General features: G+C 37.4%; 3 protein-coding genes and 1 long non-coding RNA gene across 8 annotated transcripts; 2 read left to right on the top strand and 2 right to left on the bottom strand.

Annotated features, from left to right (window-relative positions):
- Positions 1 to 13,588: 13,588 nt before the first annotated feature.
- On the bottom strand, positions 13,589 to 18,482 carry LOC113341979. Of its 3 annotated transcripts, XR_003356297.1 has the most exons (10): positions 18,356 to 18,482; positions 17,944 to 18,253; positions 16,200 to 16,648; positions 15,286 to 15,359; positions 15,039 to 15,194; positions 14,799 to 14,886; positions 14,604 to 14,680; positions 14,427 to 14,489; positions 14,220 to 14,307; positions 13,589 to 14,062 (listed from the first exon to the last, which is right to left on the bottom strand). It is a non-coding gene; the product is annotated as an uncharacterized LOC113341979 (long non-coding RNA). The 3 variants fall into 3 exon arrangements; XR_003356299.1 differs by lacking the exon at positions 14,220 to 14,307; XR_003356298.1 differs by lacking the exons at positions 14,220 to 14,307; positions 14,427 to 14,489.
- Positions 18,483 to 18,552: 70 nt separating this feature from the next.
- Positions 18,553 to 19,549, top strand: LOC113342086. Its single transcript, XM_026586744.1, has 2 exons — positions 18,553 to 18,670; positions 19,029 to 19,549. The coding sequence occupies exon 2, from the start codon at positions 19,030 to 19,032 to the stop codon at positions 19,405 to 19,407; it is 378 nt and encodes a 125-aa protein (XP_026442529.1). The 5' UTR covers positions 18,553 to 18,670; position 19,029; the 3' UTR covers positions 19,408 to 19,549.
- A 7,714-nt stretch (positions 19,550 to 27,263) lies between these two features.
- Positions 27,264 to 31,516, bottom strand: LOC113342099 (ycf20-like protein). Of its 3 annotated transcripts, XM_026586757.1 has the most exons (3): positions 31,266 to 31,513; positions 29,580 to 29,950; positions 27,594 to 27,728 (listed from the first exon to the last, which is right to left on the bottom strand). In XM_026586757.1, exons 1-3 carry the CDS (start codon positions 31,397 to 31,399, stop codon positions 27,724 to 27,726), a joined length of 510 nt encoding a protein of 169 aa, XP_026442542.1. In that variant the 5' UTR covers positions 31,400 to 31,513; the 3' UTR covers positions 27,594 to 27,723. The 3 variants fall into 3 exon arrangements, with proteins under 3 accessions (XP_026442541.1, XP_026442542.1, XP_026442540.1); XM_026586756.1 differs by lacking the exons at positions 29,580 to 29,950; positions 31,266 to 31,513 and adding an exon at positions 29,044 to 29,460 and having other exon boundaries at positions 27,264 to 27,728; XM_026586755.1 differs by lacking the exon at positions 27,594 to 27,728 and having other exon boundaries at positions 29,486 to 29,950; positions 31,266 to 31,516.
- A 144-nt stretch (positions 31,517 to 31,660) lies between these two features.
- Positions 31,661 to 36,026, top strand: LOC113342075 (LL-diaminopimelate aminotransferase, chloroplastic-like). The gene is made up of 11 exons (XM_026586735.1): positions 31,661 to 31,745; positions 31,847 to 31,928; positions 32,034 to 32,116; positions 32,217 to 32,284; positions 32,781 to 32,897; positions 33,269 to 33,331; positions 33,711 to 33,815; positions 34,042 to 34,092; positions 34,366 to 34,686; positions 35,208 to 35,414; positions 35,501 to 36,026. Exons 2-11 carry the CDS (start codon positions 31,852 to 31,854, stop codon positions 35,792 to 35,794), a joined length of 1,386 nt encoding a protein of 461 aa, XP_026442520.1. The 5' UTR covers positions 31,661 to 31,745; positions 31,847 to 31,851; the 3' UTR covers positions 35,795 to 36,026.
- The last annotated feature ends 36,063 nt before the right edge of the window (positions 36,027 to 72,089 follow it).

Genomic DNA, 72,089 nt, shown 5'->3' with positions numbered 1-72,089 from the left:
TGAGAGGTTCTACGAAGAGACTGATACAATGTTATTCCCATTCGGTGAGATGGCGATAACTCCCGTTGATGCTCATCAAATTCTAGGCCTCGAGGTTGAGGGAAAAGCAATCGATGAGGGCTTCGATAATAAAATTTCTTGGGAGGGTATCTTCAAATTGAGAAAGAAAATTTTCGGTTGGGATCAGACTGAGATGGAGTCCATGATTGTGATGAAGGATGGGCATCTAAGCAAGAAGTTTAATCTGAAGCAGTTGAGGGACACATTATCTGGGACCAAGAAAATCTTTGATAAGGAAGAAAGGGTTAAATCGGTGCGAATCAATGCTACCGCGTCAGCTTATTTGCTATACATCCTGCGCAAATGTATCTTCCCCGATAGTTCCGGAAGCTTTGTCGACGTCAGGTATATGCAACTATTGGATCCCTTAATTAGATCAGATGCATGAGTATTCTTGGGGTACTGCGGTGGTCGCCTTCTTGAACAATGAGTTGACAAAGGGTTCAAGGGCACTCACTGCGCAAGTTAACGGAAATATATGTCTCTTCCAGGTAATTTTATTGTCTAAATCATTTATATTTGCAAAATTCTCGTAAGATAAGATTCTTACTAAATTTTTCGTTTGCATAGGTTTGGATATATGAGCACTTACCTACTTTGGTGAAAGCCAACTCCTACATCAAAGTGGATGAGAATGTTGCGCTTGATAAGCAAGAGGGAAAAGATACAGCTTTAAGGATGGTCAGGATAAGGAAATGCCGCAACAGCTTATCAAAATCCGAATTGCCATCGAAAAATTGACTGCAGATGAGGTAATATTTGATCTGTATCGAGATGTTAGAAATCAAGGTTTAGTCTAAAGGAGAGATGATGTTGCATTATACTACGGTCCCTTGTTGTGTATCCATGTATATTCAATGTACAATGCACATCGGGTAATGCGACAATTGGGTTACGTCCAAGAAGAACCCCATTTCGATGCTTATCCGTTCTTTAATGTGTTAAGGGTGACTCCACCACGTCCCAAAAAACTATTAACGTCGATTACGCTCCACCGCCAGATCATTGGAACGAAAGACGTGGCCGTAAAATCGATACGAGTCTTTTGGACGAGGTGATCGAAGTTCATGAAGCTAATGAGAAATACATGACGTGTTACTTGGGTTGGGCTCGTCCTACTGTGATTAGGGAAATGACTGCTAAAGAATTGGCTCGTAAGAGGAAGATGGCATCGAAAGACCCAGCAACAAGTCTTAAGTTCTTTGTAAGTATTTTAGAGTTTCTCTTACTGTTTTAAGATTACATTATCGAATCATTCTATCAATTGTTTGTTGTTTAATTGAAAATAGAAGGAGCATTTTAAGACCTTTGTGAGGGTGATGTGTTGTGCGAGAGAAAGAGGAGAGCCTTTTTCGATTGAAGACCAAAGCAAGCACATTGAATATGCTAGCAATGTTGACAATGAGGATGCCTATGAATTGTTCAAGCAAGTTGATGCTAAAGTAAAGAGGGAAGAAAAATCCAGGAGGGAAGCACAAGCCAAGATGAATGCTGACAAAAAGAGGGGTCGTTCCCGCGGTGGTGAAGGTAGTAGTAGTGGTGGTGCTCCTAAACGGGGTCAGGGTCGTGGTCATGGTCATGGTCGTGGTGGTGAATGAATGCATTCCTAGTTTATTTCATTACGTTGTGGTAGACAAATGTTAAGGTTAACTGTTGGACAAAGGTTTTTTGTAAGGTTTATGGGACATGTTTTCGCATTTTGGACAAAAAGTGTTGGATTTCTAGTTGTTGAATGAATGGTTTGTTTAGCTACGTAAAGTTTCAATACTTATGCCGACATGTTTTTTTGAAGTTACATTGCCGACTATACCAGGACCAGCAAGGTTGTGAACTGTCAGATTGCCGGCCCTGAAAGCAGAAATTATTATTTACATACCAGGGTCGGGAAGGTAATCAGATTAATACCTAGCCGGCTGTTATACAACCGGGAAGGTATGATGTTATCGACCCCTGCCGACTATGTGTTGCAGAAAATACCTTCTCTTGATGCCTAAAATCATCATAAAGTCGGCATGGTTATAAAATATGACCCTGCCGACTATGCCATAGCCGGCACGCTAATAACCAAATACCTTTCCGACGGTTATTCAGAAGAAAATCAACTCCTGATGCCTAAAATCATCATAAGGTCGGCATGGTAACAAATTTAGACCCTGTCGGCCAAACTTAGTCGGCATACTAGGGAAACAAAAAAAACCCCGGAGAATTCAAAATTCAAATTTTTGCAAGTACAATTGCATTGATTGACTACCATAACGGCCAAATTTGGGTACCATCCTATAAATACACTAATTCTCTCTACAAAACAACACACAACTATTTGCATATGCTCTCCCAAGCTCATATCATCATACACTCTATCTAACTCACCCAATAGCTCTCTACATACAACAATGGCATCATTTGATTCAAATGAAGATTTGGCAATCACCAAAGCTTGGTACGCGGAAACTCGAGTTAGACATCATTCCTCCGTAAGGGTGGATGCCGTAACCTTTTGGGCCAGGGTACACAACAAATTTAGGCAAGAGTTTGGAAATCCTAATGGAAGAAGTGTTCAACAAGTCCATGATAGGCACCTAGTCAACGAAAATGCGATACTTGCTTTTTTGGCTCTCCAACCCCGGATTTTTAACGCTACCAACTTCAACTTGTCTATTGAACAATTTGTAAGTATGTTTGTGGTTTATTTTACGTGATCCATGTTGTTTGGTCTTCCTACTAAACACCACTGACAAAGTAAGTTCGTGTTTTTCTTTAGTAGCATGAAGTCGTCAAAGCGCGCTACTTGGAGGAAAAGGGGGAAGCATTCGCATTTGATGCAAGCTATGAATTCATGGTCTCCAAAATCCCAGAGTATGCCCCGGACTTCATGCAGGCCGGAGATGAATGAGATTCCTCCAACGAAGATTGATGGTTTTGGTGTAGGTTTTGTGGGTAGATCTCTATGTGAACCCTCACGAAACTATAACTCATCCACTAGGGTCGCCTACGGGTTCAAAGGCCTGATGCATATGCTAAGTGCATTCATTTTTCCGTCGACAAGGAGTTAGGTTTTATGTTTCAATCAATGTAGTAACCAAAATTGCATGGACAAAGTGAATTACATCTTCCCATATTATGTTTTCTGTTGGGTATAACTACAGGGCGGCAAGGTAAGAAATCATTAGCAGCCGGCAGTGTTAAAAATTATTTGCATGCCGACTATATGATAGCCGGCATGGTAGGAAATATTTACATGCCGACCGTAAGATTGTTGGCCCAAGATAGTCAGCATATGCTTCATTCAAAGACCCTTCCGGCCTAAAAATGGTCGGCGTGTTATTCATCCGCGGACCATGCCGGCTAGACTTAGTCGGCATCTTATTCAAACGTCGACCAAGCCGGCGAATCTTAGTCGGCACCTTATTCAAACCTGGACCTTGCCGACCTTTCATATTTTCAAAACTAAATTTTTTGATCGAAATCGAACTCATAAGACAGATTACTGAATTCTCATTTTCAAAATTTTAATCTAAACTCAATTAATTAACCTAATCAGAATTTTTAGTGTTAATTAAACAAGCGCATATTAACCATTCAGAAAATACAAGGTTAAGGGGTGTCTTCGTTTACTACAAATGTCTTGGATTTTGTCTCATTAAGTATACCCCAATTAATCTGGGTATACCCCAATCAAGCCAGGGTTTTTAAGACCCACTGTTATATTCTCTTTATTGATTTAAAATTCGGAATACATCTGATCCACCTAGATGAGTTTTTTATTTTAAGAAATAAGATGTTGTGTGAGATTATCTTAATTTGGTTTGCTCTCTGAAATTTTCCCCGATAGTTTATGTTTTGTTTTACCCATTACCTACATTTGAATTTTGGCTGCTCTATTGGTTCATATCAGATTAGTCTAAACATGACACGGGTACGGTAGCTCTCTTTTTCTTTTATAAACGACCACCTACCCTTAATTCAACTTGTTTTTCCTCTTGACCTCATAGTATAATTTTAAATTTCTTATACACAATTATTTTCAGCTTGTATTTTTAGTTTGTCATTTTCCTATAATTGCACCACCCACTTCCCTTATTACATTTATAACTTATAAATCATGTTTTTATCTAGTCAAGTATAATGAATATCTTAGCATGGAATTATCAAGGGATTAATCAACCAACAACAATCCAACATCTAAGGGGTTTGGTATCTCTTCATAAGACCAACATCCTATTTATTTCCGAAACTTTAGCAAATGAAAATCACATGAGAAACCTAGCACAATCCTTACGCTTCCAAAACCACTCCATTGTCCCTAAGATTGGAAGACGGGGAGGATTGTGCCTAATGTGGAACAATAACCTCAATATCCATGTCCTACTTCAATCGCAAAGCTTTATTCACGCAATTGTTACCCCCACCACCTCCTGCACAACCCTGGATTTGTACGGGTATTTATGCCCCACCGCACCCGAATGCTAGGAAGAACTTCTGGAAGGACTTTCCTACAATATCAACCCAAATACACCTTGGGTTCTGCTAGGAAATTTCAATGACATTCTGGATCAATGGGAAAAAAAGGGGGGAAAACAAGTAACTTATGCACAAACTCAACCTTTCCTCACAATGATAGATCAAATGGGTTTTATAGACTTGGGATTTCGAGGTGACCCATTCACATGGACAAACAATCAACTGGGGAAAGATAATATTTTGGTGCGCCTGGATAGAGCCCTAGCCACTCAAAATTGGCGCACTGCCAACCCTCATTCAGTCGTTACTCATCTCCCAAGAATTGCATCTGATCATGCCCCAATCTTGCTGCAAACAAAAGCAATCGACTGGCAGGGAATTAAAAATTACAAATTCGAGCATCTTTGTCTCACTCACCCATAACTCAATCAGGTGGTAGAATCTGCATGGATACAACAACAAGATATTGAACCTACCCTGGACCTTCAACTAAAGCTCATCACAACCAGTCAAATGCTATCTGAATGAAATAAAGAAACCTTTGGCCATCTCCCTACTATGATCAAGAAATCGACAACACAGATAAAGATAACGCAACATCAATGTGCTACTCAAAATGAAAATGAGTTGGAATGTTGGTTACTGCAAGAAAAACAACTCAGAAGTCAACACACGACCTTGCTCCAATGTCACGCAACATATTGGCAACAAAGATCCAGAATTCAATGGCTTCAATCGGGTGACAACAACACCACCTTCTTTCACACTAAAGCAACCATCCACCGGAGCTACAACAATATTCAAAAACTTCAGGACCAGCAAAATAATTGGATCAGTAATAAGGATGACGTAATTAAACTCATTCTTGACCAATATACGTAGCAATATACATCTCCAATCACCGTGATAGACGAGGACATTTTTGCAGCAATCACCCCCAGATTATCCTCTAGACAAGCGGCCCTGCTTACTCGGGATCTAACTCTAGAGGAGATCAAACAAGCTCTTTTCTCCATAAACTCTGAGAGTGCTCCTGACCCAGATGGATACACAAGTAAGTTCTTTAAAGTTTTTTGGGAAACCACTCACTCACAATTAATTGCTATGGTCCGTAGCTTCTTGATTCCCTTAATATTCATCCACTCATGAACCACACAAACCTCACTCTAATACCTAAGGTGGACCATCCATCAAAGCCTTCTCAGTTCAGACTAATAGGCCTGTGCAATGTCACTTAAAATCATTGCTAAAATTCTAGTCAATCGAATTCGGCTGATCCTCCCTTTTTTAATAAGCCCTTATCAAAGTGCCTTTGTGCCACAAAGATCGATTCATGATAACATTGCAATTGCTGGGGAGCTATTCCACCATATTAAAACATCAAACCAAACCAAAGATCCGAAAATAGCTCTCAAATTGGATATTCAAAAGGCCTATGACAGCTTAGACTAGGGCTTCATCAGAACTGCTTTCACCAAGCTAGGATTTCCACCTATCTTTGTGGACTACATCATGCTCTGCATCACAACGGTGACTTACTCGATTAACATAAATGGTACACCGCATGGATATATCAACCCAACAAGAGGTATTAGACAAGGAGACCCTTTATCTTCTTATATCTTCATAATCTGTGCGGAAATACTACCTACAAATATGGGAAGCCTTCAAAATCAGAAGCTAGTAGGAGGGATACGCATATCTCAGAAGGCCCCTCCTATTATTCACTTAATGTATGTGGACGACCTACTCATCACCTATAAAGCATCTGCTGAAGGTAACATTCATCTCAAGAACTTGTTACAATCATATGGTTCATCAGCGGGACAGGTAATAAACACATCCAAATCTGTAATGATTCACCATCCTCGTCTAGAACCGGATGCGATGAGCAATTTGCAGCAATTTTTCGGCATGTCAACCACGTCAAACCCCCTTATTTATCTAGGAGTACAATTCAAAAAAGGGAGATCATCTATTCGCACCTTCGCACCTCTTCTTCAAAGACTGGCGCGGAAAGCAAAAGGATAGATTACAAAATGCTTAACCCCTGCAGGAAGACTAGTTCTCATTAAAACTTCCTTCATACCCACATCAAACCATCTTATGAAAATACAACTCTTCCCCACCAAAGTACACCAAAAAGTAGACCGTATCACTAGGATTTTTGTTTGGGGGACATGATGCTTCAGTTAAAAAACTTCATCCTATAGGCTATAATAAATTAACTAAGCCAAAAACTGAAGGAGGGTTAGGCATAAGGAAAGTGCCGAGCATAATAAAGCCCTTCTCATGAAACGAATATGGAGTCTACATGATCAACCTGACTCCATCTATGGAATTACGTGCAATGAGAAATACCTTAAACACCAACCAATTCTCCAAGGCATTGTTTCCATTCCATCCTCGTCCAGCCCACAATGGAGGCAACTGGCATCTCTCGTTCCTATTGTGCAACAACTTATTTTTCATCACATCGGAAATGGTGTAACAACCCCTATCCAGGAAAATTGGATTCCAAACTGCCCAAACATCGACCCAGCACAATATTACCCCATCCAGACGGTTGCGATATCATCGATCATATTTCTCATAATTGGATGCATGACAAAATAAACAACCTACCAACTGCTGCATCTCAGAGAATCATAAGCATTCATCTCCCCCAAGATAGCCCCCAAGACATCTGGCCACGTTTAGTAACCGGAAAATACACTACTGCTTCTGGGTACAAATGTTTAGCCCAAGAAGTTGGTCAATCTCACCATTACCCCCTCCCAGTTACCAAATTCCTGTGGACCTTACCACGTCCACCAAAAATTCAGTTTTTCTTGTGAAAAGCAATCAACGAAGGTCTTCCAACCTTCTCTATCCTTAACCGCATCCATTTGACCAACTCCAACCTTTGCCCAGTTTCGAACCAAAATCAGCGGCTCACTTGCTCCTCCACTGCCCAATATCGGTTACATCTTGGAACACCCTACTCTCTCGACTATCAAATATCTCAAACTCAAACCAAAGTTCTACAACTGCGATAACTCCTCAAACAACCATTTCCCATATCCTACAAGAATCAACGTCAACTTCAATTATCACATCGTTCTGTTTTCTTTTCTGTACCTTATGGCTAGCCAGGAATGAGCTAATATACTGCCAGAAACAAACATCATCAGGAGAAATTTTATCATGGGCCTTAAAGCAACAACATGAGTACTCTTGGTCTATGGAAGCAATGCCTCTTGTTTCACCAGAGGACTCACCATCGTACAACCATTTAGGAGGTATAAAATATATGACAACAATATCAGTAAGGTGGTTCTCTCCTGCCGTGGACTGGATAAAGATCAAAACTGATGGGGTTGCTAGGAGACACCCAGGATTTGTGGGAGCAGGTTTTATCTGTAGAGACTCGGAAGCGAGAACGGTAATGGCTTTGGCGCAACCTCTAGGAATAACAACTGCGTTAACTGCCGAAACTTAGGCCTTACTTCTGGCAACTAGAATTGCCAAGTAAAGGCAATGGCCAAAAGTTCTTTTTGAAACCGATTCAGAAAACCTCGTTCGATTTGTTATCTCTCCGGCTGCTCCTCCTGGTATATCTCTGGTATAATTGATGAAATAAATAAGATAATGAGTCAAATCTCGCAATCAGCTATCCAGCACAACTATAGGGAAGGAAATCAGGCAGGAGATGGTATGGCCAATCACGCGGCAGATGGAAGTCAGACGGGAAATTTATCCACAAAAATTTGGGACCATGCAATCCCAAATTTCCTTAATGAAATTACTCTTTGGGTATTACATACCCACGTGTAATTGTAACTTAGTTATTTGAATAAATGCATGCTTCAAAAAAAAAAAAAAATCTCGGTTTCAGGATTGAGTAATAAATGATAAGATTTATCATGGCACCCAGAAATAGGATAAAGACTGCCCAGTTAATTTGTGGCTTGTCGGTTTCAGAGAACCGACTGCTTATTTGCTTCCTTCAACTGTCAGCTGTGGGAACTGACAGTTCATTCTCGCGCAACCTAGATGACTCCAAGTATAGCTCGCATGCAAATTAGCTTTTTTGCCCTTTACGCTCCAAATGGATGTTTTCTCCTTCTTTTGCTCATAATGACTCCATTGCATGTAATAAATTCAAAAGAAAACATAAGATACATAATTTACAAGAAAAGTAGCAAAGAAAGCATAAATAATAGATAAATATCAAGGTGTTTAAGATATCCATCACTCCTGTGAATGTGAATGTTGCTGTGAAAAAAATTTATATTAATTGCACCATCTACAAGCCATTTATTACGAGCCTGCTGCTTGAGATTGTTAGAGCATATCTCGGTTGAACTCACCAAGCGTTGGTATGTCATGTTGGGATGTCATATTTTAGTATTAAAACTCATCTAGAGTCGCTTGATTAAATACTAGAGTCAACTTCGTTTAGGTTATACTAGAAAGTCTAGGAATGTTGAGACACACAAGTATTCTGAAGAATGTGAAGAAGTAACGAACTACAACGACGACATCATCCTTCCACTTGAATTTAGTAATATTGACTTGAATTATTTCATTCCTAACGTATCTTTCAGTCGTGTTATATTAAAAACATAACCGCGAAGCTGTATATACTGTACATATGGTATAATAGTCTAGCGTAGATACATGATCATAATAGTATGATCATAGTATTAAGGAATTAGACTACGAAGTATGACGCTTATCTATTGAACTTCGTAGATATGACATCGATATAATCTTGTATATAGTGTTATGATTATGTGATGGGTTATGGTGAAGATTTCATCCTAGGAAACAATGTTTTACACATGTTTAAAGGAAGTACATTCATGAACTTGTTTCGTAAATCGAATGGGAAATCAATAGGTTTATTGGTCCGTCTATTTATTGCATATCTTTAGATGACCAATATGTTTGAGTTGGTGGAACCGATCTTAACTCAGGTTATGTATCTTGGTATAACTGATCACAATACCTAGACTTATGATTTGGTATGACTGGTGTTGGTAATTGGTATAACCGATCCTAAATAATCACCATGAGATGATATGATCGATCCTTGTAATTGGTGTGACCGATCATAAGTGTTGTGTGACAGATCCTTGTAATTGGTGTAACCGATCCTAGTGACTGGTGTAACCGATCACAAGTAGATACAATGTTTAGGTAGAATTATTATTTTTTTGGTAAGCTCAAAATTGTATTAATAAATATCGAAAGAATACAACTAGAATGTAAGAAACCCCAAAAACTTACAAACTATTTTAAAAGAAAATTACATACATTTGGTAATTTAATCGAATGAATAAAAAAAGGACTTCCTCTTCTTACAAAAAACACCCTCTCTTAGCCATAGTGTCCGCTCTAAAAATTGATTCTCTAAAAGAATGCACAAACCGTATTCTTGTATATCTCTGCCTAACAGCTACCCATCTTGGTCTAATAAACCACGACACATTATAAAGACAACCAACAAAAGTGTGTATCACAACCATACTATCAGTACGGATACAAACTTGGTTCATATCAATTTTTTTCATCTATTCCAGCCTAACAATAACCACAAAAACTTCGGCTAAATAGTTCGTTGTGATTCCTAAACCTATACTCATAGCTCCAAGAACATTAGAAAACGTATCTCGCACCACCACACCTCCACTTGCCACACCAGGATTACCCTTAGAGGCACTGTCGCAGCGTAACATTAACTCATCCACATCCGGAGGTTCCCAAAAACACTCAACTGGCTCGCTCCGTTTTACTTTTCTATGAAAAAATTTGAAAAAATCCAGAATGTTCAACTCCTCTACCATATTGCGCGTAAAACCCTTCAGTCTTCTTGAGAAATCATGAACTTGGTTAAAAACTCTCTTTTGAAAGAAGAACCAGCTAACTTGCTTGTTGTTATATATAAAGTTGTTTCTAAGCATCCACAATTCAGAACGGACAACTAAAATAGTTAATAACCATAAATCCTTAACCATTTGACTCATACCTTTAGCTGCTTTTGTAAGTTGTTGCTAAATTCTGATGCATTTTTATACCAAATACAGCCACAATCCAGCGCCAAGCTTTCATAGAAAAACTACAACTCCATAAAATATGTTCAAGAGTCACTTCTTCCATTTTATATAAACAACATCTGCTTGCGACTAGAATTTTTAACCTGCTCTTAACCTTGTCAAGAGTAACGCATGCACCACGCAAAAATTTCCAATTTTGAGTTGCAAGGGATGGATGTATTGTTGGCTTCCAAATCAGATTCGCTTCTTCCAACTTCTCATACCTTCCACGAATTAACTCTTAAGCCGATTTAACTGTGAAATCTCCTTTATAAGATGGCTTCCAAATTTTGTAGTCCTCCCCTCCCGTAGGCCTTGGCAGATTAGTCACGTTTCCACTTGCAACATTCATGTTAGCAGTACAAAGATTTGATAGAACCGATCCTAGTGATTGGTATAACCAATCCGAACCCATGTATGTGACTTGGTATGACCGATCATAACTAACCATTGTGATTTGATATGACCAATCACATAGCAGTCTTGGAATACTGGCAAACCAATTCTAAACTTTTTTTGGAAGTGCGGTAGAGCCGATTCCAAGAAGCCAATCCATGTAAATATGAAATAAGGATATGCGGTGAAAATATGTCAATATACTTTGAGCACAAGCATTAACACTCTTATCATTTATTGTTCAAAGATATTCCTTGGTACTCAATGTGATCATGTGCCGAAATAAATTAAGAATCTTTTAATTAAGGTTTTTGGTTTTATATGCTTTACACCAGCAATTAATGCATAGCTCTTGAGAATAAAAATTAGTAATGCGCATTTACTAATTGGAGATTTTCTATTGAGAGATTTCGGAAATGTTGGACCAACATTTATAGGAATTATAAAAACCGAATTTGGGTATTCATTGCATATCTTGAGAATATTTTCGGTTTTGGAAATTCCTTGGTGTCAAAACATCCTTGGTCTATAAATACTTAAGTTTGCATTTCTAGCAAACTATCCTAAGAGCCAGGAAAACTTCATTTCTTGTTGTTTCTGGTGGAGCCGTCTATTCGGAGAGGAAAGTATCCTAATTAGGTGAAATCTCTTACGACCGCTCCTTTAAATACTTCTATGGGATCAAGAAGCTCTACGAATACCGTTGGTGGGAAACTAGATAATTGCAGTGTTATTAGTTTTCGATTTTATTTGATTGACTAACAATTGTTGAAACTTTAATTGTACCTAGTTTTTTTATGCTTGAGAGTCTTCTCTTCTGATATAAAATTCACTCAGACTAGATCAAAGTATCGACGATATCTTTAGAACTATTGTTAGATCTAAAGACATCTTGTGATAATCCATTGTTAACAGACTTCGTTCTGTGCGTGATTGATCACAAGAGATTCAAGTGGTGTTGTGCAAGTATTTGAAGATAATAGAAGATTTGAAGACGAAGAAGAATTCTTATTAGTTTTCGTATCTTGTAGATTTAGTGCACAAACCTTGATCGGCTGGGATCCAACTAGAATCGATTTATCTTCGATATATATGATTGATTAGTCGCCTGAGATCGGCATTCTCTTTATTTCCCTTTGAGATCTATATTGATTGAGTGTGAATCTATACTTGACTATTTCGGTAGTTATAATTAGATTTATCTAACAAGACAAAGGAGTTTATTAGATTAAACGGAAGAGCCTTTGTCAACGACTCATCTAAATCTTTTAGCAACATTGATTAGAGTGATTACCAAACAGATTCTTCCTTTGTTGTTTGGAATACGATCCAAAGAACTTTCTATTTATGTGTGTGACTCTTGAAGTCGAAGACTCGGGGATACTGAGGGAACTAAGTAGCTAGGGGTAGTCTGCTTATTCTCAACTATACGAAGTTGGTATTGGATTTTGTGTAGCGGATTAATTCTGAGAGTATTCAAAACTGGACTAGGTCCTGGGTTTTTCTGCATTTGCGGTTTCCTCGTTAACAAAATCTTTTTGTGTCATTAATTTTTTATTCCGTAATTATAATTGCTTTTATTATAATTATAATCAAAAGTAAATTATACTTGTACGTTAACTCCGCAATACCTGATAGTGATCCAAAAGAGTTTAATTATTACTGAACCTATTATCAAGTACAGACTTTGTAGTTGTATTGTCTCGATCTTGTATCCGTAGTCAATCACACAAGTAATCTTGTTGTTGTATTGTCTCGATCTTGTATCCATAGACGATCACACGAAGTGTGAACCGAATTGTCCTATTGTCTCGACTCTGTTCATAGACGATCACATTCAGTAGAGGAATTATAGGTTGATATATAAAATATTATGGTGTATTTGGGTACCCTCGTATTTTCAAACGTGATGGTAGAGGAAACAATCAAAATCAATGCACAACTTGTGGTTTAGTTTTTCATGGTTCCATATAATTGTGTAATACCTCATCTTCTTCTTGAACCAAAAAAAGGTGTTGGTATATGTTAAAGTATGGATCTAGAAAGTTTAAATACTCTGAAACAGTCGTAAAACGATGCGGATATGAGAAGTCAACTAGCAAAATGAGGGGTTTCCGATCTTCCATTACCTGGTGCTGAGAATTACAAAACTATCCTAAGAAGAGGTGATAGTGCTTTCGTCCAATTGTCCAATGGAAAGTCTCTGGATATATTGGATCATACAATTGCCAGGTTTGTGTAATCCCTTTTCATGTTATTCATTCTCCATTATTTAATCCAATATGATGCAAATAACACACTACACCAAATTTTGGGATTAGAAACAGAGTGAAGCCGTTACGAATCGGGGTTGTAACGGCTGTTGCCTGTTTCAAAAGAGGGTATTACAATTTTTTCTTGGGTTGTACACGGCGTTAATAACAGAGCAGAGCCGTTACAAATTGACACGTAGTAACAGCTGAGAGCCGTTAAGAAAATTTTGTAACTACATGGTCGTAACAGATTCAATCCATTACGATATTTTTTGTAACAGCAATGCCAGTCAACATTGACCTGGTCAAAATTACTCAATACTAACCAATACGCCGGAATTCAATAATAATTTCCTGCAAAGATCTTTCATTCAATTCAACTGTATTTAGTCACACATTTAACAACTGTAATTAGTCTTATTCTTTCAACAAGAACAACTTCAAAGAATTCCTATGTTTTGAGGGAACACAATGGATGGTTAGAAACTTATGAGAATTCTAAGTTTTCAGTGGCTTAAAGCTCATACAATATCTGTTTAGAACTTAAAGAGCATATATGATAACACTAACAGATGCAGAACTCACATAACAGTCCTTAAGTTCCTAACCTATTTCAAAGTTCTCATGTCGCAGACTAACATGCACAGAAACATGACTCACATAACATCCTTCTCATGCCGCGGATTGCTGCATTTGAAGCAGAATTTGTGAAGCGAATGGAATCCAAAGCGACAGCAGCTAAGCATCTTCAGAATTTGTGAACTCTCGTAGGAGCTCTCTCTTCCAAGAAGAAGCAGCTACACAGTACTTCATCTGCAGACACAAAACACTGTTAACAACGGTTTTAATAGAGATGTTGTTGAACAAGAAAATTCGGCAAATGCAACAGCATAAACCAAATTCAGTTGGCAGCCATGGATAGCTATTCTTAATATGGTGCCTGACTGATCGTGGAAAAGAAATCACAAACCAGATCTTTCTGTTCTGCTTCTAAGTATGCAAATGGGTCTGAACTAAGCGACTTTGGATGCAATTTTTAATGCCATACAGACTACAAACTGGGAAGACAAAGCCAAAGTAAGATAGTAACAATTCTTGTATTAAATTTTAAATCATCTCCATCGATATATTTCAAATAGGAAAACTAGGAAAAACATCATCAGGATTCTCTGAATACCTTAACTAGCTCTATTGGACCAAGTTTCACGCATTCCTCCTCAACATATGACTTCAGCTTGGTCTTTAAATTAGCATCGGAATGCAAATGTGCAAAACAGATCACATACTCAACAACAACAGAATACAAAGAACAATGGATATCGTGGCTACATTTGTATGTGAAATGTTTACTTACCCTCATTTCAGCAGGCGTGAACATAAACCGAAGAATAACCGTAGCAGGAATCAACACCTTGCTATCATCACGACCCCCTGCACATAAAAGAAAGTTATGGACTGACTTATGAGCCATCGAAAATACAATCGGGTGCTAGAATCCATTGCAAGAAATGAAAAACAATCAGAAAGAGTAAAACATAGCACTACTTACATGCACTTTTAACAACGACCGAAAGCCTGTAGTTGATCGAGACATAAACGCATTGCAGGAGATGTGGCCACAAACTGTGAAGTGCACACTTAGAAGTTCAAAAAAGACACCCAGATGTCAGTGACTGAGTTTTATTTGCAGGACATATTAAATGTGAGTGACAATGAAAGCAGTAAATATAGTTGGCGTTGAATCCACTGAATCATTGGAACTATGATTTTCAGATGCTCTTTGGCTCACCTTTTCAAGAGATCGACGTAACTATGTTTGCTCGGCATCCAACCCACACTTTGACTGGCATCATTCCAAACCTCCTAATCATTCCTAAACTCTTAAGTCTTCAGCATCACAGCCATCCAACCCACACTTTGACCGGCATCAAGCTTCTCTTCTTGCCTGTTTTGTTTGCAAATAGACATATTAAGAAAAACATATTGGTGGAGTCTGATAAACAAGATAAAATAATAATGTATGTGTGTTTCCTTACACTGCTGAGTCCAGGTAAATGTCCTTGATATCACTTTTGAGTTCATTGTTTGTATTTTCCAAATCAAAGAATGACTGCATAGGAAACAAGGATCATATTATATCGTTAAGAAAATCCAGGCTAAAAAAATCAAATCATGAGAAGTCTGTGTCTCATCGCTATCATCTACTCCAATTATGCGTAGCAGGGAGGAAATCAACATGCCTCCCCTCTATGTTCCAGAATATCAAAAACTTAAGGCGAACATAAAATTCAAAGTAGTAACATTACCACAAGTTTGGGTATAAGAATGAATGAACTATATATTAAGTACAAATTTAGCTGTCAAAAACTTTTGGTTAAACATGGCTTGGACAGCGTCCATTTCGCATCATTAAAGACGACGAGAAAGATACTTTATGAGACGAAAGATACAATTAAGCAAATTCAACCACATAGTTTGTGATCCAAAATCCCACGCATCTCGTTTGAGCCACTTGACAAAAAAAATGTCCAAAGCCATCACAAATTCACAACTGATGAGATATGATGGGTCCTTCCTGATTCCCAACAGTAGAACCACTTCAACTAACAGTCTATCACTAACTTCTGAAATCCTTAGTTAATAAGAGGAACAACACCAAGAGTGTATGTATAAATCTAGCATATCCACTACTGTATTAGGAAATTTGTTTGCAATTTTTGATCACTGATGCAGGCTTTTCAAAAAATAACAGATAGAAACGTATAGTACTCCTGCGAAAACCTTTTATTCTGTATAACCTAGCCTCCCCAGTTGTGCAGTCACATAGAAACGCCACCACAGATAGGAATAAATTTGACTATGTTCTATCATCTTATAAAAAACTAAAACTTTAACAAGATAAAGACAGAATGAGATTAAAGCATGTCTTTGGATGCTCAGGTGCCAGTACCTTAAGCCTCTGGCTTCTTCCTTGAAGACTCTCCAACAGCTTTTTCCATCCTTGAGTACCACTCACCAATCTGTGTGTGCTCCACCATATCTTTCCCCGATGTCAGGTATCTGATGGGTCTCAGAACCCCATACACAGCAAGGTCTCATAGGTTTGAGGTAGCACCCCCCTGCAAACAAACATTGTTTTATTAACGGAACTGTTCAAATTTGTTTTTCCATGACTAAACTGAAATGTATGTCAAGCTACTAGGCAATAATTTGAAATGGAACTGTAGGAATCCAGAAAGTCATGCCCTTTCAGAGCCTCCACCCATGTGTTTGCAGCTTCATATAGCGCTGCACGCTCGTCAGTGATGTTATGTTTCTTTTTCAGTTTCTTTGACACAAAATACATGGTTGCTGCTCCAGCATACTTCGTAACTTTTCTTTCCATGAAGCCAAAGTTACCTGCGGTTAAAAAGAGTTCAAGATAACCAGTTAACAGATTGCAATCTGAGGTATGTTGACTTCTGAAAACCTGTATGTTGACTTCTGAAAACCTCAGATAGACATATCGAATAACATGCATACAGTCCTTGGACAAGTGAACACAATCACCACAAGTTTGGGTATAAGGAATGAGCTATATATATTAAGTACAAATTTAGCTGTCAAAAACTCCGTTTTTCTTTTCTAATACTCAGACTCGGTCAATGTAAATAGAGAATCGAACAATAGTCTGACCAACTTCATTATAATCAAGTAAACAACTAGAAATAGAATACCATTAAGATTGAAACACAAATTCCCAGTAAATCTAAAGAAATTCTAAGATAATTTTTGTCCAATCCGGCAACAAATCTGAGAATCAAATTATTGCATCATAAATCATCTAACATCACCAGTAATACCAATTTGGTAAGTAACTACTGAATCATGAAACTAATACGATTCTATGAATTAATAAAAACATGTAAGGTTCAGATTCATAGTGAAGATTGGATTCAACTCCAAACCTTAATGGCAAGGAACACCATAAAAAAACTAGATCATTCATAGAGGTTTACAAAGGGTTTCTGGTAACTTATCACAATTTGCTATTATCCACAGTTTAGGATGTTATTGGGAGATTTATTCCCTATCATCGAAATAGCCAACTGAGATCAAAATTGAAGCACACAGTTTATTAAACACTATACTATACTGATTGAACATTATACTGTTCAAACTCCTGGAATTGGTAACATAAAAAAAAAAAACTAGAATTGGTAAGAGATGTGATACTTTGATATAATTATAAGGAAAAGAAAGATCCACAGAATAACTATTCATAGTGCAAAAGAGAAACCCCATCTAAAATGATTTAATACTTGGCATACTGAAGACATAGGACTATAGGAGATGGTTCATTGAATCAAAAATTAACAAAACGCAGGAAGCAAAAAATGATAACAATAATTATCAGGGGAGGACAATACACCTAGACATGATGAAGATGAAACAAGTTCAGTGTCATGCTAACTGTACTAATTCTTATCATATGGACCATTCAGCTGGCAAACCGAATGGTATTTTACTCATAATTGACCATTCAGACTGATAAAAAACGAAACCATGAAAGGTAGCCACCCCTGATTTCATTGCCTTATTTAATTTGTTCCCACTGCTCAAGGGTTGGATCAACAGATAACCAATACGCACAATTAAACAAAAAAATCTCAAAACAAAATTCAAGAAATAGAAGCTAGGGTTTAAGATTCAACCGAAATCTGAGAATGACCCAATTGCAAACATAAACTGCCAATTCTTCTTTTCAAAATTCGAGCATAAATCCATCTTCTACAAACCCCTAAATCATCATCAGTTGCTGAACCAAAATCAGTTCAAACCCCTAAAATCAATTGAACCCATCTCTGTAACTCAATCACCAGAAGAAATCCCTATTTAATCTTCAGTTCTTCATCACTTTCTCGCCATGAATCAGCAGCAGAAATCTGAATTCTAATCATATATTCTTCACAGCATCAGAATCTATCGATCACAAGACCCCTCTCTTACATCTGCTTCACCAATCTTCAGAAAACAAAGAAGAAAAAGAAGATTAATATTCAAAAAAAAATAAAAAAAAAACCTAGCCTTGGAAGATAGATGAAAGCTATGTAGATTTATCAATACCCTATTCACCGAAATCCAACCCTAATTTCTCCGAAATCCATCAATCGCCATCGATTCTAGGTTTGTCTGGCTAAATTGGGGCCTAAATTGGGACCTATAGGTTTTTCCTTCTCACACCCCCAAAATATTCTAGGCACCCAAATCTTATAAAATCTTTCTATTTTAAAAATACTAATTTATCCCCACATTAATTTCAAAAAAACCTAAACCTAAAAAATCTTTCTATTTTTATCATAAACTTTCCAAATTCTCAAAACTTTAATCAATTTTTTTTTATCCTCTACTCCGACGATCTTCGACCCAACCAAGAAGAAGGTAAATCTCCATCAACCCATCTTCTTATCTTATTGATTTACATCTTTAAATCATCGTTTTTGACAAATCAAAACTCTGATTACACCCAGAATCGGTTTTTATTGACCTATTGAATAAACCGATTCTGGGTTTTGTTTTCGACGTGAAGAGCATGCACGGTAATCGGTTTACATAAAGATTAACATCAACCAATTCTGGCTTAGAAATGAAATATGAAAATACATCGCCAAAATCGGTTTATATATGTAATATGTATAATCCGATTAATATAGTATTTTCATCTTTCTTTCATAATCGGGTTACATAGTTTTCTTTATGTACCGATTTTTAACTTGATTTTTGTTTATCTTTTGTGTAGAATGGACATCGGACACCTACCAGTCTACAATCGCGATTTAACCGTGGATGATATCCTGAGGCAACCACAAAGAGTGCCAGTAAGGAGCCTATACAAGTTTGCATTCGGAGCTGAAACCCGTCTTGAACAAGCCCTCGCATTGATTGATAAGCTTTCACTTGAAGAGCTTATTGAGGTCATCACCTTCGCCAGGATGAGGAGAAACCTGATTTCATCTGGGAGGGAGCTCCATGCAGAAATGGAAGGTATGTGGGAACTAATGGCTGAAGCACAAGCTGCTGCTCCTGATGGTGGTGATGCTGGTGCTCCTGCTGATGGTGGTGCTGCAAATGCTCCCGGTGGTGCTGCTGTTGCTGATGCTGGTGCTCCTGTTGTTTAAGTTTTAGATATTAAAAGTTTAGGTTTATAAGACTTGTGGTTATTTTAAGTTCTTAACACTCTTTTAAGGTTTTTATTTTGGATGATATCTGTGTCGAACTTGATGAACTTGAAGCTTTAATTATAATTATGTGTTGCTATAATTCTAGCCTGACATTTCAAGAATCGGTTTACTCGATATGTCATTATAAACCGATTGTGCAACCAATCTTTCTGGATGTTTTAAAATCGGATCACATTTGGAAATATATAAACTGATTAGTGTCGGTGAAAATTCAAAATTTAAAATGACTTTAATCGGTTTACTTTTGTCGCAAGAAAGACCGATTCTTGTGGCATACAAACACAATCGGTTTTTATTGTCCTTATAAAAGACCGATTATTTCAAATTATTTCACGTTTTTCAAAAAAAAACTAGCCGTTTGGGACTTTCTCTATAAATAGAGACCTCACCCTTGGACCCCATTTGCCCCAAAATTGATCATTTTATTCCCCCTCACTCCATATACTCCACAACTACTCATTTCTTACATATACATACAAGAAATGGCATCATTCGAATCCGCGAAAGATTTGGCAATCACGAAAGCATGGTATGCGGAAAATCGGCTTAGACGTCAATCCTACGAAAGGGATGATTCAACAACCTTTTGGGTTAAAGTACACAACAAATTTATCCAAGAATTTGGAAATCCTAACGCAAGAAGTGTTCAAGCCATCCATGAAAGGCACCTACTCATCGAAAATGCGATACTTACTTTTTTAGCTCTCTAACCTCCGATTTTTAACACTCGCCCCTTCACCTTGTCCATTGCACAATTTGTAAGTAATTTTGTGTTTTTTTTTACGTACTCCATGTTGTGTTATCTTCCAACGAAACACCAGTAACAAATGTAAGCTTGTTTTTGTGTTTTTGTAGCACGAAGTCGTGAAAAGCGCGCTACTTGGAAGTAAAGGGGGAAGCATTCGCCTTTGATGCAAGCTATCACTTCTTGGTAGATAGAATCCCGGAGGATAACCCGGACTACTTGGATGCGGTATCGTCTTTGTCAGAGGAAGATTGATGGCTTTAGAAGTTTTTGTAAGGGTTTTGTAGGTAGACCTCTATGTAAACCCTCACGAGACTATAACTCGTCCTCTAGGATCGCCTAGGGGTTTAAAGGCTTGATGCATGTGCTAAATGCATCCTACAATAATAATGCAATGAATGAAAATTGGTAATGAAAGGAAAAATCGGCTTATATATGTCACAAGTAAAATTCGATTTTAATAATCTGATATAGTACATGTTAGTGTTAACCGATTCTGGATGTCCTCTGGGAATTCTAAACACCAATCCAAAATCGGTTTACAAGTGAATGAACGTAAACCGATTCTGAGTAATTTTTACGAAAAAAAATTCAAAATGTTTATGTTTTGATGAACTCTCTAACATTAGTTAATCTCACATCCAAAACAAAATTAACACCTAATACGATTAATTAGTGCTAATTAATTTGGGATAAAATAGGTAATTTGGTAATTATTTTGATAAGGGGTGGTGTGAAGTGATTTCTAGTGACCTTTTTTGTCATCTACCTATAGTCCCCAATTAAGTGGTATCGGCCCCAATTTAGCCAGGTAATATAGAGACTGAAACCCTAATTTCTACTTTCTCTATCTCGCTTTGTAAGACAAGCAGATATTAATAAAAAAAAAGGAGGAGATAAAACAGAAAAGAAGTGAAGAGAAAGAGGTTCGATCGAGAGATCGACGGAAGAAACTAAGAAGGAAAGATGTTTTTGTTTTTCGCCTATCTGGCTCGAGATTTTTGACAGAAGAAAAAATAAATGAAGAAATTTATTCGAGTGATAGGACTTAGGGTTAATTAGAAATTTTATGATTAAGACGCATCTCGAGAATAAAATGAAGGGTAGAGATATTAATTTAGGCATAAACGGTATAGATAAACACAATAGGACACATGTGAATGGCACGCGCACATACCCCAGGTGTTACGACCCAGGTGTGACCAAGCATTGTGACTGGCACGCCTATAAAAAACATTCTTAACGGCTTCTATTTGAGTATTTGTTACGAATTTTTCCAAACGACCATTTGCAACGGAAGTTTTGTAACGGCCATAAACCCGTTACAATCCTGAAATTTGGTGTAGTGCCGTTACAATCCTGAAATGTGGTGTAGTGACAATATTACGGGTTATATCCCTCCAACTCCATAGAAGTTGAGAACAACAAGAGAAAAAAATGTAGACAAAATGTTAGCACCTATCAAGAATGGATGGAAAAGAACTGGGGTCTCACTTGTGAGTTATAGATGGTCTGACAATAGCAGACCACTAATACATTTCATGGGAGCCTATAGTGGTAGTGTTGTATTTTTTTGAAGGATATTGATACTTTAGGGAATTATAAGGATGCTAGCTACTTGGAAAGTTTATTTGAAAACACTATTCAAGAAATTAGAGTTATGAATGTTGTGCATTTAAATACCGACAATGAACCCCTGTGTAAGGTAGTTGCAATGCAAGTGTATCGTACTTTCAAGCATATCTTTTGGACTCCATGTTTAGCTCACACACAACTTGGCTTTGAGAAATCTTTGCGAGTGCAAACCAACAACCAAATACTGAAGCAGATTCGAAGAGTTTAAGTGGATGCAAGACCTGGTTGCACAAGAAAGAATGGTTAAAATATTTGATGCTAATCACTTAAAAGCATTAAAAATTTACAAGAGATATTCTATTCCAAAGTTACTAAGTTTGTTGCTAGCCTGATTATGCTGTTCCGTTGACTGAAATTAAATCAGCTTTGTTGGCTATGGTGGTGGACCAAGATTAAAAAGATTATAAGGCAAGACAAGTTAAAAATATGATTGTTGATGATAATTAGTGGGAAAGTATGACTTACTTTATCAATCTCACTGCACCAATATTTGATTTCTTGAGGTTCACCGATACGGATAAATCGACATTGCACTTGGCGTATGACATGTAGGATACTGTGATCGAAAATGTGAGGCTAGTAATATTTGAACATGAGGATAAAGATCTGATAGAAGGATCAAGTTCCTTTTACGATGAAGTACATAATGTTCTTGAGCGGATACGGAACAAGAGCATCAATCCATTAATCTGTATGGCTCATTTTTGAACCCAAAATTCTATAGTGATGAATGGATTGAAGGTGGGTTGAATCGTGTTCCTCCATATAGTGACGAGGATTTGTAAAATGGGAAAAACATTTGCTTTTCTGGTTGCACTAAAGGCTTCTCAAGTTAGGTATCTCTAAAAGATAAAAATACAGATGATGCAGCATCATGGTGGAACAATTATGGAGCAGCTGCTCATTTGCTAGCTAAACTGGCCGATAGGTTTATGAACCAACCAAGATCCGTTTCTAATGCTGAGAGAAATTGGTCGGCATATTCGAATTTCCAAAATGAAAAGCGCAACAAGATTCATCCTAAGAGAGCATAGGGTCTAGTCTATGTTCATAGTAGCATCATATTATTATTTAAAAACGAAGATAGATGTGTCAAAGGACCTACTCAGTATTAGGATGTGTTTACTGATGAAACTAGGTTGGATGCACCTACAGATCAATAATTAGCCAATTCAGGCATTAATGTACCTAGTTACATAACTCCACCATGTGGTGACAGTTGAGCAACAAGCCAACTACTGCAGCTAATCTATCAGACATGAAGATGAGTAAAAAAGTTCAATGTAGTTTGTTTTTTGCGATGCTGTTTTTTGTATAATTCATATATGCATGTGTTTTTCTATCTATGATAAACGGCTTATTTATTTTGTATATACCATGTCTCCGTTTTATAGTTTTTTACCTTGTCGTGTCAAGGTAACGTTTTATACCTAAGACACTGGCACCGTGTCCATATCGCCATAACACAGGTTAATAGATCTACTTTGAAATATTATTACTTCGTCTTATCTTGCAGCCGCTTCAAAATTCCTGCAGACCTTATAAAATGCAAGACTAGCAAGGGACATACCACTTGAACGGTCCGATGGTCGGGTCTTTTAGGATTTGTTTGTCATATGTGTAATCGTATCAACGCCTCTAAAACTGGTACGCCGAGTTAAAATGGGATTCTTCTTGAAGCTTTACCTTAGGATTTTTTTTCTTCTTTTGAAACCGGAAAATTTGCATTGGTTAAACTTGAATATTTACATAAGATGCATCCTCTTGTAGATGAACAGATATGTTGCTAGGAGGATCTAATAATCAAACACTACTCATTTTTTCTAGTCTTACTAGTTTTTATAAAATGATTGTTATTTTCTTCTCTTTTGGCACATACCTACGGTGCCAAAGATCGAAAGCATTAAACAAAGCTTTAATGTATAGAATTAAATTTCTAAGTCTCCAATTTATGTTGATGTTGTCCTTGGCCACATAATCCATTACCATCTTTGAATCCATCTCAAACTCCACCTTATCCATCCTTACATCCTTAGTCCATTGAACTGCCTCCAATAAAGATCTGCACTCAGCTTTCTATGGACATTACGTTTCAGCTAAGTAGATGCACTTTGATCCGTTGTGAGTACTTGCAAAATCACGGATTATTGGACCAATGCCTCCAGTTTTATTATTATCTAGATAAGAACCATCAGTATTTATTATAAAAAAAATTCTTGAAGGAGGAATCTAGTGAAGATCAATTCTAGATTTCCGAGTTGGAGTTCTTGGTATTCGATGAGGTTTATTCTCAAACTCTGATATCTCTTTCGTGCATTTCTGAATTATGGATTCTGGTAAAGAATTAATACTCTTGAATACTCTGTCATATCTATCAGATGCACCAAGCTACAATGGCAATCTTACAAACATATTCTTCTTGTATCTGATGACCAAACCGTTTATCAAACCAGCCACAAATCCACTCAGCCAGATCATTATTACCTTGAGAATGAATTCCCAACATAACAAACCAAACCCTTTTAGACTGAGAGCATTCCAGAACATAGTGAGAAGCAGATTCACCGTCTTGAGCACATGAAAGACATCTTGAATCTCCACCTTGAATCACATGAAATAGCTTGTCTCTTGTTGGTAAAATGTCCTTGACACACTTCCACATAAATTGGTTAATTCTTGGGAGTAATGGATGTTTCCAAATTCTTTTGAATACGCTTTGCATTCTTGGCGCCACTAAGTTGTTGTTGTTCTTTTCTTCAAAATTTTTCCTGTTAGCTGCCGTAACTGAAATTTATTCAATATTCTCAAGTATCCAAACAATTCTATGGGAAAAAAAATTTGATCCCGCAGCGCGGGAGCAAACTATGAACTAGCAGCTCTAGAACCATTAGATTCATTAGATGTTACATCAACAAACCATGGCTTTAATCACAGTTACCTCTTCCCAATTGACTTGCATATTATCACCAATTGACAAGGAAAAAAGATATCGGTTATGTCCATAGAAAGCTGAGTGCAGAGACTTTATCACTTGGAAATATCCAGATTCCAACCAAATTCCAACCAATAAACAAACCTAAATTCCAACCAATAAAAGATTACTAAAAGATAGAGCTTGGAAATATCTAAATTCCAACCAATAAACAAACCTAAATGATAGAGCTTTCAGAGAAAAGATTACCAAGCTAGTTCAGAACAATTATGTCCAGTAGTTGTATTGGACCAAGAACATTCGACCTGCTCGTCTCAACAATCTTTCCATTTATTTATTTTTGATTGATCCTTTTCCAAATTATGTCTAGTTCGCATACATTCACAAAATCATTGCCAATGCTTCCACTAGAAGATGGATAAATTCCTAGTTCGTTTTGATCATCAACATCAACACCAATCATGAAAAAGAGGGATGCACATGCTTATCTTCTATAAACAACGTTATTATTCCGATTCTCCATAAAAAAACATTGTTGATCAATAAGATCCTTCTCTGAACAATTTAAAAAGTCTAGTCAGAAATGTTTTTTTTTTATCTAGAGTTAGGTATTTAAATTAGTATCCCTTTCGTTAAAAAAATAATAAAAAATAGGTGTTCAAAATAGTGTACGGAGAATTCAAAAGATGAATCTTATCCCATTATAAGTTAGGAATTTAAGAGTATAAAATCAGGATAGTTCAATTTCAAAGTTTGTCACCTGGATAGTCTGGATTCATCTTCTATCTATGTTGGAATTCTAGTAGGAATAACTATGGTTAAACCCCACGACTAGGTGTTCAAAATAGTGTACGGAGAATTCAAAAGATGAATCTTATCCCATTATAAGTTAGGAATTTAAGAGTATAAAATCAGGATAGTTCAATTTCAAAGTTTGTCACATCTAGCAAATCCAATGGTTATGGAGATGCTAACTTTTCCCCGATTATATCTTCATGTTGTTGATGAATTGAAATATTAAGACTTAGCCTTGCAGTTGAAGCTTCAAATAGGGAGAAGATGAGATTGTAATCCCAGCTTCCAGTGTTGGGTGAGAAAAGTTGGTGGACATAAGTATAGTTGAGGTAGAAGTTAGCACCATCTTTAGGAACATGTGGAGCATCCAGTTCCACTATCCACTTATGCTTCCATATCATAATCTTCCGGCCATTCCTAAACTCCAGCAATATTTTTGGATGAAACTTAGCTCACTGTTTATACTTTTCCAAGACCATGTAGATTTTCTTTTTTCGTGAGTATTAAAAACATGACCATCAGGGAAATATTTAGCTTTTAAGGATCTTGCGCAGATTGAATTGTCATTTGTGCATAGTTTCCAAGTAGATTTAGCAAGCGAAGCTCTATTGAACAGATGTAAATCTCTAAAGCCCAAACCACCTTCTTCTTTTGGTTTATTTACATTCCTCTATGTAATAAAGTGCTTTCCTTTATTGGACTTCTCGTTTCTCTAGAATTTTTGTTGTTGTGGAATTCATTTTATGAATAGTAAAATCTGGAAGTTTGAAGCTGGTCATGTGATGAACAAGGATAGCATTAGTAACATTCCCGACCATTATAGACCTATCAACTTCAGACATGTTAATACAGCTTCATATTGTGAGTCTTGATCCCATTTTATCAATTAAAGTTGAGAAAACAATTTTCTTGCTTCTTCCCACAAAAAAACGTAAACCCAAATACTTTTCATCTTTGATATCAAGTTGTCTTACTTGGAGGATGCCACTGATAACCTAACTACGAGATGGTTCAACATTTATGCTGAAATAAACTGCTGACTTGTGAAAATTAATTAATTGACCTAAACAAACACTAAACTCCTCTATAACCTTAGCTATCTTCATTGTTGATAATACATGGATGATAAATTGTTTGTTCCACTCATCAAGTTTTGTCCTTCGTATAACCGTTTTCAATCAATTTTTCGTTGCTATAAACTTGAAAATAGCAGATCTGTAGATTTAGTATAAATGTATAATCAACTTCAGCTTCATGTGATATTATCTTTATACAGTTTCTTGATTGTTTTTCGGTAGTTGGACCCACCCTATACCGAACCGAAAGCCCTTTTGTCCCGAATAAGTCAGGGTAGGACTAGAGATTTTCATCTCGTAAAGATTCTATCTCATTGAAGTATGGCAAAGTTTTACGCCAGCTCGCCTGCCTAACCACAACCCGCACACAGACAGGAGCAGGTCTTTTTGTTGGACCCACCCTATACTATCCCAACAATATCTTTTGGTTGACATCGAGGGAAAAATTACCAAGTTTCATTTCGTACAAGGGCATGACACTCTTCGAGTATGGTTTGCTGCCATAGCATGGGTCTTTCATAGTGGGAGTGAAACAAGTTGGTTCAACTAGTAGGTGCTTATATAATAGAAGATGGAAGTGGAAAGGAGTTGCACAAAATGATTCAGGTAATTAGGCAAACCAGATATTCTTATTCAACTTCCCAATTTAAAAGCATCCACAAACAAACCCAAACAAACACCAGCTTTCCAATAGTTGATCATACCAATTAAGGGCTGGAACCTCCCAGTTGAGAATGAACAGGTCTTTTTGTACATAAGCATTCCAATCCCTTCGATGGCAGCAACAACAACACCAGCTACTAAGACATCCCAATCACCGGTCTGACCTAGAATTGTAGCTAATGCATTAGCCGTGTAGAAACCCAGGAGAAGTAAAAAGACTTTCACAGGGACGTTCTTTCTAGCAGAATTTAGCTTCGCTAACAGCTGTTTCCCACCTGCACCCACTATTCTACCCAACCTGGTCCGGCCAAAACTACCACTGTTGGCATTGAGGTTGTCTTGGTTTCCACCATCAGGAGTCCCACCAGTGTTCAATGCTAAGGCTATGCTCCAACTCTGTCTTCTTCTCAAACTACAACATAAAATGAAAGAATAAAAAACAGGAGAACGCAAGTAGACATGATGATAGTAACACCGAAATTAGTTAGTTCTAGGAAACAAAAATACGCCACATTCTTGTAGACGTTGTAAGAGCAGAAAGACACTATTTATTTGAATAACATCAATACGGATAGAAAATTCCAGGATAAAGATAGAACATTGGTTTTCACTAGAAAACCTCAATAGATTCAAGAACCTGGATTTCCATTAGATGCACTATATCTGATCCAATACATCTACTATTTTTCTTCACAAATACACCCAGTTCGAGATAATCAATTGCTCGTGAATGGGCAATTGTTGCGAACAAAATTCTTCATGAAGTTTTCTCTGTTGGTTTTGGCAGACAGTACAACAGTTGACTGAGATTACAATGAATTTGCTAGGTGAGGGATTTCCTCCTTTTCAAAGTAAGAGTTACAGTTGATTGATCTAAAATTATATGGCACCAATCCACAGTTGATTAGAGTAAGACTAATCTACACAATGGTGTTAAGTAATTGGCTTCCCTAGCTGAGAGAGATCATTTCTCAGATGAAATGTTACATGTTAAGAATGAAAAGAAGGAAGCACTTTAAATGCCATTTAGAAAAGAAGGGAGTTCATTTTCAGATTTTGGGTGCTATCCATCAAAAATTGACACTTCATCGTGTTGCTGATACATACTGCAAGTTATCAAGGTTCTATTTATCACTATCACTGCAATTGGTTTGTAGCTGAAAGAGAAAACTCTAATCACATTTTGCTTGATTTATCTCCACTTCATTGCGGCGTGAATCATAATCCTTCTCAAATTGTAGTATCCATTGACTGAATTCCGTAACTAACTAGTGATAACACACTCACCATGGTGTAATGGTTTTGCTGTTTTTCCTTTATCAGTGAGTAATAACTTAAGGTTTAGTTACTCCCAAATAACAAACCAAGTGCTTACAGATTTTCTCAACCAAAAATAACATACTACCCCCTAAACTAAGCAAAAAACAAAACACATTTAATAACTACATTCCCATGACTCTTATCAGTATGCATTTCAGATTCACCCACCTAACATTAACAAGTAAATTCAAAGCAATAAATTAGTAATTAAAGCATTTGAAATCTACAATCACATATAATCGGGGTACCCAAGCAATACCATTCCACAAATTGAGCAACTTTCAATCTAGGTAAGAGAAGAGAACTGGTTAACTGTATAGATTCTTCGTAAGGGCGAAAAAAAGAGGAAGGAAATAATAATAATAATTCAAAAATAAAGATGCAATAAGAAGGGAGAAAAACCTCACATTGATGAAAAATGCAGATAATCAGTTGAAGTTGACAAGGTGTTTACTTGAGCTAGGGTTTCTAAACTCTCACTAAGAAATCTACTGTGAAATTGAGGAACAAATATAATGTTTCGTAGATTGACTAGTGTCATTTTTTATTATCTCTATGTCTCTCTTTTTACTTCACAAAAAACCATCTGAGTTTTCTCCCTGGATCTGCATTTCCAGTACAACTGTTAAAGGGAAAAATATAGGGATATCCTATCCCACTTACGAAGTAGATATGCTGCATTACTGTTAGTACTGATTATCCCGGAACGAAAATACAATGGACAGAAAAGAACCAGAACTGTTAGCATGGGTCTTTCATAGTGGGAGTGAAACAAGTTGGTTCAACTAGTAGGTGCTTATATAATAGAAGATGGAAGTGGAAAGGAGTTGCACAAAATGATTCAGGTAATTAGGCAAACCAGATATTCTTATTCAACTTCCCAATTTAAAAGCATCCACAAACAAACCCAAACAAACACCAGCTTTCCAATAGTTGATCATACCAATTAAGGGCTGGAACCTCCCAGTTGAGAATGAACAGGTCTTTTTGTACATAAGCATTCCAATCCCTTCGATGGCAGCAACAACAACACCAGCTACTAAGACATCCCAATCACCGGTCTGACCTAGAATTGTAGCTAATGCATTAGCCGTGTAGAAACCCAGGAGAAGTAAAAAGACTTTCACAGGGACGTTCTTTCTAGCAGAATTTAGCTTCGCTAACAGCTGTTTCCCACCTGCACCCACTATTCTACCCAACCTGGTCCGGCCAAAACTACCACTGTTGGCATTGAGGTTGTCTTGGTTTCCACCATCAGGAGTCCCACCAGTGTTCAATGCTAAGGCTATGCTCCAACTCTGTCTTCTTCTCAAACTACAACATAAAATGAAAGAATAAAAAACAGGAGAACGCAAGTAGACATGATGATAGTAACACCGAAATTAGTTAGTTCTAGGAAACAAAAATACGCCACATTCTTGTAGACGTTGTAAGAGCAGAAAGACACTATTTATTTGAATAACATCAATACGGATAGAAAATTCCAGGATAAAGATAGAACATTGGTTTTCACTAGAAAACCTCAATAGATTCAAGAACCTGGATTTCCATTAGATGCACTATATCTGATCCAATACATCTACTATTTTTCTTCACAAATACACCCAGTTCGAGATAATCAATTGCTCGTGAATGGGCAATTGTTGCGAACAAAATTCTTCATGAAGTTTTCTCTGTTGGTTTTGGCAGACAGTACAACAGTTGACTGAGATTACAATGAATTTGCTAGGTGAGGGATTTCCTCCTTTTCAAAGTAAGAGTTACAGTTGATTGATCTAAAATTATATGGCACCAATCCACAGTTGATTAGAGTAAGACTAATCTACACAATGGTGTTAAGTAATTGGCTTCCCTAGCTGAGAGAGATCATTTCTCAGATGAAATGTTACATGTTAAGAATGAAAAGAAGGAAGCACTTTAAATGCCATTTAGAAAAGAAGGGAGTTCATTTTCAGATTTTGGGTGCTATCCATCAAAAATTGACACTTCATCGTGTTGCTGATACATACTGCAAGTTATCAAGGTTCTATTTATCACTATCACTGCAATTGGTTTGTAGCTGAAAGAGAAAACTCTAATCACATTTTGCTTGATTTATCTCCACTTCATTGCGGCGTGAATCATAATCCTTCTCAAATTGTAGTATCCATTGACTGAATTCCGTAACTAACTAGTGATAACACACTCACCATGGTGTAATGGTTTTGCTGTTTTTCCTTTATCAGTGAGTAATAACTTAAGGTTTAGTTACTCCCAAATAACAAACCAAGTGCTTACAGATTTTCTCAACCAAAAATAACATACTACCCCCTAAACTAAGCAAAAAACAAAACACATTTAATAACTACATTCCCATGACTCTTATCAGTATGCATTTCAGATTCACCCACCTAACATTAACAAGTAAATTCAAAGCAATAAATTAGTAATTAAAGCATTTGAAATCTACAATCACATATAATCGGGGTACCCAAGCAATACCATTCCACAAATTGAGCAACTTTCAATCTAGGTAAGAGAAGAGAACTGGTTAACTGTATAGATTCTTCGTAAGGGCGAAAAAAAGAGGAAGGAAATAATAATAATAATTCAAAAATAAAGATGCAATAAGAAGGGAGAAAAACCTCACATTGATGAAAAATGCAGATAATCAGTTGAAGTTGACAAGGTGTTTACTTGAGCTAGGGTTTCTAAACTCTCACTAAGAAATCTACTGTGAAATTGAGGAACAAATATAATGTTTCGTAGATTGACTAGTGTCATTTTTTATTATCTCTATGTCTCTCTTTTTACTTCACAAAAAACCATCTGAGTTTTCTCCCTGGATCTGCATTTCCAGTACAACTGTTAAAGGGAAAAATATAGGGATATCCTATCCCACTTACGAAGTAGATATGCTGCATTACTGTTAGTACTGATTATCCCGGAACGAAAATACAATGGACAGAAAAGAACCAGAACTTTTAACCGCAGTTGTCCGAGGGTTCAAAAGAAAAACCCTTTACACACACACACACACACTCCCCCCCCCCCCCCCCCCCCCCCCCCCCCCTCTCTCTCTCGCGGTCTATCTATCTCTAACTTCAACCAAAAACGGCGGCTTGACAAGGTGAATTCTCAAAACCCTAACCAAAAATCCTTTCGGTATTGGTTTTTTCTGATTACTAATCAAGGGTTTCTCTCTAATCATTTGGTTCATCTTCCGTGTAGAAAATATGTCTCTGACGCAGCTCTCAGCTTCGATTTCTTCTTCATCATCTGCATTCTTAGGTCAACAATCTACAAATTCCAGGTAATGATTTTAAAAATATACTTTATTATTTATTCTTTGTGACTCGAAGGATTGTTATTTCTTATATTTTCCGATTAATTTCCGTTTTTCTTTGTTTACTCGCAGAACTTCCAAATTTTCAGTTTCAGTGACAAGGAATTTGATATGTAAATGTGTTGCAGCAGCATCCCCACACACTGAGAAGGCTGGTAAAAGCTTTTACTGTTTATTTAGTGGATGGATATAATTCCATTTGACACTTTGAATTGCTTTTGATATGCTGCCTCCTGTTTATTTTATGATTTGAAGCTTACACAACCAAGGTGTCTCGCAATGCAAACATGGCAAAACTGGAAGCTGGTTATTTATTTCCAGAGGTTAGTGAGTGGATACTTCTGCAGCCGTAAATAATGTGATGTCATTCTTTCTTTTTTGTTGTTCAATCCTGTGATTGAACCAAGAGCGAAGAAATTAGAAAGTAGAATAATATCCACTTTGTTTTGGGCTTTTTGTGTTGGGTACCTTGTGATAAGCAGGTGAATGGAACAATGCCAGACACTGAAAATAATCATAGTTTCTGGTAAATAACTACTGATATCAAACTAATTGTACACAGTTGTATCAAGTATATGACCGGTTCCACTCTTTAAGTAAAGAAAATGAAAAACTCATACAGTATTTAGTTTGTTGAGAAGGGTTAAATTAGTGTTATAACTTGTAATCTAAGATATTTCTCCCTTGACATTGGTCTTGTAAAACTTTTTGTTTACATGATATGGGTTTTAATTGAATTTATATGATTGGTGCTTCTGCTTCTCCGTTTTCAAAGATAAAATATGAACTTATCTTCGTGCTTGTATGTTTTGTAATTAGATTAACAGAAGGAAGCTCGCGCACTTGCAAAAATACCCTGATGCACAAGTGATAAGCCTTGGAATTGGAGACACAACTGAGCCCATTCCAGAAGTTATAACATCTGCCATGGCTGAGGTAATGCTTCCACTCGTAAGATACTATCACTCTCTTTTTTCAGTTGGGTCTACGAAAACTTTTACTTTTTACTCTACAGAGAGTTAATGCTCATACTTTGATTTTTAAAGGAGAAGCGAAGTAAACTTCACTCTTCATGTCATAAGGACATGCAATAATCCTAATTTGCGGGGCATCTTCCTTTGCTTATTAACACTACTAGCATTTTCAGAAGACTTGAGACACTTTTTGTAATTTACTCTATTAATCTAATTTTCAAATGTTTAGTTCAATTGCTAGCGTAAATGTGTCCCACTTTTTGCAAATAAGCAAAAACCTAAAAACCAATTAAAGGGTATCCTGTTTCAGCTTTTCTTTTACAATGTTTGCAGAGATCAAGAGCGTTGTCGACCTTAGAGGGGTACAGTGGTTATGGAGCTGAACAAGGCGAAAAAGTATGTTATCTTGTCTCTGCTTTTCTCATAAGTACCAAAACACCTTGAGATTGATATGATTGGTGTCCTTTGGTGGTTTTCAATTTCTTTTGTACAATTTTTTTTTTCTTTTTTTTATCATTTTCATTTTTTAAGCTATTTACCCTGAATCGAAGTCTTGGTAAAAGGAATAGATTAGTTATTATTCAACGAGAACATAAATATCTAGTGGAAGCAAGATTAATTTGAATACATATTAAATTTTTTCTCATCTTAACCAGTTTTTTGTTGTTGTTACTGTTGTTCAGTCATTATAAAGTTTTAACCTTCGTTAACAGAATTGCATCCTTTCATGAGTTATTTATCAATAGACCAATAACAGTACGTTTTATCTTTTCAGAAACTGAGGGCTGCAATTGCATCAACTTATTATGGAGACCTTGGCATAGAGGATAGTGACATATTTGTGTCAGACGGAGCAAAGTGCGACATTTCTCGCCTTCAGGTTGCTTTAGTTTGTGTCCATTGTTCATTTTTGTCTCAACTTCCTACGTTAATTTATAATGCTTGTCAGATGCCTTTGGTTCCCTTCATGTGCACATAAATGAAATGACCACTTTAGTTATAGTGTATTATCACAGTCTGACTCACTATAACCTGACCAAATTTATATTATTGTATGCAACCCATAAAGACAATCTGACATTGGTATCCATTCTTCTCTGTGACAGCTTCTTTTTGGGGCAAACGTGTCTATTGCAGTGCAAGATCCATCATACCCGGTAACATTTACAATCTTAAACTATATTTTATCATTCACGTTCGTTTCCTTGAATTAAAATTTTGTAACCGTTTTTGCCATTGATAATTAGACAGCCCAGGCCTATGTCTATATTCACGTCTGTTAGCAATATATTGGGGTTGGGTGGAAGCATATATTATTAAGAATGGATGGATATAAAAATCTTACTTTGTTATTTAGTATACACTACTACAGGTCGGATCTCTGTAGTTTTCTTGTGCGAATGTGTACTATCTTGTGTTCTTTTGTACAGGCATACGTGGATTCAGGGGTAATTCTAGGCCAGACTGGACAGTTTGACAAGGATGTTGAGAAATATGGAAACATCGAGTACATGAGATGCAACCCGGAGAATGGGTTCTTTCCTGACTTGTCGTCCACCCCAAAAACGGATGTTATTTTTTTCTGTTCCCCAAATAACCCCACAGGTGCAGCTGCGACGAGGGAACAACTAACACAACTGGTAAAGTTTGCAAAGAAAAATGGGTCAATCATTGTCTATGATTCTGCATACGGCATGTATATTGCAGATGATAGCCCAAGGTCTATCTATGAAATTCCTGGTGCAAAAGAGGTCAGTTTATTTTTTGTATTTATCCTCCTAACTTTATCGTTTTCACCCTCGAAAAGCATGTTAGAGTAAGTTTCACAGATTCCCTAATCTTGTAGCAGTTCCAGATGTAATTTTCTAATTGCATTCTTTCTCATGTTTCTCACATGCCAAAGGGTTTGAATTTTCCATTCTTATTGTACTTCTTTTAGGTTGCACATAAATACAGCATTAGTGGGCATTGTACCTGGTTGGTTAGCCTATAAACGGCTAAACACAGACTCATGTAGGACCATCTATAATAAGTGCGATTTGCCAATTTCTGTTACCATGAAAGATTATGACTATATCAGGATTACATCTGGAATGACCTACTTAGTTGTAGGCAACTTAACACGTGCTTAATGTATTAGCATATAAAGGGAAAATGTTTCTTATTTCTGTACCCTCGGTTGATAGTTGTATTGAATTATTGGAATGCTTTTAGATCATGCAGTCCTCAAAACTTCTAAGAAACTATAGGTATGTTATGTAAATAATTGCAGGTTGCCATTGAGACATCATCTTTTTCCAAGTATGCTGGGTTTACTGGAGTTCGTCTTGGATGGACAGTAGTTCCCAAGGAGCTGCTTTTCTCAGATGGATTCCCTGTTGCAAAAGACTTCAATCGTATAGTCTGCACTTGTTTCAATGGTGCATCCAACATTTCTCAAGCTGGTGGACTGGCTTGCCTTTCCCCAGAAGGCCTCAAGGCAAGATCCTTTTCTCTGTTATCTCAACACTATGCTTTAAAGAGATTGTCTGATGTTTATTTTTTTCTTTCTATCTTTACTTTCAGGCAATGCGGGATGTAATTGGTTTTTACAAGGAGAATACCGAAATAATAATGGACACATTTAATTCACTTGGATTTAATGTATACGGAGGAAAAAATGCTCCATATGTGTGGGTTCACTTCCCTGGTCAGAGTTCATGGGATGTTTTCGCCGAGATTCTCGAGAAGACCCATGTCGTTACCACTCCTGGGAGTGGGTTCGGACCAGGTGGTGAAGGATTTGTCAGGGTCAGTTCCTTTGGTCACAGGACTAATGTTTTAGAAGCTGCCAAAAGGTTTATACAACTCTACAAGTAGACTCAAGTATCTTAATGAACTCGTCCCCCTTTTAGGCTTAAATTTAGGAACTTGTTTACAATTTATCTTCTATGTTCTTGTTTTGGTTATCTTCTATGTTCTTGTTTCGGCAGTTCTCATTATCATTATCTGAAGTTGTAAAAATTGATGCTTACTGGGATAGATGACTATAACTTATTTAAATCTTCGTGATATTGACACGTAGCTTTGGTAATGCTATTTTAAATTGATACTTGCTGGTGATCCTTGATGTTCTAGAAGTGAGTCAAATGTTGGGAAACCAAGTTTGTTCAAGAAATGGAGATTTTTAACCAACGGGGATTAAGCCCATTTGGCCAGGGGTTGAAATGTGGCATGTTTATGTTTTAGTGGAGAATTAAGCGGAGAAGCACATGCGATTGGTCTTTGGTATAGAAAAGAAGTGGAAGATGCTCTGGCAGGCTACTGCAGTTTCTTTCACTTGTTAGAAACCTGTTAAACTTCATCAAGTAGGTTATAGATCCACGGCAAAGCAAGTGAAAGATGATTGTATTAGATTAGTGGGATATTTTCATACAAAGAAAGGTTTAGTAATAGATTGTCCATGTGTTAGGTTGAAAGATCTGGATTCTGAGTTTGAAGGTTCTTGTGCGTGTACAAGTGTTTAAGAAGTAATACGTTCTCGCGGCTTCTGACATTAGCGGTAGCCTCATGGATTGTAGGCATCAAGACCAGGTTAAGACATTTCACACAATGGAATCGAATCCTATTCTCATTTCCCTTGTGTAGGTAAGCATCAGAGACAGTAGCATAGGTTTACACTAGGTCTTCTGTTTAATTCTGGTCACCAAGTAGATGGATAATTTTTCATACCGAGGGTTACAGAAAAATGAGAGAAGTGCTAGCTATATGGAAAGCAATAGTTGCCAGTCAGTAAGGCGCTAAAACATATTCGCTTACCCCGTCTTGTCAGTTCTTTTTCTTCTGGCTGTGTAATTCCTAGCTGCTTTGTGACTTGCTTAAAGAACGTGGTCCGACTTTCTCAATAATATTTGCTGATAGGTTGACAGTTTGATTTGGATGTACTTTTGGTTCTTGAGACACTATGATTTGCTTCATTCTTAACTGCTGCTTTAATGTACGATACATGCATAGACAGGTAATTTGCACATCCTTGTTCCAATTGAATTTCTCTGGGCAAAGTTCAATTTTGTTCATAGATAAATTCCATGCTCATTTACTCCTGAAACAAAATATCTGCTAGAGAGCAACTCACTCCAACAAAATTTATACAACATTACAACATAAAAAAACCGAAGGCGGTCAAATTTAACATAAAACCCATTTGAGTTATAAAAATGAGGCCAAAATCCCACTTCCATCTATAATGTTTAAATTTGTTTTTTTTATGATTTTGTAAGACGACATTACTGCTTTTTTTTTTTTCATCGGTTTTTTCTTCTTCTTTTTTCTTTCGTGTTAGTAGCTTCGCCACCACCAAACCAACGAGAAAAGACAGATCAACATTACCTCCGTCTCCTCTACCAACACCTCCTTTTTTTATTTTACTACCAACACCTCCTTCTCCTCTGCCAGCACTTCCTTCTCTTTTTAATTATGTCCTAATTTTACATCCTCCTCCTCCCCCATCACCGCCTTCTTCTTATCTTTTCTCCCACACCACTAAATATCCAAATCCGCCACCAGCAACACCTCCTCCCCCTTCTTCTATCTCTACAAACATCACAAACACCTTTAGGTCATCATCATTGAAAATCATCATAAAAAAATAACGATAATCATCATTGTGGAAATTAGGGTTTTGTGTTTGTGAAATGTTAGAGAACTGATGAAACCAAATTTGGTTTCATCAAAATTTATAAAAACTAAACAACGTTAAAACCAAGTTTTGTGTCGGTGAAATGTCAAAAAAATAATAGAACCAAATTTTATAAAAAAGTGATGAAACTGATGAAATTTAGAATAAATAAATAAACAACATTGAAACCAATTTTTGTGTTGGTGAAAATAGTAAGTTTTGTTGATACCAAATTTGGTTTCAATTGGTTTTTGGCAAAAAAAATTATCGTGAAACCAAAGTTTAGTGGTGAAAAATGTGTCTATGCTGAAACCAAATTTTGTTTCAACTATTTTTTTCCTATTTTTTTCAATTTGGTGCATTTGGTTTCTTCGTTGAGGTTTTGTCGGTGAAAAGCCAATTTTATGTTGAAACCAAATTTGGTTTCATCATTTTTCTGCCTAATTTTTATCGTTGAAACCAATGTTGACGGCGATATTGATGGTGATGTTACTGGCTAGTGGTAGTGCTGGTTGGTGATGGTGAGTGGTGCTGGGTATTGGTAGTGGAGATGTTATTGGTAGTGGTTGGTGGAGGTGTTGGTTAGAGGTGCTAGTTTGTGGTGGTTCTGGTGGTGGTTGGTGTTGGTTCTGGTTGCTACCTCCGGTGGTTGGTGCTGGTAGATGGTGGTGCTTCTAATTGGTGGTTGGTGGTTGTTTTGTTGCTAGTGGTGGTGGTGCTGGCTGGCGGTGTTGTTGTTGCTGATGGTGGTGGTTGGTGGTGTCGAGTTGGTGCTGGTGAGGTTGCTTATTATTTTTGTTAGGGTAAATTAACCTAAAGGGTAACTTAAAGAGATTTCTTCAAATGGGTTTTTGGTGAACAATTTGTTTCGTTAGTTTTTTTTGTATATGAATAGTGACAGTTTTGGGGTTATAATCCATGGCATGTTGTGTAAACATAACAAGTGAAAAATTCATAAAGCAGGCTAGACCAACCTGGCCCAGTTAAAAACAGGTCTGGCTCAGGCCCAGGCCGAATCACTTAGAAACTTTCCAAGCCAGGTTAGTCTGCCCTGTTCAAATTGACGGGCCAGGCTAACCCGAAAAATGACAGGTCCGGCAAGGCCAGGCTGTCCTGTTTTACACCTCTATTTATCTATTACCTTAAATAAAACTAGAACTAGACATAAAATGTTCCCATATTAATATCACTCAATTAATAGTTGTGTTTCTGTTATAGATTATAGATATTGACAACTTAAACGTGAAGCAACGGTGGACAATTAGCTACACTTGAAATAAGTGAAATGAAATTGAGGAATTGAGTTCCGTTCTCTCTTTCAGTGCCATTTTAAAAAATTTATGCAACACTAGTCTAACAAAGCATGCTAGATGCCTGGACCAGTTAATGGAGGCTTGACTTTGACTGGGACTACGCTCATTTAGAAACTTTCTAATCTATGCGGGCTTGGCTTGCTCAAATTACAGGCCAGAGTAGGCCGAATAATGACAGCTCGGGCCAGGCTAGGCCGGCCTGTTCTACACCTCTAAGATAAAATATCTAATACTAAACGTTAGGCGACATTTAATTAGCTACGAAAATGTATATGACATGTGGTGCATGCATTGTATGCTTACTATAAGTAATTTATAAACATAAACATAAAATCTTTTAAAATTTATATGGTTAATTAAAAGAAAAAATAATTTAAGAAAACAATTGAACTATAAGACATTTTAAAAATATCTGATTGTAAAGTTAAATGTGGCATTATTACTATTTATGATTCTAATTAATTATACGTATTTCACCAACTACGTTTCCTTTTTTATTCTTATCTATCATACCGTAAATAGAATCCCTAATTAATAGCTACCAAACTTACAAATAAATAAACATTTGAATAAATTAGAATGTAAACAATAATAAGCATATGAATGGACTTAGATCAATAGTAGCAGACTCCTTCGACAGTTGGATCAACGGTGGTTTTAAACCACTGAAAAGACGAGGATATCTAAATGCATCATAATTTTTTGAATATCAATCTATAAGTCTGATACCAAGTGTGATCGTCTATGGACAAAGCAGTGATAATACGACAACTTGATATTCACTTGATAATAGTTACCGTCCGAAACCGATTTCATATAGGATCAATATCAAATGATTAGGATTTACGCACAAGTATATTTACTTTATGAAAAGATGAGGGTACCAAATATACCTCAATCTAAAATTTTTCCACCTATAAATCCTTTCTCCAAAAATGATTATCTATAGACCGAGTCGAGACAATACAACTAATCGGTTCACACTTCATGTGATCGTCTATGGATACGAGATCGAGACAATACAACAATGAAGTATATTTAATTGATAATAGGTTCAGACTTAACCAAAAATAATATGATTGCTATCAAGTAAATAAGAATTAACGTTTGCGTAATTTACTTTAAATTATAATAACAACATTTACAATTGCGGAAATAAAAGTAAATCACACAGCAAGATTTTGTTAACGAGGAAACCGCAAATGCAGAAAAACCCTGGGAACTTGTCGTGAATTGAATACTCTCAGGATTAAGCCGCTATACAAAATCATACCAACTTCGTATAGTTGAGACCAAGCAACTAAACCTATAGTTCACCTAGTTCCGTCTGTATTCCCACGCCTCCAACTTGTAATAAGTCAAGTACTTGGAACAATTCCTTTGGTTCGTATTCCAAACAATAAAGGAACAACAAATATGTTCGGTAACAACTCTTTTCAACAAGTGATATGAGTTCGACAAAAGGCTCTTCCGTTTATCCCAATAAACTCCTTTCTCAGGTCCTTAGATCTATCAAATAACAACTACCAAACTAATTGTCAAGATTTTGCAATCAATACTTTTAATCACAAAGAATTATATTGATGCCAATCTACTCAACTAATCAATCCAATCTATCACAAGGATAAACCGATTATAGTTGGATCCTCTTTACCCGAAACAAGTATTGTGCACACCAAAGATTATGAACCCAAATTAGAAATCTTCTTCGTCTTCAAATCTTCTTAGATCTTCAATAAACACCTGCACACAATTAACTTGAATCTCTTGTGATCAATCACACAAAGAACGGAGTTTGTTAACAATGTATCATCACAAGTTGTCTTCAGATTTACAAACAGTCTAAAGATCCCCGTCGAAACTTCGATCTAGTTTGAGTGAATCTTATATCAGAAGAGAAAATTCTCAAGCATAAACAAACTAGGTGCAATCAAATTTCAACAACCGTTAGTCAATCAAATCAATCGAAAACAAAATATAAACCGCAATTATCTAGTTTCCCACCAACGTTACTAATAGAGCTTCTCAATCCCAAAGAAGTCTTTAAACCGAGCGGCCGTAAGAGATTTCGCCTAATTAGGTTACTTTCCTCTCCGAATAGGCGGCTCCACCAGTAACAACACAACTAGGTAGTTTTTCTGGCTCTGAGGATTAGTTTGCTCGAAATGCAAACTTTGATATTTATAGACCAAGTAAGTTTAGACACCAAGGTATTTCCAAAACCGAAAATATTCTCAAGATATGCAATAAATTCCAAATTCGGTTTCCATAATTCCTGGAAATGCTTTGTCCAAATATTGACCGAAATCTCTAAGAAAATCTCCAATTAGTAAATGCACATTACTAATTTTTATTTTCCAAATATAAAATTAAAAACCTTAATTAAAATATTCTCAATTTATTTGCGATCCGGGATTCTCTTTTAGCTATTAAGGAATATCTTTGAACAATAAAAGATAAGCGTTACTTCACATGTTCAAAGTATGTTGACATCTTTACTTTGTAAGTCCTTTTTCATACTTACAATCTTGGAATTGATTTGCCACACTTCCAAACAAGTTTAGAATTAGTTCATCTAACTTCCATGAACTATGTGATTGATTATCCTATCAAATCACCAAACATGGGTTTCACGGTTCTACCAAAACAAGTTTCGATTCTACCTCCATGTGGGTACTAGAATCAGTCACGCTATTTACCAAAACTTGGTTGACTAGGTACTAGAATCGGTTCCCACATATATATAGTATCTAACATGTATTTGTTGCACATATCCATAGGATCGGTTCCCAATACCTGAAAACGTGTTGCACATGTTCAGAGGATCGGTTCCCAATAACTAGAAACTTGTTGCACCTCTTACAAGGATCGATTCCCCTCTTGTGATCATTTGCACCTCTTACTAGGATCGGTTCCCCTTTGCCTAGAGTTGGTCATACCAATAACACTAAATCGATCATACCATCTCAAGTGATTACTTAAGATCGGTTTCACTAATAAAAGTCACACCAATACAAAAGTCAGGCCTTCTGAATAGTTTTACCAAGAACATAAGCAAGTCATGAGCGGTTATACTAATCACACATATTGGTAGTTCAAAAGATATGCAATGAATAAAAATACCAATAAGCCTAGCGATTTCCCTTTCGATTCACAAAACAAGTTCATGAATTTACTTTCTTTAAACGAATGTAAAACATTGTTTCCTAGGATGAAATATTCATCTCATACCCATACATAATCACAATAACATTCAAACGATTATGTCGATGTCTTATATACGAAGTTCAAAAGATAAGCGTTATACTTCGTATTGTATTCCTTAATACTACGTCTAACTACAATATAATCATTTATAGCTTCACAGTTATGTTTTCAATATGTACGACTTGAAAGATACGTTAGGTAATGAAACCGTCCAAGTCAAATATTACTAACCTCAAGTGAAGGATGATGTCATCGTTGTAGCTCCGTCTTCACATTCTTCAAGTCTTCATGTAATACTTGTATTGTCTCATATCCTAATACTTTCAAGCTAACCTATACGAAGTTGACTTTAGTACATAATCAAGCGACTCTTTAAATGAGTTTTGGTTCACTAAAGTATGACAATCAAACTTGACATACCAACGCTTGGTGGGTTCAACCGAGCTATGCTCTAACACTTTATTATAATATAAAAAATTATTATGCGGAAGTAAAGTAAATAACACAACACAATATTTTGTTAACGAGGAAACCGCAAATGCAGAAAACCCCCGGGACCTAGTTCAGTTTTGAATACTCTCAGAATTAAGCCGTTAGACAAAATATAATGCCAACTTTGTATAGTTGAGACCAAGTAGACTACCCCTAGCTACTTAGTTTCCTCGGTAACCCGGTGTCTTCGAATTCTAGAGTCACGCACGTGAATATCAAGACAAAGTTACTATCTCAAGTTGCTTTACCCAGTAAAGTCTTTATGTACTCAACTTCTTTAGATCGTATTCCAAATAGTAAAGGAATAAACGTTTTGGTAACCACTTCAATTATCTTTACTATAAAAGAAATGTTGAGTAGTCGACAAAGGCTCTTCCGTTTAATCTAATAAAATCCTTTGTCAGGTATAATCAATCCAAATCGAAAGTTCAGATCTAGATTCACAACTATCAAATCGTATAAAACTACCAAATGATAGTTGCCGATCAATACGACTATATGATCAAATCTATCAAAGATAAATCTAATCTTAGTCGGATCCCAACCGATCAAGATGTGTGCAAAAATCCACAAGATACGAAAACTAATAAGAAAATATTCCTTGTCTTCAAATCTTCAATTGCCTTCTCAATAACCCGCATGACACAAACTTGAATCCTCATGTGATCAATCACGCACAAAAAGGAATCTGTTAAAAAAAGAATAATCACAAGATGTCTTTAGATACACAAATGGTTCTAAAGATACCGTTGATAGTTTGATCTAGTTTGAGTGACCCTTATGTCAGAAGACAAGGCTCTCAAGAATAATCAAATTAGGTGCAATCAAAAACAACCGTTAGTCAATCAAATAAATAACCGAAAACTAAAATAAAAATGCAATTATCTAGTTTCCCACCAACGGTACTCGTAGAGATTCTTGATCCCACCGAAGTCTTTAAACGAGGCGGTCATAAGAGATTTCGCCTAATTAGGGTACTTTCCTCTCCGGATAGACAACTCCACCAGAAACGACACGAATGAAGTTTTCCTGGCTATTAGGATAATTTGCAAGAAATGCGAACTCAAGTATTTATAGACCAAGGTTGTTTGGACAATAAGGAAATTCCAAAACCGAAATCTTCCCAAGATATTCATTAAAGTATCTAATTTCAGTATTCATTAAAGTACCTAATTTAAAAAACTTCTATTATTAGTTTTGCACATTAACTAATAAACCTTTTCCATATGATATGCTTTAATTGCTAGTAATTAAAACATATATATTTGGAAATCAGAATTAAATTCTTTTCAATATTTTGGTTTGGGATCACCTTGAGCATCAAGGAATATCTTGGAACAATAAGTGATAAGAGTTGTACACATGTTCAAATAATGTCGATATCTAGAAGTTTCTCATCTTAGAAAACCCTAATTCCTAATTCACAAACAACATGAAGAAATGTGTGAACTTTGGAAACTCGTTTTTGCTTTTGGGACCGGTTATACCATGACTCACAATATAAGTTATGATCGGTTATACCATGCTCCCCAAGATAAGTTGTGACCGGTTACACCATGCTTCCCAATGTAGCTTGTGATCGGTTACACCTTACTTCCCAAAGTAGCTTGTGATCGGTTACACCCTGCTTCCAAATGTAGCTTGTGACGGATTACACCTTACTTCTGAATGTAGCTTGTGACCGATTACACCCTGCTGTCCAAATTAGCTTGTGACCGGTTACACCTTGATACACACTATAGGCTATGATCGGTTATACCTTGATTCTCAAAATAGGTCAAGATAGGTTCTACCTTGTCATCTTTTATTGGTCTCCAAAAGATATTCAATAAAGAACCACACCAACACTCTCATGATTTCCCTTTCGATTATGAAAAAAAATCATAAATATACTTCCTAAAACCAATGAAATAATGCATAGTTTTCTATGATGAAATCACACCTATATCCTATACATAATTGTTGATGGTGGATTTTCGGCAAAGGTCAAAATCGTAAAATCATGATACTGCATGTTTCTGACACGGCTTCAGGAACGCATGTGACGATTCGTGTTTTACGAGCCATGATGAATATGTTTCTCGAAAAGCCTCCACTAGCTGAGCGTTCGATACCTCGCATTTCATCATGACCTCTATATAGAACAACGTAATTGGGCTGTTCTCCGTAAGATTGAGAGCAACAACGCCTTCAGGACGTCGGTGACTCGCTGTTCCCTGACTGCATAGAGAGACCCACCTCTACATAGAAGAACGATTGGGCGGTTCTCCGTAAGATTGAGAGCAACAACGCCTTCAGGACGTCAGTGACACTCACTGTTCCCTGACTATGTGGAGAGACCATGTATAGATCCAGGTGGTTATCCGTAAGATTCGGAGAAATAACGCCTTCAGGAGTTCGGCAACGCTCGCTGTTTCCTGACTATGCACCTTTCAGAACGGATATGACGCTTTAACTGGCTAATCTCTCTTCTGTAATAGATTAATTCTACTGTGACATTCACCACTGAATTCCTAGAAAATAATCTATTTATCTAATTACTCCGATTCCATGGTCGAATCCGCGGCTGATCTCATGGAATGGTGATAAATAATCTCGTTACTCCGATTCTATGGTCGAACCCACGATCCCATGGGATGGTAATGCTCATTTTATTATTCCAAATTCATGGTCGAATCCACGTCTGATCCTATGGATTGATAATAAATAACTACACACTTTTATTACTCAGTTTCATGAATCATTATCCACTGAATTTCATAAATTAGTAATAAATACTCAACAATCGGGCATCTGGACTATCACTGAATAAGCCCCATAAAATGGTGCAAGTGTACTCAACAATGATGCACGAACGAGCACCAAAATGCACGAATGAGCATTCAAAAATATGGACAAATGAGGAATCCTACACAGAATGGGAGAGAGAAAATATTATTAAAATAATAAAATGGTGCCTGTGGGGCCCACCGGCCGGCCGGTCATGCCGTCGTGGCCGGTCCCCCACACCCTTTTCCTTTATTTTAATTATTCTATTATTTTCATGAACTCATGAAAACTCCTTTATTCTAGCAATTGGGTATATTAATTATATGTCCATACTTTTGACACCCAATAAATATATCCTTATTCAACAATAAATATGATTTTTTTATAACCTTATCCATTTAATATTAGATTACTTTAATACCCTCACCTATATAATATTTTTCTTTATCTCAAAATGGAACAAATTTCTTCCTCTACCACTTCACCACCACCACTAGCACCACCACCGCCAACATTCAACTACCATTCCACTACTACCGTTCAACAACCACCACCTACCAACCGCCACCACCACCAATATTTCACCACCACTCCTTAAGCACCACCATTACACCATCACCAGTCCTCCACCACCACTAGTTTGTAGTCGCCGCCACCACCACCGCTGCCGCCACCACTGGTTCAGATATTTTTGTATCAACAACAGTAGTTGATCCACATAAATTAAAATAGAACCAACAATAGAAGTTGATCTAGTTTAGGGGATCAACAACGATAGTTGATCCAAAAAAAAGATCAACAGTAGAAGTTGATCCAACTTTAGTAGATCAACTTTCATTGTTGATCCACTAAAATTGGATCAACAATGAAAGTTGATCCATGTAAAATGGAGTGAACTTGGCGTGAGTCGAACATGCATCATCTGACATGGAGTCAGTCATGCTACCATTGCACCACAAGTTCAATATTGGAAGAAATTTACATGATTTAAACTACAAAGCATGATTTAAACTACAAGTATGATTATACTTATCCAAGGAAATATCGTCAACAATAGGAGTTCAAATGATCAACAACAGTAGTTGATCCCATAAAAAATTGGGTCAACAACAGGAGTTGATCCATATAGATGGGTCAACAACCATAGTTGATCCAATAAAAAATTGGGTGAACAACCATAGTTGATCCAATACAAAATTGGGTCAACAACAGGAGTTGATCCCACAAAATGGATCAACAACAACAATTGATCCCATAAAAACATATAAACAACAAAAAATTGATCATTACATGTAGCTTCATAAACACCAACAGCTTCAAGACCAGCTTCAAAACCAATCTCGACAACTACAACAACCAGAACCACCATTCTACTACTATTTCCATGACTAATTTCTCATTTGTACCTCTCCACCATTACCGCCACCAACAAATAACACATCTCCATCACCACCACCACCACCACTAAAACAACCAGAACCAAAATCCAACATCAATTTCATTATTCCAACCAAAACCACCTCCATCTACATCATTAATTTCTTAGTTCTAAACTATTCTCATCTACGTCACAATCACTTACAATACCACCAGTACCGAAAGAAAATTAGATTCAAATACACACCTCAACCGCCGTCGCTGCTACACCACCACCATAAATCGTAACCTAAACCAGATCTCGATCTATAATTGCAACCTAAAATCAGATCTCGATCTATTTGAATCCGATTTCAAATTCAGTTTTTAGAAGAAGAATAAGGTGTCATCCTTTGATGATAGTTCGATTAAATCCTGAATCCATTAGCGGCGGAGAAGGTGATCGTATTTGCAGAGGTGGTAGTGGAGAGACCTGATTTTGGTTACGATTTAGCGGCAGAGAAGATGGTGAAGCGACGGACTAGAAACGAAGAAGAATGAAACGAAGATGGTTACGATGGAGATGCTGGTGGTGGTGGTGGAGCAATGGAGATGCTGGTGGTGGTGGTGGAGCGATGGAAATGGATGGCGGTGCTAATTAGAAAAGAAGAAGAAGAAGTAAGTAGGATGATAGACAGGAGGAAAAATTTGGAAGAAATAAAAACCTTATTGGACCCCTGATGGGCTTAGGGATGAAGAGGGACATATTTATTGTGTGACAAGGATATTTGTATAGACCATCAAAAGTAGGGACAAATATTCAATTACCACCTAGAAATTTTCCTTGTTTGAGCAAAACTCATGGTTTCTTCATATTTTCACAGTTTCATGAAAAATAATAAAAATAGGGAAAGGTGTTGCGGGACCGTGCAACCTAGACGGCCGGCCATGCCCTAGCCGTGGCCGGTCCCACACCTTACAATCCCTAGTCTTTCAAAATTATTATTTCCCTCATCTCATGAAACTCATTCGTTTGAGCAAAATATCATGATTCCTTCATATTTTCTCAAATATTGCTCAAACCTTGAAAAAGCCAAAAACCCAGATGGTCACATGACCGACTAGGCTAATCACGCCAAATATTAAAATATCACTATTTTAGTATTTTCCAAATTTTTGATCAAACGAGCAAATTTCTACTTGCTCGTTTGAGCAAAATCGAGAATTTCAGTCAAAGACTGAACTCTTCTGAAAACTCAAGATATTGCTCAAACGCACATCAGAAGATACCGAAACTCTCGGGACTGACACAGACATTATGGTAACAAGGGCATGCTTCCATGACCGACCAAAGACGGCCCTAAGGCTTACAAGGAGCCGGTCCCACACATTCTTTTAATTTCGACCTAATTTGCTCAATTGCTCATATTGAGTCCAAACTCTTTCCAACCAACTTGGAATTTGCTCAATCGACCATCAGCTGGTCCTACACCCCAAGGGCCGGTTTCATTCCTTCTTGGTCGGTCCCTCACTTCTCCATAAATTAGGTTTTATTACCTAATGCTCAGAGAAGCACTATTTTTATAAATGATGAAACCAGCATTTAATCATCATTATTTCACCAATCGGTCAACTCAGGACCCTGGTGCACGCTCACTCGAGCACTGGGGCACCACATGGTCGTCCATTGTTCCATGTGGTCGGTCCCTCCCTCACTCACGACCTATTTTCAGCAATTTATCAATTGACGAACAATTGATCAAAATTAGGGTTTCGAACAAACGCTCCATTCTGAGCAAGTTCAAACACTAGTAAATTTATGTTTATTCAGTAATCAACATCTGGATTAATAATATAATATTCGGTAGTCTACCAATATTTTAATTAATATTTTATTGGGTCACGACACCAATAAATAATTCTTCGAATTGAGCAATACTTGCTCAGTTGCTCAAATATTGATCCAACTATCAATACTCGTCGAATTGAGAAATACTTTCCCAGTTGCTCTAATATTGATCCAACTATCAATATTTAGTAATTTATCAGTAATTCGTCGAATTGAGCATTACTTGCTCAGTTGCTCAAATATTGAATATTCAGTAATTTATCAGTAATTCGTCGAATTGAGCAATACTTGCTCAGTTGCTCAAATATTGATCCAACTATCAATATTCAATAATTCATCGAATCAATGAATCCTTGAGCATTCTTCACTCTTGCTCAATTCAACAAAACCTAGACTCATTGTTTAAATAGTCAACAACTGACTAATAAAATACACGTCTGTCATGCAGACTCCACGATTCGTGAGACACCAATCACGTCACATGGGGGGATATCAATTAGGGTTTTGGTCTGGCGGCCTACGGCACATGGATTCATCCACGATGAGAAATGTGAGTAACTCGTGAAAACGGTTGAAGAAGTTAGCAAAGTAGTGGGTGGACGATCAACCAAGTCTCTGCACGACATGGAATTGGTTTTACCATGATCTCCCACTTTCCCCTCTTCCACTCATGAAACCGTCATGCTTACAAGGATCAATGTGTTTGCTATTCTGACAATATAAAAAAGTCTCTGGATCCATAATTGAACAATAACAATTTTTTGAGAAATCACTCTCAGATAATCCATCAATTGACCCGAACTTATTCGAACTCAACATTCAGCAGTTCATCAATTTTGCAGAAACCTTCAACACATCTACAATCCTTGGTGATCATTGATCCCACACAATTCTCAGCTTCCCTCTTACAGATCAATCCATCTCCCTCTTTGTGACCGAATTGACTCTAGAACGACCATTGACTTGGTTTAGGCCGGAGTCCTACAGATTGATCTCTCGAATCTAAGCACTCCCTTTGCAGTGCATTTGTGTGAGGTTAGGAAGTTTTCTCGGTTGAGGAGTCTCGTACGCACGCTCGTCTCTTCATTTTCCTAAAAACCAGCAAAACGTTTTTCCCATCTACAGATTGGCGACCACAGTGGGAGATTAATCTCTCGGTTGCAATCTCAAATTCTCACCAAATGGTTGATCTTAGGTCAGGTTCAATTACAAATCCTAACCCAAAAAACGTTAGCACTAGCAACAACGGTGGTACTTCATAAACTACTTCTGCTTCCAACACCGGTGATGTTGATACCACTCCTACTCAAACTAACGTCAGCAACCATCCTCTCTTCGGCCGATCTCCCGAGGAAATCAGAGAAAGTCCGCCTACCATAGCTGATCTTATGAAGGTGCAAGAGACTCTCGCCAAAAATCAGATTGACATGGCTGCAATACAGAAAGAGCTATGCAATTATCTCAAATCTCTCAATGAAAACATGTCAGAGAAAGCTCAGGAGAAAAGAAAATCCAAAGAAACGTCTTCGACTGCTGATCCTGAAGTCACTCCAATCCATGTAGTAGACGATAATGAAGTCCGCAAGGCTGCAGATAACCCAACAACAAATGAACCTACAGGTTTCATCACTCGTGAGGACCTGGAACCCTTCATGGACGATCGAGGAAAAGATAAAACACCATTTATTCACCATCATCAACCTGTATATCCCGCTTCTATGCAAAGATTTCCTCTCCCGAAGGGCTACACCTCTCCAACGTTCACACTATACAACGGGAAGGGGATCGCTCGAGAACACGTATCTCGATTCCTGGAAGCACTAGGTGAACATGAGCACAACCATGTCGTTCGTCTGAAGGAATTCTCGAAATCCCTGACAGGCCGAGCATACACATGGTACAACAACATTGCACCTGGGAGCATCACTAACTGGGGAGAAATGGTTAATGCTTTCTACCGGAAATACTTCTTCGTCTCAGAGAATATTACTCTCTCTGACTTAGGAAGAATGTCTCAGAAGAGCAATGAATATCCGAATAATTATGTGAAGAGATTCAGAATCCAAGCTTTGGATTGTCATGACCCGAATGTCACTGAACAATAACTCTGGACTTTTGCATCAACGGAATGATCCCGGTCTACTTCCTAGAAAATCTCCGGTTCCATACTTTCTCAGAGCTTCATGAAGCATCCATCTTTATTGGAAAAAGCATAGTCTGCAAGGTCGAGGAACCTCGAAGCAGCCGACGCCTAGTCAACAAGCAGTACAATCTCCAACATTCCATGAATGTTGCTGAAAGGAGCAAGAGAAAAGCCGAAGTGAAGCCATATAAGAACTCTTCTCCAACATCCCAAGCTCCTCCGAAAGTGCAAAGAAAGGATAACCAATCTTGCACAGTCCTCGACCCGGCATCAACGAATGGGGAAATGATCAAACGGGGACTCAAACTTCTCTTTTCTCATGAAGGAGTGATCGAGTTACTGGAAGTCTAGGTTCAAGATGGTGCAATCAAATTGTCGTTCATCAGAGAGAGCCAATTGAAGAAAAATGGAAAATCCCAGGTACTGTCATCTTCATAGATTCATCAATCATCCAACAAGTAACTGCAACATTTTGAAGCACATCTTCAAAGAGAAGGTTGATCTACAATATATTCAACTTGGGACTGACGGAGTACACACAAATGCTCTCCTAATCAGAACCTTTACACTCTCTGAAAAACTAGTCAAAGAAGCAGTTCAATCATTGATCGAGCATATCTGTGAAATTGCTCTATCTGTCTAAGGCACAAAGGAAAGACATGTTCACAACACCGAATTAAATTGTGTCAGACGTCTATCCATCCCAGAAATACTCCTTGAACCTTCATCCACAGACAAGGGGGTGCATGACTGGGGACTGCGTACCACAATCCATCTTAGAGGAAATGAATTCAGAAGAATGTTGGTCGATGCTGACACCGTCATCAACATCATTCCACTGAAAACCCTCGGAGTAGCAGGCATCACTCGACAAGAAGCTACTCGTGATCTCATATGAATCAGAGACCTTGAAGGAACACTAGCTTGGAAATACTTATAGCTACATCACTCGAAAAGTGAACATAAGTTCAACCAGAACAGAAACCAAGTTTCGCATAATCAGGAAGATCCAGGATATGACATGTTCTTCAGACGAGCGTGGATCCACGCTGAAAAGATGGCTACTCAAAACGCCTTTGGTTGCACATCTCTCCAACGAAGAAAGTTCTGATCCACAAGATTTGGTGGACATCCCATCATCAGAGTACTTGGAGGAATTTCGAATTTTGAAGAGGTTGAAGCAAGAGCCTGCAAAAGATGCATAGACATTTATCAAGAGATTCCGCACTCAAGCAAGTCTCGTTCCTTCTATGTCTATGTGATTTATTTTCTCACATGTTATCCTAGCATGGGGAATTATGCTAGCAACTCTGCAAGACGTTATGAATGGTAGTTTCGCCGCATTAGTATTTTACCAAGTGGTTGAATCTGACATTTCTCCGAATCGAGCACCGAGACATTCATTACTGAGATAATGTCAAAGCATGGAAAAGAAAACTTTCGGCGTTTCTCCATAGCCTTACTGGAGTGTCCATGTGTTCCACAAAATCATAAAGCTCTGATTTCTGCACAAGTGTTGAATCCCACTACCGCAACGAAAGGGATGTTGAATCAACATAAGATACTCAGAGCCGAGACGATCAAGCCTAAGACATTCGACGCTCAAGGGACATGACGCTTCAACGCTCAAGCATCTAAGAAGCCTTCAAATTATACTCCCAATCAAAGAGTACACCTTCGATAATGGCGCCTCTGGCTTCAGCACAAATATCTCGAAGATGACACACTGATTCAACACCAGCACGATCGAAGTGTAACTGAACTACAATCGATAAGTCTTTACTGTCCCATGATAAGACTTCTGAAGCAGATGCAACATCATTCATAAAAAAATGGAACTAACTCATTCAACATACACGGGGCAACCTGAGGTGATTCCGTGAAACTTCATCAACGGGACTTCTCTACATCATAAGCCCCTGCACGACTGAGGAACTTCTTCTCTTCACTGATCGCATAAAATCATAGTTCTAGACTTTTCGTTTTCTAAAGCAACTTCAAACCGGCATCAACAATAAATTATGGATAAAATTCAATCGCGACCTCAACAACAATAACAGTCTCATGAACAACATCCGTCTTCATCAATTATCTATTCTCTGAAGTTTTACTCGATGGATCGTACTTCTTTAAGCCATAATGATTCATATCAAGATGTGTAGACATGAAAAAATGTTAACATGAACGTCTTCCAAAAGCTTGCACGACAGACAGACACAAGCCAAAGTCTTCTACATGATGTTCTCATTGCCTCTACCAAGGAGATACAACACATTTCAGGCCATGGATTTACAAAAATGTACCAATGGGTGAGGAATGGGACAATGCTTCAACGAAATATGTTCTTCTATGTCTCTTCTACAACATACCAAAAGGGCACATCAATCGGACATACAAGATGAAAGATATGGCCTTTACTACCAGGTCTATGAAATCTGAAAATTCTGTACGGGATTACAAATTACAAATGTGCATGCTTGGTTGGGTGACCTACATAACTCCAAATTGAGTGATTCTTTTCTTATATGATAACTCAGTCTCTTAACTTCAAAATTTTGGGTCAAGCACCGAATTCCGACGTCGTATGAGGTTCCTACAGCTTCCAGAGCATACAACATGCAAGCAGAAATTCGTGGACGGGATTCATAACCTTTACAGTCGATCGATGTCCACCAGGTCTTCTCTCTAAGTCCTTCATCAAGGTACCTCCAACTTCGACCACCTAGGTATTTACATCAATTTTTCTACCCGGGACTTCTATCTAGGTCTTGTCAGAAGAAGGGAAAACGAAAGAGAAGAAGGGAAGAAGTCATATTGTTAAAGATTTGTGGTTGCTGGCGAATATGGTGGTGCGAACTGAATTATGGAATTTCAGAAACATGGCTTGCTTTCAAAATCAGGCAGCGAACTTTTACTTTTTTAAGCAGAAAGTCTTCCATTCAATTCATGAATTTTCAGTCAGGATTAAGAGCTTTATGCATAATACAACGTCAGACCTAGATATTCTGAATTGTTTTCGTGTAGCGCATAGGAGAGTTAAAGTTTCTCAACATGTTGAGTGATTTTTATCTCCTCCGAACAATGATGAGTTAATGCTGTGTTGTGATGGGGCTGCGAAGGGTAATCCTGGAGTGGCAGGTGCGGGTGTTGTGGCGCGTGATGCAAACTGTAACTTTGTTGGAGCCATGAGTATCGGTTTAGGCAAGACTACAAACTACTTGGCAGAGTTGTATGGTGTTATAGTAGGCTTGGAGTGGGATTTGAAGTGGAAGGTGCAGAAAATTTTGGTGCGTTCAGATTTTGGGAGTGTATCATGGCTTTCTCATCTAATAATGTTCCTTGGTTTGCTCGCCAAAGGTGGAGGGAAGTTCAAAGCAAGTATGATTCTATTCGTTTTGTGCACAACTATCGTGAAACCAACTTTGCAGCGGACACTATGGCCAATAGGGGTTGTTTGCTAAGAAGAAAAGCCTTTTTTTTTTAGGTCTTTAGAATATCCAAATGTTTCTTATTTCAGATTTAAGTAGTTTGTAAGTTTTTGGGGTCTTTTGACCTCTTTTCTTGTAAACTCTCTGTAAATTTTTGCTATTCATCAATACAATTTGGACTTACCAAAAAAAAAACAACGAAAGAGCGAGATTTAACAAAATACCGGGGACTGACAGTCCACTGATCATGACAATCAATTTCATAATCCAAGACTCGTGGTGCCGGGCTCTCTAGTGCTAATCAATCATATTAAAAGGAATGCTACTACCGGGACATGCAACCATGGTCATTACATCATCCTCTCTTGAGAGCAACTTCAGTTATGGTCATGTGACCAGGGTTTCAGAAGTGATGTTTCTACTACCGACAGAAACAAGATGGCACTGCAAGCAGCATGCTCATGTATCAATCAAGGGGTCCAGATCTCAAATGAATCAATGACATTAAAATCCTTCACCAACCGTTCAAGACACAAGCGAATGGTCTAAAGACACACAACAGGAGTGTTTTACAACAAGCTCGTCTGAGATGATTTTACACTGTCCTGCACAAAGCAGCGATCTGGGTGAAGAATCTAGGGATGGGTCATATACCATTATCTTCGTCTGGATGTCATCTAAAACATATCCAAAATACACATCAATTGTAGAAACGAGCAAAGAGATGTGGCCAAAACATTGGGCTATATGCCAGCTGAAATTGTATCCAAAATACACATCAATTGTAGAAACGAGCAAAGAGATGTGGCCAAAACATTGGGCTACATGCCAGATGAAATTTTTTTGGAAGTCTCCTGGAAGTTTACTATTTCGCCTATTTCGGCCCCTAAACATGCTCGAAACCCAAAATCTTCTATGCTAAAGCTTGGAAATTTCCTGGGCATGAAAAAACATGGGTAGATCGCGAAAATCCGACATCGGACGAAGTAACTACAACATTTTCAATGAAGACCTGACTTCTGAATTTTCGGATGACGAATTATGACGAAATTCTTCATTCATCTACATCTGAATCAGATGCTACGCCTTCCGCGCGAGATCAGACTTCATCTTCAGCCGCTAGTCTCATTTGCTGAAGCCGGCGGCGTTTTGCTGATAAGCTGCAAGCCTTTATCTTTAACTTTCCTTTTCAGTAATAACTCATCTCGTCCCTGCTTCCTTTATGCATCCTCTAAAGCTAAGAAAGCGTTGATTCCACCACGGACGACTCCCAGATGATGATCGAGAGACATACAATGTATCGGCTTTCCAGCGTCTCTGAAAGATTGATTCACCTAGGCATGAACATCTGCAGAAATCTTCATCTTTGACTTGATATTTCTAGAGCGTTCCCTAGAAGAACCAGAAGGGTGGTTGTAACTGGAAGTCACCATTATCTGAGGCGAAAGGCATGGAGTCATGGATATACCCATAACAAACACGCAACAAAATGGTAACCATCCAACTCTTGCCTATTTACAATTTCACTAGTTGTAGTGATTATAATCTCGAGAATTTGTTCGCCCTTTCAAACCTGCAAAGGCGAACAAAATTCGTTATTCAAAACCATAACGTGATTTTCATAAAACCATGAACAATTCACGAAACTTCAATCATTGAACAACTCACATAATTTTCACCGTGTGAGCGACTTCGACCGAGTGAACACTCATTGGTTCTGTGCATATACTATAAGATCACAAAATCCATACAAACAATACTTTATCAAAAATTGTTTACTTCTAGCAATTGCTGAAAATCAAAATTTGATTTCACATAAATTTTCATTGTGTGAACGTCCACTGGTTTTTCAAAAATTGGACATACGTCCATTCTACAATTGTGAAAACTCACATACAAACATTATTTCACCGTGAATAATTGTCTACTTTTAACAGTTGTTCAATATCAAAACATTGATTTTACGAAAAATATATATTTTAACGCGAAACTCACGATTTTGAAAATATACGTATATATTTTTGCTCCCTCTCGCGAGCATCCGTCTTTGAAACGAGAAGTGTATTTTCAAAAGTTAATGAAAGCTCACATATCATAAATAATTTTTTTAATGAAAGCTCATAGAAAAATTTTTTTATTGCTAACAGACGCACGTCTATTCAAAACAAAACAAAAAAAACTTTTCTCTCGTACGAGCATCCACCTTTGAAACGAGAGTTTATTCCCTTTTGTGAAATCTCACATATTTAAAAAATAAATTTTCGGCTTTCGTGAAAGCGCATAGACAAAATTTTTATCAGTAGACTCAGGTCTATTTTGTTTCTTAAACTGACGAACGAACGACCGTTTGTTCCTAACATAAGGATCTCCGTTTTGGGCTCGGGCCCGAAAATGCTAAATCGACCAAAAATAGACGTCCAACCGTCCAAATCAGCAGTGCCTCATCTCTTCGTGCTCACGGGATGACACTCTATAATACTATCAGGATCCTCACCTGAACATTTGCTCGTACATGACACTATTGGAGCAAATCTAGGATTATGAGAATACCTTTATATGACCGTGTTCAACAACTGATCTCGTCGACTGCAAATCACCATCTAATGCTTACTGCGGAACATGACTGTCCCTTACTAAGCAGGGGACTTAATGTTGATGGTGGATTTTCGACAAAGGTCGAAATCGTAAAATCATGATACTGCATGTTTCTGACACGGCTTCAGGAACGCATGTGACGATTCTTGTTTTACGAGCCATGATGAATATGTTTCTCGAAAGTCCTCCACTAGATGAGCGTTCGATACCTCGCATTGCATCAAGACCTCTATGTAAAATAACATAATTGGGCGGTTCTCCGTAAGATTGAGAGCAACAACGCCTTCAGGACGTTGGTGACTCACTGTTCCCGACTGCATAGAGAGACCCACCTCTACATAGAAGAACGATCGGGCGGTTCTCCGTAAGATTGAGAGCAACAATTCCTTCAGGAAGTCGGTGACACTCACTGTTCCCTGACTATGTAGAGAGACCTTATATAGATCTGGGCGGTTCTCCGTAAGATTGAGAGCAATAACGCCTTCAGGACTTCGGCAACGCTCGCTGTTTCCTGACTATGCACCTTTCAGAACGGATATGATGCTTTAACTGGCTAATCTCTCTTCTGTAATAGATTTAATTCTACTGTGACATTCACCACTGAATTCCTAAAAAATAATCTATTTTATCTCATTACTCCAATTCCTTGGTCGAATCCACGACTGATCTCATGGAATGGTAATAGATAATCTCGTTACTCCGATTCTATTGTCAAATCCACGATCCCATGGAATGGTATTGCTCATTTATTATTCCGAATTCATAGTCGAATCCACGGCTGATCCTATGGATTGATAATAAATAACTACTCACTTTTATTACTCAGTTTCATGAATCATTCTCCACTGAATTTCATAAATTAGTAATAAATACTCAACAATCGGGCATCTGGACTATCACTGAGTAAGCCCCATAAAATGGTGCAAGTGTACTCAACAATGATGTACGAACGAGCACCCAAATGCACGAATGAGCATTCAAAAATATGGACAAATGAGAAATCCTACACGGAATGGAAGAGAGAAAATATTATTAAAATAATAAAGTGGTGCCTGCGTGATCGGCCCCACCGGCCGGCCGGTCATGCCGCCGTGGCCGGTCCCCCACGCCTTTTTTCATTTATTTTAATTATTCTATTATTTTCATGACCTCATGAAAACTCCTTTATTCTAGCAAATTTCCTTGTTTGAGCAAAACTCATGGTTTCTCCATATTTTCACGGTTTCATGAAAAATAATAAAAATAGGGAACGGTGTTGCGGGACCGTGCAACCTAGCCGCCCGGCCATGCCCTAGACGTGGACGGTCCCACACCTTACAATCCCTAGTATTTCATAATTATTGTTTCCCTCATCTCATGAAACTCCTCTGTTTGAGCAAAATATCATGATTCCTTCATATTTTCTCAAATATTGCTCAAACCATGAAAAAGCCAAAAATCCAGATGGTCACATGACCGACTAGGCTACTCATGCCAAATATTAAAATATCACTATTTTAATATTTTCCAAATTTTTGAACAAAAGAGCAAAGTTCTACTTGCTCGTTCGAGCAAAATCGAGAATTTCAGTCAAAGACTGAACTCTTTTGAAAACTCAAGATATTGCTCAAACGCACATCAGAAAATACCGAAGCTCTCAGGATTGAGACACGAACATTATGGTGATACGGGAATGCTTCCTTTACCGACCAAGGCCGGCCCTAAGGCTTACAAGGAGCCGGTCCCACACATTCTTATAATTTTGACCTAATTTGCTCAATTGCTCATATTGGGTCCAAACTCTTTCCAACCAACTTGGAATTTTCTCAATCGACCGTCAGCTAGTCCCACACCCCAAGGACCGGTTTTATGCCTTCTTGGCTGGTCCCTCACTTCTCCATAAATTAGGTTTTATTACATAATGCTTAGAGAAGCACTATTTTGATAAATGATGAAACCGGCATTTAATCATCATTCTTTCACCAATCGGTCAACTCAAGACCCTGGTGCACGCTCACTCGAGCACTGGGGCACCACATGGTTGTCCATTATTCCATGTGGTCGGTCCCTCCCTCACTCACGACCTATTTTCAGCAATTCATCGATTGATGAACAATTGATCAAAATTAGGGTTTCGAAAAAAAGCTCCATTCTGAGCAAGTTCAAACACTAGTAAATTTATGTTGATCCAGAAATCAACATCTGGATTAATAATATAATATTTGGTAGTCTACCAATATTTTAATTAATATTTTATTGGATCACGATACCAATAAATAATTCGTCGAGTTGAGCAATATTTGCTCAGTTGCTCAAATATTGATCCAACTATCAATATTCAGTAATTTATCAGTAATTCGTCGAATTGAGCAATTCTTTCTCAGTTGCTCAAATATTGATCCAACTATCAATATTCAGTAATTTATCAGTAATTCGTCGAATTGAGCAATACTTGCTCAGTTGCTCGAATATTGATCCAACTATCAATGTTCAGTAATTTATTAGTAATTCGTCGAATTGAGCAATACTTGCTCAGTTGCTCAAATATTGATCCAACTATCAATATTCAGTAATTTATCAGTAATTCGTCGAATTGAGCAATACTTGCTCAGTTGCTCAACTATTGATCCAACTATCAATATCCAATAATTCATCGAATCAATGAATCCCTGAGCGTTCGTCACTCATGCTCAATTCAACAAAACCTAGACTCATTGTTTAAACAGTCAACAACAGAGTAATAAAATACACGTCTATCATGCAGACTCCACGATTCGTGAGACACCAATCACGTCACATGGGGGGATATCAATTAGGGTTTTGGTATGGCGGCCTACGGCACGTGGATTCATCCACGATGGGAAATGTGAGTAACTCGTGCAAACGGTTGAAGGAGTTAGCAAAGTAGTGGGTGGACGATCAACCAAGTCTATACACGACACAAAATTGGTTTTACCATGATCTCCCACTCTTCCACTCACCAAACCGTCACACTTACTGGGATTAATGTGTTCGCTATTCTGACAATATAAATAAGTCTCTGGATCCATGATTGAACAACAACAATTTTTCGAGGAATCACTCTCAGATAATCCATCAATTGACCCGAACTTATTCGAACTCAACATTCAGCGGTTCATCAGTTTTGCAGAAACCTTTATTATTTGCTAGTCCTCGAGCAAATCAACACTACAAAATAAAATCCTAACTCACTGTCGCAGGCATCGTCGATTGCATTTAGCGTATGCAATAAGCCTTTAAACCCCTAGGTGGACCTAGTGGCCGAGTTATAGTCTCGGGAGGGCTTACCATAGATATACCCACAAAACCTGTACTCCTAATTGGTCACAAGTATCCAAAGAGCTATGAGGACATGCATATTCTCAACCTATCTCCAAGTAAGTAGAATGCCAGAGAAATTAAAGGTGTCAGCTCTAAAGATGAATGAAGAAAAGGGGAGACACATCTGCATGACTGCTAGATAAAGAGATATCCGCTATACAGCTAGATAAACATTGTAAGATGCGTCCGCTGCTTTACAGCTGGATAAGATTAGGAGAGAGATAAAAATGAGAGGGACATCTGCTACACAGCTGGACTAATTACGTGTGATGAGTTAAACCAGTGCTAGAAAGATCTTGTGCCAGATTGAAAGCGGACTAACAAAGCAACCAAATGTATCTTTCTTCGACTCTCTCATAGTGCTCAGTAGAAACAACGTCTTCTTCGGTCTTCAACTGTTGATGATAAACTATCGAACCTCATAGAACCTTGACAATTAACTCTTCTCTTCGATTTCTTGCTTGACTTATAAATTTCTTCTTCCCTATGGCCTTATTGAACAAAAAGAACGTAATGATGTTTCATATTATTTATTTATTTTAATTCTTTTCTTTCTTTCTTTCTTTTTTTTTTTCATTTTTTTTTAAATAGAAAAAATTACAAGACAAAAATTTACATGGCCATGAGAGAAGGACTTTCAAAACTTGGCTCTTCGCAACTTGTGATGTCTTGGTATCATGGATTCTAACAACTTATATCATTTGCTCTTGTAACTTCTTGTAACTAAGTCTTCAACTTTGATTTTTGAATTATTCTTTTCTATTGTTGCTTCTAAACCTTAAAACGTCTTCACTTTCTTCATAGATTTTGATGTCGCTCCGCTTGTTGATGATGATAAGTTTCTACTGAGAGAGAGTCGCAATCCAGTAACTAAGACTACATTGTGAGGTTGCTTTGTCTTTCTGGCATTTCCTGACCTACTTTCCTTTCCATCATGTATGGTTAGGTCCATCACGGTTACCCTCTAAAAAGAACAAGTTCTCTCCTGAATTTCAAGGATCTCAATGTCTTTTTCTCTAATGTATCAATAAGTTGTTATCTGTAGCATTCCAATTTCTATCTTTTCAGTGAGAAACAGTATGTAAACTTAGCTAACCGGATACCATGTGACGCTAGAAGTTTCAAAAGTGCAACACAAAAGTTTCTCCCATACCCCCAAACTTAAATCTAACATTGTCCTCAATGTTCTAAAGATGAAATAAAAGCATGAACAAGGAGAAACTATTACCACTGGAGGGAAAAGAAATAAGGAAGGATATTACCGTATCACATGAACGCGGGAGCCTCCCAGTAAATGCTAAATTTATAGTCATTAGCTAGACATCAAATACCTCTAAAAGAATTGTCACCTTCCAAAGTCGTATACCAATGGTCGAAACAATTGTGGGTCCATAAGACCAAATAAAACTGCCACGAATAGGAGACAAATGCTCAAGATCAGAAAAATGAGCAGATAGAGCACAACCTGATCTAAAGTTTCTCGCAAGACAACTGGATTTATCTGAGGTGCCCACTTGGGCTTCATATGAGTGTCTCGGCAAACAGATTCATCCGAAAAACGGGTCTCTAACATATGGATTTTCTCCTGGACAGTATCAGGCGGATCAGGTTGTGGAGTCTGAATAGACTCAAGCGATACCTCAGATGCACTAGGCTTGAGTCCCAAGTTAGGGACTTCCAATGGGGATACTTGACGATCACAAGAATCATTACTACCCCCAAACTTAGGGTTTTCACTACTCTCAGACAAACCTTTAATTATTGCTTGGATTTCCGGATCTTCCCAGTCCTTAAAATGCTCAAGAGATTCTTCTAGTTCTGTACCCCCAAACTTAGAATTTTCGGTGCCTCTACATAGACTAGTCACAATGTTCCTAATTTCTAGACCATCGGGTTCTTGAAAAAGGTCAATTGCTTTCTCTAAGTTATAATCAGGTGGTTCATCCTCTACTTGCTTCATAGCTGCTATGGTCCACTCTAAAACTTCCTTATTTTCTTGAAGCATGGTCTCTGGCCTATTCTCCTGATCACTATCCAAATCGAAAGTTATAGGCAAAATCTCAGATGGGCCTACAAATGCATAATTGGGGTCCAACTTAGGAGGATCTTTAGGCTCTTCGAAATAAGGGCTTAAGGTAGATTCGGTAGCTAGTAATGGTTCAAACCTAGATTTCCATCTATCGGTATCTAACATAGGAATAGAATCCAACAGAGCATTTACTTGTTCAATGTTGCTATCATCGTCGAAATCCATGCTAAAACGGGCTAGACAACTCTCTAATGGATCTTCCGATTCGGTGTTTGGTACAAACTTCGGAACTAAGGTTCCTATCATGTTGACCTCTTCAATGCACGTGTCATCTAGCTCAGAATGTAGCTTATTGACATTAAAAATATTCAACTAAATAGTCATATTACCAAAGGATAGTTTCATAATACCATTTCGACAGTTTATGATCGCATTAGACGTGGCTAAAAACGGGCGACCTAAAATCACTGGTATTTGGTTCTCTGGGTCAAGGACAGGTTGGGTATCTAGGATAATAAAATCCACTGGATAAATAAACTTGTCAACCTCTATGAGAACATCCTCGATCACACCACGAGGAACTTTAACGGATCTATCAGCTAACTGAAGTGTTACCTGGGTAGGTTTCATCTCACCAAGTCCTAGCTTAAGGTACACATGGTACGGAAGTAAGTTCACACTGGCTCCTAAGTCAAGCAACGCTTTCTCAACACGGTATTTACCTATTGTACAAGCAATGGTAGGGGACCCTGGGTCTTTATACTTAGGAGTAGTGGTATTCTGAATAATAGAACTCACATGACTAGCTATGAAGGCTTTCTTCTGGACACTGAGCTTACGCTTTCGCGTACACAAGTCCTTAAGGAACTTGGCATAAGAGGGAATCTGCCTAATTGCATCTAATAATGGAAGGTTGATATTAACCTACTTAAAAACCTCCAATATATCATTAAAGTTGGAATTCCTCTTAGTCGGAACTAGCAGTTGGGGAAACGGGGCTCTGGGAACAAAGCCGGGCTCATCAGGACCCTTATTGGTCTCTTTGGAGACTCTATCAGTCTCCTCATTTTCTGGCTCAACAAGGTGAACTATAGCATGTTCACTATCAGGCATGTAAACCTTGTTGTCAACTTTCTTTCCACTCCTCAGGGTTGTGACAGCATTCACATGATTGTACGATTTCTCTCCCTTGGGGTTAGGATCAGTATGACTAGGGAACCTTCCATTTTCTCTCTCACTTATAAACTTAGCTATTTGTCCTACTTGAAGTTCTAACTTGGCAAGACTCTGGGAAGTATTCTTCAATTCCTGCCTAGTTTCTTGTTGAAAGCTCATGTGGTTCTTTGATAGCATGTCATGGTTACTTACTAACATAGTGATAGCTTCCTCCAAGGTAGATATCTTTTTCTCAGAAGTGTTCTGAAACTGGGTTTGACCTGAAGAATTCTTTAAACCAAAACCCGGGGGAGGCTGAGAATTGCTAGACTGGCCTTGACTCTGGCCCTTAGACCAAGAGAAATTAGGATGGTTTCTCCAACCAGGGTTGTAGGTTTCTGAGTATGGGTCAAACTTCTGACGGTTCTCAAACCTAGCATTGTTATAGACAGCATGGGCTTGCTCTTCACTAACCTGACCTTCCCAGAATGAGTTATCGGGCTCTATTCCACAACTAGAGACTTGGGCGGCTCTATTAGGTTCAACAAGGGACCTATTATTAGGCTGATTCAATTCCAAAGCTTCTAACCTTCTAGATAAAGCAACAAACTTAGCATCTGAACCAAAACTTGTATCTACCACATTGGTGCTACTTCTATTGACCAAGAGTCTTTTAGGGGGTTCAACACAAGATTCCCACTGTTGGGATTTTTCAGCGATAGCTCCTAAGAAGGTAAAAGCATCATCATCATTTTTACTAGTGAACTCACCAGCGCACATAGACTCAACCATGGCTTTGGTTGAATAGTCTAAACCATCATAAATAATCTGTACGAGTTTCATATTATCAAATCCATGGTGAGGACACTGAGATAGGAGATCATTGAATCGCTCTAAAAACCTATAAAGAGACTCTCCCTCTTGTTGCACACTAGCACTAATTTTCTGCCTAACAGCTGCAGTTTTATGCTTAGGGTAGAATTTCATGTAGAAAGCAGCAATAAGTTCCTGCCATGTTTCAATGGATTCAGATGGTAGGTTGTTTAGCCAGGTCTTGGATTTATCTCTCAAGGAAAATGGAAACATCTTAAGTTTCAAGACTTCATCAGTAAGGTCTTTTATTCTAATTGTCCCACAGATTTCCTCAAAGTCCCTAATATGAAAATAAGGGTTCTCATCATCCTTTCCTAAGAATATAGGGATCATCTGAAGAATACTAGGTTTTATCTCAAAATTATCCGTAGTGGCTGGCAATTTAATGCATGAAGCTCGGTTGGTCCTAGTTGGGAACATGTAATCTTTCAAAGTTGCCATCGTTGGCACAACTGGAGTACTAGGGGTACTTTTATCACGAAGAGATAGGTTCTCAAAACTGAAGTTTCCAAAAACAGGGCTCTCAAAAGAAGAATCTTCGAGCTCCCTGCTTAAATCATAAGAACTACTAGGTTTTTCGCTAATCAATCGACCTAGAGTATCTCTTTTCCAAGCCCTATTAACAAAATCGGGCATACACTAAAAAGGATTCAAAAAGAAATAAAAATCCTAACAGGAAGGTTCTAGCAATCACACAACAGGCTGACTCGACTTTACCACAGCAAACCTAAAGATTTCTGGCAAACAACAAGCATGATGGCTCCACTTAGATTGTTTCTAGACCAGCTTCTAATCCTTCGAAAGGGAATTCGTTACAATTTAAGCAAACCCCTCTGGAATCAATCCGAGTTAAAGCAAGTTGAATCGAGGCGAGGGAAGCTCAGTGGAGCTTTGATACCCAAAACCTCACCGATCCAATGCGGCGCAGTCACGCATTCAACTCGCAGAAACCGTCAAGAACTTCGAGGTGTGCTAAGAGTAACCAATATTTTTCGAATGATTGTCCTGTTAAGCTCGATACCCTATAGGTCTCTTTCTAGTCCAAATTTTAGGATTAGGTTTGCTTTAGGTTTCGCTTTCCTAAGGCGGGCAAGAAGGGAGCGGTGATGAAATCCGAATCCTTATCTTGTTTAGGCCAGGCCTTGCCCTTTACTAGGAATATAAAAACAGTCCGGTTCGTCCTCAAACAATTATCACCTTAAGGAATACAGTAATCCGCTTGCAGGAGATTCACGAGTGTTTCGATTGGACTTACCTCCCGTACCAGACGGGCGATGAACCGTTGAAGTCGACTCGGGCCACGACTCCTATGCCGTGTGCGAACCCGAGGGGCCGAGACGATATCGTAATCGTCGTCCTTCCCTGCAAAAAGTTTGTATTTAAGGATACCCTTCCGTAGGGTTTAAAAAATAAGAATAAAAATGTCCAAAAATTAGTGTCCAAAGTCCATAAAAAAAATACAAAAGAAAAGAAAGTCTAAAAAAAATTACAAAAATAAAAATGTCTCTCTTTTTTTTCTCTCTTTTTATCATTAAAATAAATAAATAAATAAAATTCTTCTTCTTTTGCTCCTTTTGCTTTGCCTTTTACTCAAAGTCTTTAAATGTCCACCAAAAACTTTGGCAAAAATTTCTTTCGCTCCAACTTCAAGAATCTGAAAGAAAAAGACAAAAAAAAAAGAAACGTAAAGAAGAACAAATAAATAAAAAAAAATAAATCTTAAAAAATGTTAACTAAACACAGGTCCGCGTCGGCGGCGCCAAAAATTGATGGTTTTCAAATAGTGATTGTAGTTGTAGTGGTAAAAAGGGGTCTTTTCAGACTTGTGAAGAAAAAAGTTTTTTAGATTTAAATTTAAACAGGCAAATAAATTTGTTTGAAAACTTTAGGGAAAAACACCAAGATTTGGATTCCACCATTGACCCATTATTTGGTAAATTCTAATAATTAATATTCTCTTCAATACATCTACAATCCTTGATCATCATTGATCCCACACAATTCTCAGCTTCCCTCCTACGGATCAACCCATCTCCCTCTTTGTGACCGAATTGACTCTGGAACGACCATTGACTTGGTTTAGGCCGGAGTCCTACAGATTGATATCTCGAGTCTAAGATCTCCCTTTGCAGTGCATCTGTGTGAGGTTAAGCAGTTTTCTCGGTTGAGGAGTCTCGTCCACATGCTCGTCTCTTCATTTTCCTAAAAACCAGCAAATCGTTTTTCCCCATCTACAATAATCAAGTAACTAAATACATGGATTATGTTGATATCGTATTTACGAAGTTCAAAAGATAAGACAGATGGTCAGAATTTCATCTGGGTTCAAATCCTACTGAGAGGCCCACTAGAGGTCATAAATTGTTAAATAAATACCTAGGCACCCAGAGACGAGAAAGGGCGTAGCAAGCGACGAAATTCTTCGCGTTATGCTTCGTAATTCAATATAATTCCTTGACACTTCATTCATAGTAATATGACCAAGTCTAAACACTAGAGTATTATATATACAGCTTCGTATGTTATGTTTTCAATATAATACGACTTGAAAGATAGGTTAGGAATGGAAAAAAGTCAAGTCAGTATTACTAACCTCAAATGGAAGGATGATGTATTCGTTGCACTCGTTACTTCTTTACATTCTTTAGGTCTTCAGAGTAATACTTGTACATCTCAACATTCCTAGACTTTCTAGTCTAACCTAAACAAAGTTGACTCTAGCAAATAATCAAGCGACTCTAGATGAGTTTTGATACTAAAATATTACAACCAAACTTGACATACCAACGTTTGGTGGGTTCAACCGAGCTATGCTCTAACAACCACCCCACCATATGCCTTTTTTGAATGATAAACTTATATAGTCTCATATTAATTCTGACCGCAGAGGCCATAAGGCCTATTTTGGCAAGCTTACACATGCATAGGCTTTTGAAGGCCTAGCAATAACAGCTAAAAGAGCGAAAAGTTGAACCTGTCTTGGGCCTGCTTTAAAACCTCTAGATCTCTAGTTGATTTTGTTTCAGTACTAAAAGATTATGGAACTTCCTTTTGTGGATCCCTTGTAAAATGAAAAACAAATGAGTTGTATAAAATGTTCTGTTGTAAGTTATATTCTATCAGATACAAAAAGAGATTACATGACACATCTATATATAGCTAAAGAACAAAAGAAAAAACAGTCCAACTAACAGTAACTGACTAACGGGAAAGCAAGAAAATAAAATAAAACAGAAAAGTCATATATGTTACTAACACCTTTAACTGCTGATAATGAGATAGTTGTAGCTTTCACTAACACCTCCCCTCAAACTGTTCAATGTTATAATACATAAATTTGCATGTAACTTGAAGAACAAAGACTTTGACAAGCCTTTAGTGAAAATATCTACCACTTGCTCTAACATGAGGACAAACTCAACTCTGAAAAAGCCATTTGCAACAAAACCTCTGATTTTGTGAGCATTAGTCAACTTCCACATACTTTGTACGAGCATGGAATATTGGATTTGGATCAAGACTTCTTGTAACCAAACTATAGTACAAGGAGCGATCAATGGTACCTGCAGGCTCATCTAGTAAATAGGAGACCCATATAATTTCTAAGGAAGCGCAACTGCTAAAATCTTATATTCCACTTCAGTCGATGCACACGTGATGATAGATTTTTTTTTCGAAGACCAAGATACAAGAATATCATTCATAAACACAAAATAACCTGCAGTTCAGGGCATCGAACCCAATGCCCAATCATTATCTGAAAAAGCTTTAATAGTGTTACAAGGACCTGAACCAATAAAAATCCCAGAACCAAGTGATCTCTTCAAATATCTGAGAATTTGTTTAGCTAATTGCAAGTGAAGGTCGATAGGGGAGTACATGAAGTATGAGACATAGTTTACGAAACTAATTTTTGTCCTAATGAGAATAAGATATTGTATTCCACCAACTAGTCTTCTGTAATATGTATCATCTGATACTATAGTACGATCAAGAATGAAAGCCTTCTCACCTTGAACCGTTGGTGTCTTACAAGGTTTACAATCAGTCATATCATATTTCTTTGACCATCTCTAGTAAATACTTTTTTTTGAGTTGGAACAAGCTTGTCAGAATTAGAATTCAAAATTGCTTCAATTCCTAGAAAATAACTCAACTAACCTAAACCTTTCATTGCAATTCAGACCTCAGTGCAGAGATCAATGAATCACTGTTATAAAAAAGGGTGGTGTTTGACTTTGAGATAAAAAAGTCAATTAGTGGCCAGGATTGATCCGGAGGCCGATTCTGTGGTCCGTAACATCCAGATTGTGTTTTTTCTTTCTATGGCTAGGAAGTTTAGGTAATGTTAAGTGGTGATTTGTGGGTGAAAAAAATAGGGGGTGGGTGACGCTTGTGGATAGCCAAAGTCGTCCAGGTATATCTCGATGTTTCTGGCCGCTGGATCTAAAGCCCTAAAACATTCTTTTCTCATATGTTTTTCACACTATTATTCTTTTTCTGCTACTACGATTTTTCTCCTCTCTCGCGAAAAACTCTGGATTCTCGATTATCAAGTTTTATTTGTGAGATTTATGTTTTCTTTATGTGTTTTATGTCTGCAAGAAATTTAGGAAGGAAAGTTGAATCACAAAGATGATGAGAGTAAAAGATAAAGAAGGTAAACATGTGGAAACCCTAGAATTTTTAATCTATAAGTTCTTTTATGTTTTTGGTTCGTTTGATTGTTGTAGGCTGATCAATAAGAATCATATTGTGTTTCTAGAGAACAATTAGCTTCTCACTTTGATCCATTGTCTCTTCTGAACTCGGTGAGAGGCACTACCACCACCATCATCCATTCTCATCACTACACCTTTCCTTTCATTGTAATATGTTATTTCAATAGTAATTGTTAGAGAATTGCTTGGTGGAACCCACTAGCGTTGGTATGTAAGTTAATTGTCAAATTTAGATGACAAAACACATTCTTGATCTAGTCAGTAAAGTCAGTGTCAGACTAGACTAGGTTTAAGAAGTAGAGTATAAAATCAAAGATATCCTTGAAGATTGGAGATTGATGACTACATGAAGACATCTTGGAGAACTTTATCAAAGGTTAGTAACAAACTCTTGATTCTCTTATTTACTCTACCTCTCTATCTATCTATCGAAACAAGTGCTCACTTTATGAGGGTAAATATATATTCATACATACACTCGATGATATTTGAGCCCATGACTTTTTTGAGGATGACCTTTAACACTAGAAAGGTCTTCATGTTGTGGTGAATGATAATACGAGCCTTTTAGACGGAAAGACAAAATAAATGAGAGGAAAGAGAGAGTCCGATTTTTTCTCTTGGTTTTAGGTTTTCAATTTATTTTTTTCGTTTTTCTCTTCTTTGATCTTCCGTATCATCTGATTTGATTCACTTTGGATAATACTAGGTATCACCGAGGCCTACAGCCCCGTCTCAACCTCCCATTTTAGTATTTGTTCATTTATTTAATCTATGCAATATAAAGATTCTTAATATAAGTCAATGGTAATTTCAATACCCTTAGTCAACATAGAAAGATAGAGAATGCTCTTAGTGTAACAGGGAATCCAGTCTTGGTCATTTTAGTATTTGGTAATTTATTTTATTAGGTATCCTTGTTAAATAAATATTGGTATTTAATATTCTAAAGGTGTGATTCTTTTAAAGAAGGATACACTATAACATCTAATTCCGGGAAATAAAAAAAAATAGATTAAAATGCGGGGGTCTAACAACCACACCCAATCTTTCGTTCAGCAATCTGTATAGAATAACTCCAACATAATTCCAAGATAATCAACTAGACAGTCAGACTCAATCAAGAAAAAACATCCAAGAGTTATTATAAAAAACAACTTGAACGGTACCAAAGACCAATGTTCAAGTGTCAGTCGATTTCAATCAACAACCAAAGGTTGGACTTACCAATTGATTGAACTATGCACAACCTGTGATATTTCAAATATATAACAAATATAATGCGGAAAAGAAATAACACAGACACCAGAAGTTTTGTTAACGAGGAAACCGCAAATGCATAAAAACACCGGGACCTAGTCCAAATTTGAACACCACATTATATTAAGCCGCTATAGACACTAGCCTACTACAAGTTAACTTCAGACTGGAAGGTAGTTGAGCCTTAACCAAGTTTCACACTGATTAAGGTATAGTCGTGTTCCTTACACCTCTGAATACCAGCAAGAATCTACACACTTGATTCCCTTAGTTGATCTTACCCACAACTAAGAGTTGCTATGACGCAAAATCGAAGATTTTATAAACAAAATTTTCTCCCACAAAAAAGTCTATTCTGATAAATAAGTCTGTCTCCCACAGAAATACCTACGAAGGTGAACATGAACCAATTGATAATGCGGTCTTATATTCCCGATGAACAACCTAGAAATATCAATAACCTCACAATAATTTAACTAAGCGCCCCCACAGTTAAAGGACATTCGATTGCTATTAAAGAATTGTTAAATTGGTTGAAGAAGCTAAAGTTTATTGAATTATAAGTCCATGGAGTCAGACTATTGCCAAGACCTATTTGTAGTAGAACAAGTTATTATGGAATCACAAAGAATGAGACGAATAACTTTGTGATTACTTTTTATATCTTACCTATCTGAGATAAATCCTGAGCAAATATTAGAGAAGATAATACTCAATACGATAGAACAACTAAGATCATAACACGCAACTACAAAGAAAATAGTTGGGTCTGGATTCAGAATCCCAGTGAAGTCTTTAAGTCGTTAAACCATAATGGTTTTAGGAAAAACCTAGGTTTAAGGAGAATCGACTCTAGTCGAAACTAGTATCACATAGGAGGTGTGGGGATTAGGTTTTTCCAGTTGCTAGAGTTCTCCCTTATATTGTCTTCAAATCAAGGTTTGATAGATGTGAAACAAAGCAATCAATATTCACCGTTAGATGAAAACCTGATTTAAGATTCAAGCTAAGTTTGCTTAAAAACAAAGAAATATCTCTCCACCGTTAGATGGTCTTAGCTTGTTACACACAAATGAAATATACCTTCATTTAGATATGGGTAACCGTACCTAAACGTGTATATTGAGTTGGCTCAACAATAGTTAATCGAAGTTAACCATATGAACAGTTTTGTATTAACCACATTCATCTAAAACTCCTAGATCAAATGATAATCAAATGAATCTAATTGTGTTACTCATAGAGTTGTTCAATTTTTTATATTCTCATAGAAGTATAGAAGACACAATTGAAACAAAATCGAATTGATTCAAAAGAATCAATTCATGAATATTTAGCCACGGTTTGCAAAGATTGCATTTCTTAATATATAAATGTATTTTTTTCATGAGTATGAAATCATACTTAACCTATTTTAGAACTTAAACCAACTTAGTTTGCAAACGGGTACGCAAACTTAAGTTTCGGACTTTGGTCACGTCCGACAGTTCGCAAACGGGTATGCATAATGTAGTTCCGGACCTAACTCAGGTAGAAACGTTCGTATAAATGTATGCAAACTTGGTTTCCGGACTTTGACAGTTAAAAAACTTGGTTCTTGGACCTGAATCATACCACAAGAGTTTGCATATTGATATGCATACTGTGCTATATCCAGACAATGGTTATTTGTTCTAAACTCCCATTTCAATCATTGAAACATCCTCAGAAGACGACAATAGTTGTCTCACACAAACTATTAGCTTATAAGAAATTTTTAAGTGACCGAATGATCAATACGAAACATTCCGAGTCTACATCAAATGACTGTCTTACACAAATCATGTAAGATGTTCCAAGGAAATTTTCACATGATCATATTTTGACTCATTATTTAGTTTCCAACAAATAAATTATTTTCCAACTAAACTCGTCAAGAATAATGATGAATGTAGTTAAAGAAAAAATCTTTCCAACACATATTTGGAGAAAGATATAAGCGAGTTA

The sequence above is a fragment of the Papaver somniferum genome, unplaced genomic scaffold (assembly GCF_003573695.1).
Source record: "Papaver somniferum cultivar HN1 unplaced genomic scaffold, ASM357369v1 unplaced-scaffold_33, whole genome shotgun sequence".
Classification (NCBI taxonomy): domain Eukaryota; kingdom Viridiplantae; phylum Streptophyta; class Magnoliopsida; order Ranunculales; family Papaveraceae; genus Papaver; species Papaver somniferum.
The sequence above is the reverse complement of the archived record's forward strand: the minus strand, read 5'-3'. Positions and strand labels throughout refer to the sequence as shown.

What these genes read in the sequence shown, in the direction of transcription:
- LOC113342086 (XM_026586744.1), top strand. Translation starts at nt 19,030, where the DNA reads ATGGACATCGGACACCTACCAGTCTACAATCGCGATTTAACCGTGGAT.
- LOC113342099 (XM_026586755.1), bottom strand. Translation starts at nt 31,399, where the DNA reads ATGACACTAGTCAATCTACGAAACATTATATTTGTTCCTCAATTTCAC. An exon ending in TATCTGCATTTTTCATCAAT is followed by an intron (nt 29,951 to 31,265) that starts GTGAGGTTTTTC and finishes TTTATGTTGTAG; the next exon opens with TTTGAGAAGAAGACAGAGTT.
- LOC113342075 (XM_026586735.1), top strand. Translation starts at nt 31,852, where the DNA reads ATGTCTCTGACGCAGCTCTCAGCTTCGATTTCTTCTTCATCATCTGCA. An exon ending in GAGCTGAACAAGGCGAAAAA is followed by an intron (nt 33,332 to 33,710) that starts GTATGTTATCTT and finishes TTATCTTTTCAG; the next exon opens with AAACTGAGGGCTGCAATTGC. An exon ending in TGCAAGATCCATCATACCCG is followed by an intron (nt 34,093 to 34,365) that starts GTAACATTTACA and finishes TCTTTTGTACAG; the next exon opens with GCATACGTGGATTCAGGGGT.